This window comes from Eschscholzia californica, unplaced genomic scaffold, assembly GCF_041429995.1.
Source record: "Eschscholzia californica isolate CP2 unplaced genomic scaffold, dmEscCali1.0.p SCAF_1, whole genome shotgun sequence".
NCBI classification, from domain to species: Eukaryota; Viridiplantae; Streptophyta; class Magnoliopsida; order Ranunculales; family Papaveraceae; genus Eschscholzia; species Eschscholzia californica.
Genome location: NW_028238198.1, coordinates 20,844,878 through 20,912,890, shown reverse-complemented (window position 1 = coordinate 20,912,890; position 68,013 = coordinate 20,844,878). Strand labels below are relative to the sequence as shown.

At 35.4% G+C, this 68,013-nt stretch overlaps 5 protein-coding genes and 2 long non-coding RNA genes across 10 annotated transcripts; 4 read left to right on the top strand and 3 right to left on the bottom strand.

Annotated features, from left to right (window-relative positions):
• Positions 1 to 8,846: 8,846 nt before the first annotated feature.
• On the top strand, positions 8,847 to 11,016 carry LOC147565052 (uncharacterized). Its single transcript, XR_015237005.1, has 3 exons — positions 8,847 to 9,003; positions 9,292 to 9,381; positions 10,524 to 11,016. It is a non-coding gene; the product is annotated as an uncharacterized LOC147565052 (long non-coding RNA).
• Positions 11,017 to 11,629: 613 nt separating this feature from the next.
• On the bottom strand, positions 11,630 to 16,115 carry LOC147565051 (uncharacterized). 4 transcript variants are annotated; one of them, XR_015230025.1, is made up of 4 exons: positions 15,747 to 16,115; positions 14,019 to 14,082; positions 12,246 to 12,782; positions 11,630 to 12,049 (listed from the first exon to the last, which is right to left on the bottom strand). It is a non-coding gene; the product is annotated as an uncharacterized LOC147565051 (long non-coding RNA). The 4 variants fall into 4 exon arrangements; XR_015230031.1 differs by having other exon boundaries at positions 12,651 to 12,782; XR_015230013.1 differs by lacking the exon at positions 12,246 to 12,782.
• A 2,929-nt stretch (positions 16,116 to 19,044) lies between these two features.
• LOC147565050 (nucleobase-ascorbate transporter 3-like) lies at positions 19,045 to 25,432 on the top strand. The gene is made up of 14 exons (XM_086666397.1): positions 19,045 to 19,278; positions 19,772 to 19,869; positions 20,100 to 20,276; positions 20,567 to 20,667; positions 20,803 to 20,878; positions 21,232 to 21,291; positions 21,955 to 22,139; positions 22,231 to 22,327; positions 22,705 to 22,791; positions 22,943 to 23,001; positions 23,810 to 23,901; positions 23,994 to 24,071; positions 24,239 to 24,396; positions 24,593 to 25,432. The coding sequence occupies exons 1-14, from the start codon at positions 19,164 to 19,166 to the stop codon at positions 25,355 to 25,357; spliced, it is 2,148 nt and encodes a 715-aa protein (XP_086522523.1). The 5' UTR covers positions 19,045 to 19,163; the 3' UTR covers positions 25,358 to 25,432.
• A 545-nt stretch (positions 25,433 to 25,977) lies between these two features.
• Positions 25,978 to 27,957, bottom strand: LOC147565049 (FAD/NAD(P)-binding oxidoreductase family protein). The gene has a single exon (XM_086651445.1). The coding sequence runs from the start codon at positions 27,543 to 27,545 to the stop codon at positions 26,088 to 26,090; it is 1,458 nt and encodes a 485-aa protein (XP_086507571.1). The 5' UTR covers positions 27,546 to 27,957; the 3' UTR covers positions 25,978 to 26,087.
• A 3,848-nt stretch (positions 27,958 to 31,805) lies between these two features.
• CPR5 (protein) lies at positions 31,806 to 36,979 on the top strand. Its single transcript, XM_086651444.1, has 5 exons — positions 31,806 to 32,450; positions 34,366 to 34,422; positions 34,848 to 34,883; positions 35,012 to 35,773; positions 36,139 to 36,979. The coding sequence occupies exons 1-5, from the start codon at positions 32,019 to 32,021 to the stop codon at positions 36,676 to 36,678; spliced, it is 1,827 nt and encodes a 608-aa protein (XP_086507570.1). The 5' UTR covers positions 31,806 to 32,018; the 3' UTR covers positions 36,679 to 36,979.
• Positions 36,980 to 41,714: 4,735 nt separating this feature from the next.
• LOC147565047 (E3 ubiquitin-protein ligase RKP) lies at positions 41,715 to 51,904 on the top strand. Its single transcript, XM_086651443.1, has 11 exons — positions 41,715 to 41,957; positions 42,173 to 43,862; positions 46,304 to 47,128; positions 47,615 to 47,775; positions 47,894 to 48,032; positions 48,196 to 48,279; positions 48,766 to 49,041; positions 49,147 to 49,278; positions 49,879 to 50,078; positions 50,239 to 50,443; positions 51,351 to 51,904. Exons 2-11 carry the CDS (start codon positions 42,375 to 42,377, stop codon positions 51,639 to 51,641), a joined length of 3,801 nt encoding a protein of 1,266 aa, XP_086507569.1. The 5' UTR covers positions 41,715 to 41,957; positions 42,173 to 42,374; the 3' UTR covers positions 51,642 to 51,904.
• A 13,080-nt stretch (positions 51,905 to 64,984) lies between these two features.
• On the bottom strand, positions 64,985 to 67,746 carry LOC147565046 (uncharacterized). The gene is made up of 3 exons (XM_086666386.1): positions 67,161 to 67,746; positions 66,186 to 66,419; positions 64,985 to 65,435 (listed from the first exon to the last, which is right to left on the bottom strand). The coding sequence occupies exons 1-3, from the start codon at positions 67,404 to 67,406 to the stop codon at positions 65,388 to 65,390; spliced, it is 528 nt and encodes a 175-aa protein (XP_086522512.1). The 5' UTR covers positions 67,407 to 67,746; the 3' UTR covers positions 64,985 to 65,387.
• Between the last annotated feature and the right edge of the window lie 267 nt (positions 67,747 to 68,013).

Below are 68,013 nucleotides of genomic sequence, written 5' to 3'. Positions count from 1 at the left end.
AGAGATACGAGATAGACTCAGAACACACACATCACACCAACTAAACTAACAAGAAACAAATGAAAACAGACCCCAACTAAACTACCAACAACACCACAAGGACAGACTAAGCAGACACGGACCCAACATCACAAACTAGGAGGATGATCCTGAGAGAGTAGCTTCATCCCTATCTCTAGCATTGGTTAGGATATTTAAGCTGCGACTAAGAACCAACGATTCTTCAAGTAACCTTCTAGCCTCCAGATTGTCGAGCAAAGTCCCCTCCTCTACAGAGTCATCTCTGGACAGATTTGAATTACCATCAGATAGAGGCCTTGAGCTGTTTCTGATTCTCTTACCTGGGACTTGAAAGAGTTGATGTGGTGGAATAATCCCACTAGCAGGAGAGGGAGGAGGGGCAATAAGTTGAAGAGGTTCAGGAATGAACTGATTAGTATCGCCCATCACTTCATCCATCGGTTCTGAATCAGAATCTAGCTCCTCATCAGATAAATTAACCACAATAGGACAACTATTGAGAGGATGCTCCAAAATCCTGCATAACTGACAAATTGCACCAGGGAATTTTTGATAGCTAATTTTAATCTCTTGTTCACCATCTGAAAAAATAGGGTTGATAACAGCCAATAAAGGAGCTCTAATATCATACATGAAATGCACTCTAACTGTGTTATTGTTTACTCTTCCAAAGTTTCGAGGCTTGATGCTTATGATCTTTCCCATACAACTGAATATGAACTCGAAGTCTTCCTTGTTTTGCAGAGCCTGAGGCACTTTGAATAAAGTGCATCTCATCGGCTCAAAAAATAGATCATCTGTAGCATCAGTAAGAGGGAAAACAACTTCCTTAAGAACCAAAATCATACCTCTTAAGATCCATGGCCTCCCAAAATTCAAAGCATCCAAAACAAATTGACTCTTAGGCTTGATAAGAAATGTGTTCACTGGCCCCTCTGTTGGAAGGTAGTCACAATCACGGAAGAACTTAGATTGGGGGTATAACATCTTCTTGATAAAAGTTAGACCTACATCATAAGGGCAAACCTATCTAGCAATGAAACCTGCATCAATAGGTTGGAGCTCCTGTCTGGATGAGGGTTTGGTAAACCTAAGGGTAAGTTTTCCATGAGAAGAGATGGAGTAATGAGACGCCATGTGCATGCAGGTAGAAGTTGGAAGAGATACGTGAAACAGATAGGATGCCAAGAGTGCCAACCATGGAGCGTATAAGTACTCCTCTTGAAACTTGAAGAAGACGAACATAACAACCAAAATATCATCATAGTTAAACATGCAGGACCTCGGGAATCCACTACCCCCCAGAATCATCTATTCTTCAGACATGAGATGGACGATTGACAGACTCGAAAGACAGAATGAATGACGGCTACCTAACCGGAAAAAACAAAAGAGACCACAGAGAGACGCAAAACCGGCAAAGAGGAGAAGTTAAACCGACGAGCCACCAGACAAGTGTTAAATCTATACCTTTACGTGTTGAATTTGGTAGTCAGCAAATCTTTAGGAGAAGAAATCCGATCCTTGAGCCGCTGAATGAGTATAGGTTCCCCCAATCTGCTGTTATTGATTGCTCTAATTCCAACTTATCATTACTCAAATTGTGAAATGGATGTCCATCATCAAGAGAGAACTATATTTCTAGATTATTCACTTCAATGTTTCTAATTTCTACGTATAACCATTCAAATTTCAACCTAGACTTTTTCTTTTTAAAATTTTCAAATAACTAACTTTTATTTACTTAAAATAAGAAATGACAAAAATATAATGAATTTAGAGATTTAAAAAAGAGAAGGTAATTAGAGGTCGCTATTTTGCCATGTAAAACAATACAAAAAATGAGCCAACATTCCAACAAAATGGGGGTAAATTCGTTCCCAATCTTTTCTTTGCCAAAAAAATGAGAAACATGTCTAAATGTCAGGAGAGTACAACTTTTTCTGTTTTTTCTTTTCTACCCCTCTTACCTTTGGACGGGACATTTCCAGCTTTTTTGAAAATCTGTCGCGACGACAGAAAAAACATTAAATTCCCGTACATTATTTTGTTTCAATTCCTTCTTCCTTCTTATTTATACATCCAAAAATCTTCTTCATCATTCTTATTTCGTTTCAGAAGTTATCTTCTTCATCTCTTTCGATCTCTAAAATATCAAAGTTTTCTTTTCTTTCTCTCTCTAAAAGTTGTTCGTTCTTATTTATTCTTCCTCTCTCTGTACAAATCTTCCAAAATCGATTATGTTATGCCTTCTCTATCTTTTTGAAAGATTACCAACTTCTGAAAAATCTACCAAAATAGAAAAGTAATTTTAAAGAAAAAGAAATATGTTGAGATTGGAGAGAAAAATCTGAAAATAAAAAAAGAAAAAGAAATAAATCTGGAAAGGTGGAGAGAAAAATTCGAAATTGGTTCAAAGTTAAGAAAATAAAAATAAAAAAATAAAAAATCTGGAAAGATTTGGAAACAAAATAAATAAATAAATAAAAGAAATTGGTTCAAAGTTGGAAACAAATTTCCCTATATTTTCTTTCCAAAAAGTGTCTAGTACATAAAACAATTCCCGCCATACAAGAAAATTCTCAGTACAAAAAGTGTCTAGTATATGACCAAATGACTAGTACATAAAACGATTTCCGCTACGCAAGAAAAATCCCAGTACAAAAGTTCTCGTACATAACCAAATGGCTATTACGTAAAACAATTTCCGGTACACAAGAAAATTTCCAGTACAAAAGTTTCTAGTACATAACCAAATGGCTAGTACATAAAAAAAATTCCAGGTACACAAGATAATTCCCGATACAAAAGTGTCCAATAAATAAAAAATGTACAGTACAATGTCCTATAAATTTTTCTTGAAAATAATTTACGTTTTGGAAGGAATGTTCTATAATTGTCAATCATATAAGTAGAGAATGTTTGAGAGAAGGAAATAAGTTAAGATTGGAGAGAGAAAATATGTTTAAAAAGAAGAAAAAAAATACAGAGAGAATCAAATCAATGGGAAACCTACCAAATTATATATAGAAACAAATCAATGAAAAACTACAAAAAATGAGGAAAATTTTAATTTAAAAAGTAGAAAATCTGGAGAAAAAAAAATAAAAAGAGAAAGAGATCTGTTTAAATTTGAATGAGAAACAAATGACAAGTTTATAAAGAAAAATCCGGAAAGAGAATTAGAGAGAAAATAGGAATTGGAGAGAGAAAAAAAAACAAAAAAATCTATTATATAAAACAGAAGGGAAAAAGATGACTTGGACAAACATCCTTTTTTAATAAAGCATATTGTCTAGAAGTCCTCAAAATTTATGATATAGTCCTTCATAGAAATAAAGTTACCTATTTAAAAAAAATAATCGTTTCCTTCTTAGAAATAAAATAACTAATTTAAGAAAAAAAGAAACAAAATAAATTTCAAGGGTTAAAAAAAGAAATTAAAATCTATCTCTCTCTCTCTTTCAATAAAATAATAACTAATTTAAGAGATAAGAAACAAAAATAATAATAACTAATAAAAATCTCTCTCTCAATAAAAGATAACAATAAATTTCGTAACATTTGATTAATACAAGTGTTCGTGCCCTAGGGCACGGGATATACCCTAGTAACTTTAAAGAGAGAGAAATCTGTTGAGATTGGAGAGAGAAATATGTGTGGGAGAAAATAAAAAAGAAATAAATCTGGAAAAAGAACGAAAATGGCAAGTTGATAAATTTTGTACTGACAATTCTGTAAATTCGTGGAAAGTACAAGATTTGATGGGACGTGCCTCAGATTATTTTTCACAAAAATTCGCGTTTCCCGAGAATTTTTCGATGGCACTTCCATAAATTTCGAAAAGAAGAAGGGTGTTCCGGAATTTTCTCGTACCCTTCTGACTCTGTCGACCTACCTTCAATTTTTTGCCAACAATGAATTGGGCTCACATTTTTGGTTGGTCGTCTAAAACCTCAAAACAATATCAAATAGAGGTCCTTTATTAAGCCTGACATAAAAGACAATTAGAGTTATTTATCATAAGGGTGCTTCTAAAGGCACTGGACCAAAAAGCTGTTAGCATCCGGAAACTAGAAGGATGGGGTTTTTCAAATTGGGTAATAAGAAATAATTTTTCTGTTACCTGGGTTACGGATTTGCTATTGTTATAATGAAGGAAACTAGAAGGATGGGTTTTTTCAAATAGGAGTTTATACCTTCCTTGTGCTGTTTTGAAATAGGTTTTCAAACCTGGTAATTGAGGGTTTGTAGAAGATGAAGACATCATCCCGTTGCTGCTGCTATTGTTGTTGTAGTTGTTAATCATAAAGAAGATGATAGGTGTAACCGAATATAAGAACAAACCTAATCTCTATATAGCCCTGATGTTTGCTTAAGGAGAAAAAGTTTAAAATTGGGATTTCTGGTTAGTTTTGTGAGAGATGGATGGAGGGGTTAGGGTTAACTGAGAAGGGACCGGTGCTTATATAGTTGGTTGGTGCTAATAGAGAAAGGAGCGGTTGGGCCTGGTGCTAACAGAGATGGATGCTAACAGCCTTTCGACCCGGGGCCTTTAGAAGCACCCTTATCATAATCGTACAGGCTATTGTCCAAGAGTTTAAGATTAGAAATTTATGGTTTCACTTTTTCTTTAGAAATATTTAGCAATAAATATGATATACCTATAGCATCAAAGGTCAAGTCATTAGAAATTTATGGTTTCACTTTCTCTTTGGAAATATTTAGTAATAAATATGATATACCTTTAGCATCTAGTACAAGATCTGACTTTTTTTGGTAAAAGATTAAGTCATTAGATTTTTTCACTTTTTGGTAAAAGATTAGTTTATGAAAATCAATGACAATTAGAGCTCCTCAAATAAGAATTTGGACTCATTATTATTAATTTGTCTGCTTTGATTATTTTTGTGAAATAAAAGTATGAATTTATGTTACTTGTCTTTCTAGCTATAAATATTTAGAACGATATGATTTTACTCACTCAAATCTACTTCCCTCTTTCCAGTGAATATGAAGATGAAGGAGATGAAGTTCTTCTTTGTGATGCTTATGTTTGTTCATCCATTCTTCGGAGGTGACATCTCTCACTTACTTCTGTTTATAAATTTCTCCTATTTTATGTGAAAATAGTGTTTTCGTTGATCAAAAATATCTTTTCTCTTTTGTATTTGTTTATTTATTTCGCTATTATTATATGAATCATTTATTTTGAAACTAGAATATCTCAATAAAATAAACAATTAAATCATCTACATGTTGCCTAAAAAACAACAATAGATGATTGATCGTGACTAATTAGAGTCGGTCAAACTAGACCTACATCTATCTTTGATGGGCTAGGACAAACGAAGACCAAATAAAGACCGTTGAGGTCATCTTAAAGGAGCTGAAAGCACATGTATTCGTACTTTTTTTTATTTTATTTATATCTTAACTGTATATTTAGATTAAATAAATTTTGGAGCAAACAGATTTCACCAAAGTTTGATTTCAACACTTTATGGACTTGAGAGAGGTGTTGAAACACTACAATTCGATAAGTAGTGTTTCAATTCGATAAGTAGACATATTTTGTTCCCAAATACATTTTGATTATGTTACACATTTATTTTGACGAAGGGTCATTAACCCTGTCTGTCTGACAACAATAAGATTCGGGGTTTAGAGTTTATTATATATATATGTATATCAGTATATGTGTATATAGCTAGCCTATACGTCTTATACATAAAAAAAAACTAAATCAACTCCTTCAAGAAATTAGTTTTTGGTCGTTGGAAGGAAATAGAGTTGGTGTAGTAATAGTATTTTGATTATGGGAATATTTGCGAAATGTAGGTGTGAATGGCAAAGGAGGATTAGAGGAGGAAAGTGAGAAATTCAAGGTATGCTTCGAGGAGATAAAGCAGGAATCCTCTCCATGTTCTAATGAATCTTGCTTGCATAAATGCATAGACAAGTTTGAAAATGTCATTGCTGGAGTTTGCTATCAAGTTCCTTTCCCTGGAAAATGTGTTTGTTCTCTTAAATGTTGAATCACTAGAAAAATAGACTATTCCGACGACATAAAACCGTCAGGAAAAGAATATAGTAGTTGGAAAAAGTATAATGCCATTGGTAATAGTTCATGCTAAAACTTCTCATTTGTCATTTGTGTAGTTAATTCTTCTCTCTCAGTTGTTTTTACTGCATCTTCAATATTATATATGTGAACTCTAGAACTGAACCCTATAGTATTTATATGTACTTGAGGTGGAAACAAAAAGTTCTATCGAGCACCTTATATGTTTTAACAAAATCTGAGTCTAACTATGTACTATATTTGTGTGTTTTCAAACCAATGCTTATCATAAAAACGTAGAACTTTGTGATGGTGGTTCAACTCAATCTATTATCAAGTAACTTTCATGTGCAATATATTTTTCTTCTTTGACGCTTCTCGTAGAATAACTTTTCAAAACAAAACTACTTTTTTTTCCTTCCACCGTCGAGCGTGTAAAGCTTGAGTATATAACACAACAAATCATGTCCAGAGGGTTTATATATTTGTTTGTCAACGTTAGTTCTTAGAGTTTCGTGGGCCTAATTCTCTAGGAAAACCGCCTTGCATGAAAGAAATTGTCTGTTACGTGTCTATTTAGTGATTCCACATCAGCTGGGCATTAAAATGCCCAATAAATTGGGCACTCTAGCATCTCCCTTTTGTTAAGGGAAATGATAGAGTGACTTAGAAATTGGTACTTAGAGAGTGACATATTTCCTCATTTAGAAACAAAAGCGGTCCCCACGGTAGTCAAACTTTGAAAAAACTTTGTCTTTTAGTGATTCCACATCAGCTGGGCATTAAAATGCCCAATAAATTGGGCACTCTAGCATCTCCCTTTTGTTAAGGGAAATGATAGAGTGACTTAGAAATTGGTACTTAGAGAGTGACATATTTCCTCATTTAGAAACAAAAGCGGTCTCCACCGTAGTCAAACTTTAAAAAAACCTTGTCTTTTAGTGATTCCACATCAGCTGGGCATTAAAATGGCCACTCTAGCATCTCCCTTTTGTTAATTAGAGTATCTATAAAAATGGGTAGGTAATTCTGTAGACGCCCTATCATGGCCAAAATATTTTGGGGATTCATATATAAATGAGGGCCTAAAACGATAACATGGGTTGCCTGTGGAACTTCCCCCCTTTAGAAATATATGATTTAGCTACTCGACTAAAAAGAGTATGATTTATTTTAAGTATGATTTCTTTTGATGTGGTTGGGACAGGTAAGTTAGCAAGTTTGTCAGTCGCAAGTAAACCCAAATTTAACTTTTATAACACTTAAGAAATGATAGAGATATCTTCTTTTCTTCAAACCAATATTCTTCCCTTTCAATCTCTCTTGAAAGAACCACTTCAGAAATCTCTCCTTCTCCGACTTCTCTTTGTTCTGAATCTTGTTGTATAATCTCTTCCCTTTGATTCCCTTTTACAATGATAAATAGGGAGGTTTACCAATAAAAATAGGAATTCTTTTTTAGGCTTGAACAAATAGAAGTTTCTATCTATTTTTTCTCTAAACAAGGAATAAGGGAAATCCTATTCCACCTAGGAGCCTTTTATTATAAGGAGGGACCCCAACACAGCCCACTCGGACTGTACTAGTCTGTGGGACGCAAAGAGTGAGAGTGCACTAAAAGTACAAAAGAGAAAAGGAGACCACGAATTGGGCCAATCTGAGTCCTGTGGGACTCAAAGAGTGAGAGGGCACTAAAAGTACAAAAGAGAAAAGGAGATCGCGAATTAGGGCAGTCCACTCAAACTACCCCCAGTCTGTGGGCGCGTGAAGAGTGAGGGTGCGCTAAAAATACAAAAGACAAGTTAGACCCAGTCCAGGCGGATTGCGCAAAACCGTTGACACGAGAAGCCTGAGGGTGCGGAAAAAATGCAAAAGAAAAAGGGGTGTCTATAGATGTTCTCTCTCATTTGAGTAGATCCAACCTTTACATGAAATAGTTTCCAGTATTTTTTAGGAGTGTGGCTGCAGCCATGAGTAGCCTCGCTAGAGCTCCGCCCTTGAGTGTGGGTGAGGGGGTGAGACCCATAGATATGTTGGCATGAGACTCAACCCAAAACATTACTAAAACAGATGCTTTATCAGGGCATAAGCAAACAAGTCAGAACTAGAGGAAGAGGTTGTTCGGGTGTTTTCCTAGAGAGTAGAAAAAAGAGAGAGAGAATAACATAAAGATTGAGAAAAGGTAGGCGACAAGCTCACGCGATCACCCCTAAGCTGTAGCTGCCGACCCTCTCTCTATTTCCATCTGGGAGAGATGCTAGAATCACAAAAGATTTTGACAAAAAAAAGTTCCCAGCTGATGTGGCGGTTGTGATTTTCATCTCTCAACGGCCTAGATTTGGTCAAAGTTTGAAACCACACCCGCTACATCAGCTGGGAACTTTTTTTTTGTCAAAATCTTTTGTAACTTTATCATTGTTTCGATCTCTATGACTATCTCTCACACACTTTAATTCCTACTTACCATTACTCAAATTGTGATATAGATGTCCATCCTCAAGAAAGAACTATATTTTTAGATTATTCACTTCAATGTCTCTAATTTCTACTTATAACCGGTATTCAAATTTAAATCTATTAGACTTTTTCTTTTCAAAATTTTCAAATAAACTTTTTTTACTTAAAATAAGAAATGACAAAAATATAGTGAATTTAGAGATTGAAAAAAGAGAAGGTAATTAGTGATCTCTATTTGGCCATGTAAACAATATAAAAAATTTAAGCCAGACATAAAGGACAATTAGAGCTATTTCCCAGAATTGTACAGTCCAAGAGTTTAAGATTAGAAATTTATCGTTTCACTTTTTTAAGAGAAATATTTAGCAATAAATATGATATACCTAGCATCTGGTACAAGATCTGTTTTTTTTACCGCCTAAAATCGTTATACCCATAATATTCCTCAATCTACAGACGAGGTAAAATGGTTTTGATTCAAATTTCAATAGTCTAAAAGGAATCGAATTGGTGTCATGTAAAGAGTAAATATGCATGCTATCGAACATATTCAAGTACATCTGATGATTAATTCTTTACAATTCTTTGTGTTTTTAAAAAAATGAGTCATTAGATTTTGTCAACACTTCCCGCTTATTTTATGAAAATTAGAGCTCCTGAAATAAGAATTTGGATTCATTGTTATTAATCTGTTTGTTTTAATTATTTTGCGAAATGAAATAATGAATGTATGTTATTTGTCTTTCTAGCTGTAAATATTTAGAACCAAGTGAATATGAAGATGATGGAGATGAAGTCCTTATTTCTCATGCTTATGTTTGTTCATCCATTCTTCGCAGGTGACATCTCTCACTTACTTTCGTTTATAAATTTCTCCTATTTTTTTGTGAAACTAATGTTTTAGTTGATTAAAAACATCGTTCCTCTTTTGTATTTGTTTATTTACTTCGCTAGTATTATAAAAAACCACTTCTTTTAAAACGGTAATATCTCAACAAAATACACAAGAGATAAATCATCTACATGTTGCCTAAATTAACAACAATAGATGATTGATCTTGACTAATTAGTGTTGGTTAATCTTGACCTATATCTATCTTGACGAGTTAGGACAAATTTATAAATCTATGTAATGGAGGAGGGTCATATTTTATTTTATTTTGATATGTGATGAGACTAGAAGAATTGAATACATCACAAGCATCGAAGATACATCGTGAGTTGAGTAAACATTATAATGGTCATCACAACAATATCCATGTCTTAGAGACCATATAAAGACCCTTCACGTCATCTTAAAGGAGCTGAAAGCACATAAATTCCTACTTTTTATTTTATATATATACCTTAATTACATATTTGCATAGGAGAAATTTTGGAGCAAACAGATTCCAGCAAAATTTGATCCTAGAACCTTATGGACTTAAAGAAGAAGAAGGGTGTCCAAACACCACATCTAAGGGTTGTACACACAGCGAAGAGGTATCAAACTTTTGTTCATGTGCTAAACAACCCTTGGTTGAAGTGGTAAGAGGTTTAGTACTTTAGTCTTCCAACTTAGAGGTTAAAGGTTCGAGGCACGCTGACAGTTCAAAAAAAAAAATGTGTTCATGTTCCCCTCTTCTCATGGGAGATCTCTTGTACCTATATAAGAGGAGACTAGAAAACTTTGCTAACAATCCAATTTGATAAGTATACATATTTTTGTCCCTAATACATTTTGATTATATTACGCATTTATTTTGACGAAGGGTCATTGAGCCCGCCTCTGTGACAGCAATAACGTTTGGGGTTTAGAGTTTATTATATATGTAAATGTATAGGATATATATATATATATCTTATATCTTATTCTTATACATTAAAAAAACAACTCAATCAAGTGCTTCAAGAAATGAGTTCGGTCAATTATTCTTGGTGGAAGGAAATAGAGTTGGTGTAGTAATTGAATTTTGATTATGGGACTATTTGCAAAATGTAGGTGTGAATGGCAAAGGAGGATTAGGGGAGGAAAGTGAGAAATTCAAGGTATGCTTGGAGGAGATAAAGCAGGAATCATCTCCATGTTCCAATGAATCTTGCTTGCGTAAATGCATAGACAAGTTCAATGCCATTTCTGGAGTTTGCTATCAAGTTCCTTTTCCTGGAAAATGTGTTTGTTCTCTTCAATGTTAAATCACTAGAGAAATAGAGACCATTCCGACGACATAAAACCGTCAGGAAAAGAATATAGTCATCGGAAAAAGTATAATGCCGTTGGTATAATAGTCCCATCGCTAAAACTTCTCATTTTTGTAATGAATTCTTCTCTCTCAATGTTTTTACTGCATCTTCAATAATATATGTGAACTCTAGAACCGAACCTTGGAGTATTTTATATGTACTTGAGGTGGAAACAAAAAGTTCTATCGAGCACCTTATATGTTTTAACAAATTTTTCGTCTAAAAATGTAGTATATTTGTGTGTTTTCAAACCAATGCTTATCATAAAAACGTAGAACTTTGTGATGGTGGTTCAAATCAATCTTTTATCAAGTAATCTTCATGTGCCATATAGTTTTCTTCTTTAGAATAACTTTTCAAAACAAAACTACTTTTTCTTTTCCTTCCACCGTCGAGCGTGTAAAGCTTGAGTATATAACACAACAAATCATGTCCAGAGGGTTTATATATTTGTTTGTCAACGTTAGTTTTTAGAGTTTCGTGGGCCTAATTCTCTAGGAAACCCGCCTTGCATGAAAAAGATTGTCTGGTACATGTCTATTTTACAAATTCTAATGTCCAAACAATATTGTGAGATGATATTGCTAATAACACAAACATTTGTAGGTTGTATAGCTTATATTTGCTCTTCCTGCAACATATTTTGTTAATTGGAGTATCTATAAAAATGGGTACGTAATTCTGTAGACGCCCTATCATAGCCAATATATTTTGGGGATTCATATATAAATGAGGGCCTAAAACGATAACATGGGTTGCCTGTGGAACTTCCCCCCTTTAGAAATATACTAGGTATAACCCGTGCCCATAGGGCACGGTTAATTTGATTGAATGCAATGCATGTATGCGTTAAATTCGAAGTTAAAATACAAATTTGTAATATCTTAGTGATTCCATCAAAGAAAACCCAAAAAATTTATAATACGTTATGTGAAAGATATAGAAAACGCTCAAATACTAAACAAAATTACAACATCAAGCTAAGAACAAGTTCTCAAAATGACTAAAAAAAATCAGCAGACGTAGTAAAAGCAATATCTCAAAACATATCAGTTGGTAGATAACTTAGCAGCAAAAGCTAGATTAAACTATCGCATAAACAAATTTTGCCCGTAAAGATGATAATCTTCAACGACGATCGACCCTATCTCATGTGATCACCCCAAGAACAAATCCGTTGATATAACATGATAGATTATTAGAAGATCATTACGCCCTAACAGGAGACCAGAAACGGTTGGGTGCCATTGGGTGTGTAATATGTAATCCAACACTTCTAAGGACCTGTTTAGAATTTGAACAAAAATCAGATTGATCAGTACACAAAGTTGTAACATTTATGGATTTCATAATTTCAAGAGCTGCAATCAAATTAGAATAGCTTTCCAATGTGCAATTTTTTTTAACAATATTTCCAATATGCAATTCAATCCAATAGCTACATGGGGAGAGGAAAAATCCTCAATGAATTTCACTCAACTACAAATTCTTGATAGCCTCCCTCATAAATTTGTCTGAACTTCAAGTCCTACCATAGCAACCTGTATTTTTCCCAACTTGAGTAAATGCTCTATTTCGACGAAAGCTGACACCTAATCCAACTCTTCTTCAGGCCCAAGATAATGAGCTAACCTCTCTTCCTTTAATTAAAAGGTTTTTCGAACTAATACTGAGTAATATAGTAAACTGTTAATCAATGTGAAAGTATCGCTGCAACAAGGCTAGACACCAGTCGAAGATTACAATACTCAGACCTTTCTTAAACCTTAACCATATAATCCATTTATGTGACATTTTTTTTTCAAAGATGTTACATGAGTATAGACTATTATTCATCATTTGGTTTGGTTACATCAAAGGGGATATGCTCGTAGCTACCACTCACTCAGTCGAATACCCAACTACACAAGTCAGAGATCCGTGGCTTTTGTTATGACCCTTTTTGAAGTGGATACGCTAGTGCACCAATTTGACCCAATCGATTGTTATTTGATCCTAATGAAAATTGAATACCAACCTGTACAAGTTTGATAGAAATAGCAAAAGAGTAAGCTAATAAAATAGTACTTTGTTGATTAATACAAAGATAATAAAACTTTGAAAACAACAAACCTAAGCTACCAATGTAGAGCTCCTTTATCACATATGAAGATCAGGGTTCTAATTCTTCATCACTAATAATCCCACTAAGAGATTTTTAATCCTACTTTCCACACTTTCTGATTCTTAAGCAGCATATCTATATATTCAAATCACAAAAGCTAACATCACAATCTACTATTACACCCAACAAAGTTGCAAAAGTATGTTTTTTTTTGTGGTACAAAATAAAAAGAATCACACCCAAAAGAAACGGTTCTACTCAAATCACTTTCTTGAGATGATGTAAGAAAAAAAACTCAGGACAAGACGTTTCCATTTACCTACTTAACTGTCTGCCTTCATATTCATCCCTTGATAGATTATATGAACTGACAAAGACTCGAGGAGTATGACACACAAAATAGACTACACAAATTTCGGATCCTTAGAACTATGTACATCCATCACAAAAATCCTGCACTTGGAAAACCCCAACACTTTTTTCTCCATATTTCTTTCTAATGATCTTCAATCGATTAAACCCATAATTACATGGGTTTTCAGCAATACATAAAGAAGTTAAGGTTTTCATTTCTAATTCATCTTCCCTCTCCACCGTAGCTTTATAAAGACCACATATACTATAGTTGATCTCTTTCTAATGTTGTTTTTGACGAATTGATCACAATACATCGATTATTGGCATGGCCGATAACATAGACACTGTGCATAATGAACTTCCTTTTCGCACATTGAACAAAAACTCACCCCATATTAGAATGATGTAAATGGCCTAGAAAACGAAACATGTAAAAGTGAAATGCAAATAATGATTCAAAACAACCAGGATCTCGAAAGAGATAGGGGAGGATAAATATAAACGGCAAAAGTTTATCGAAGTTTCCAATTAAGAAGGATTTATGTTCTTATGACCATTTTTACAGACACTTTATGTGCAAATTTAAAAGTTAAAACGATCCTAGGATTTTGTCTGGTTTGTAGACATTATCATTATAGAGATCAAAATCCATAAGTAAATTCATAAAGGCTATTTTATGAAGAAGCAAAGGAGAAATCCCATGTCACTAACCTCAAACCACCGTTATTGAGAAGGTATAAAGCAGGTAAAAAACTAATGAAAATTAATCACAAAAGATGTAGTATTAGATACCTCCAAAATAAGTTCGAGCAGGAAGGAAAAGTGAACGAACTTCGAAATCAATTGTATTTTGCAACTGTGACCAAATTGAGAATAATTAAAGAGATTCAGATCAACAAAATTAAGTACATAATTCAGTGGTTAAATCAAACTTAGGTGCTGTTTGTTTTTTTATTTTTTCAGATCTGAAATCTGAATTGGGACTCAATTCAGATTTCAGATGTTTGTTTTTTAATTTAAGCGAATCTGAAAATTTGGCTGAATTTGACCAAGGTCTGAATTGGCTGAAAAAACCCCCAAATATTTCAGACTTCAAAACAAGTCTGAAAAAGTGGAATAATTTCTGAAATATGTCAAATGACATTTCTGCCCCTTTCATTTTAGAATTTATTTCTCAACCCACCAAAGCCACCACCCACAGACGACATCACCACGCACCACCGGCAAACCCACCACCACCACCGGCAAACCCACCACCACCACCACAGAGTATATCACCACCACCACCAACCGAACCACCACCAACCGAACCACCACCAACCGAACCACCACAGAGTAAAACTCAAGATCAGTTTTAGGAGCTTCAGCGATTCGAGTAGCCCAAGAAATCAACATTATCAGAGACCCAGCAGCAAGAGAAAGAGTAGAAGTAAGCCATGGATAAGGAAAAGCATTTAAAACCTTCTTATTATAGATGTTGAAGACAACATTCAAAGCCCACCAAGTAGCAAAATAGATACTAATTTTAACCTTTTGAGCTGCTGCTGTTCTTGTTTCTTGATCTGGAAGTTCAATAGGTTGAGATCGATCAGCTTCATAAGCTTTGCATTCAAAACTTACTTCCTTTTTAGGGTTTGATGTTGTTTTAGAAGATCCAAAACTTTCAACAGATGAAATATAGAGAGGCTTCCTAGATGATAGAACAGAGTTATTATTCATGGTTTTTGCAGTCGGCATGGCTCGAAGCAACAATGAGAGTCGTGGTTTTGAAACCCTAGATGGGTTTTGCTGCCGAAAAAGTTCAGTAGCTGAAACTGCCGCTCCTGATTGCTTCACCGAACAGATCATCTTCTCTAATAGCCAAAAACACAAAACTTTAGTGAAGATTTATCGACAGGTGGAGAAACTTAGAAACTGATTGCAGAAACCCTAAAATCAAACAAAAAAGACCAATAAGTATCTCATCTGCATTAACCCATTAACCCAATAACCAGTAATCAAACGTGAATCAACTGATCTTACTGATCTTACTCACGCAACCGATCTCGTAGTTCTTCAACTGATCTTACTCACGCAATTTAGGGTTTGTACGAATCTCCCACTTGATTTTGGTCAAGATGAAGAACTTAAAATTGGGGTTTATACGAATCTCCCACTTGATTTAGTTCTTCAACTGATGTTAATGAAGTTGTTGGTAGAGTTGATGGTGGTGTTGAGAGAGGAGGCAGGAATTAGGGTTTCCTTAGGAGGCAGGAAATAGGGTTTTCTAGAGAAAGGAATTGGGGTGAGAAAGACGGACAAAGAGATAGGGTTTTAAGTCTAGGTTCTGTTTGTTTAAAATATGAGGTAAGGGTATTAGTGTCAAAGTATAAATTCAGACATAATGATTCAGATAGGGAAAACAAACATACTAACTTGTGAAACAATTAAGCCAATTCAGATTCAGCCAAATTCAGTTCAGCTAATTCAGATTCAGCTAATTCAGATTCAGACATTAAAAAAAAACAAACAGCACCTTACTTAAGAGCCATGGACATGGTAGTGAATGGAGAAGGGCTGAATTTTATAGAGAGGTTAAAGAAATTGACGATGCATCTGAAACTGAAATCTGGGGGAGATTAAATGAATCGCTAAAGATGCGGTCTGAGTCTGTAACTGATATCCTCATGATAGAGGCTAACCATATTCATCATAAATATTTTATAAATTTCAAGAGAGAGAGAGACGGATGGTACTGTAATAGACGGATTGAAGAGCTGAAATTTATGGCTGACGAAAATGAACGGAAGAACCCTAATATAACTGCTATCTTCACCATAGCTGAAGTAAAGGCTATAACCTGTTTAATGAGAGAGAGAGAGAGAGAGTGAATAAAGATCATGTGGCTGCGATTAAATCAGGCCCAAAACAGATGGTTGGATTTGGTCTCTGTTGAAAACTTTTACTTAGTACATGTGGCGTCTATTAGGATCCTAATCAGTAAAATGGAGCATTTATTTTGTCCTAGTCAGCTTTGACCAGTTCTGTTTTGTTATATAGAAGATGATATGATTTAGCTACTCAGACTAGAAAGAGTATGATTTCTTTTAAGTATGATCATAACCTAATAGTAATCCACATTATTAGAGAAGATAGTTGTGTTTTATTATTAATTAATCACCTAATTAATATCTTATTATTCTAGTATATATCCCATATAATACTATGGATGGTGAAAGATAGTTGCGTTTTAATATTAAGCACCTAATCTAATTAATATCTTATTATTCTAGTATCCCACCTAATACTATAAATGGTGATTGTCCTTATTCACCAACTTACAAAAAGATCGTACAAAAAAAATACAAACATTGATGTGGTTGGGACAGGTAAGTTAGCAAGTCCGCCAGTCGCAAGTAAACCCAAATTTAACTTAGATAACACTTAAGAAATGATAAAAATACCTTTCATGACGCTTTATAAGCAGTACTTTATAAACCCGTTCGATAGAGATATCAACCAAAATTAACCCCTGTTTTCAAGGATTAGGGGGGGTAGTGGTTGGGGACATTGGGGGACATTTTCATGTCCCCCAATGTCCGTGTTATTGGTTGGGGACATTTCAAATGTCCCCAAATGTCCGTGTTATTGGTTGGGGACATTTCAAATGTCTCCAAATGTCCCCAAATGTCCGTGTTATTGGTTGGAGACATTTCAAATGTCCCCAAATGTCTGTGTTATTCGTTCGGGACACGAAATTAGGGACATTTCAAGACAAATTGTTTTTGGGGACATTTTAGTGTAAATTTGGAGAGCTTTTGGAGAGAAAATGTCTCTCAAAATATGGAAGACACTTGGGGACATTTGAGTAAGGAAGATAATAAAAATAATTATTATTACCAAATCATATTATAATAATATTATCTTATTATTATATTACTATATTATTATTATTATTATTATTATTATTATTATTATTATTATTATTATTATTATATTATTATTATTATTATTATATTATTATTATTATTATTATATATTTGAGTAAGGAAGGTAATAAAAATAATTATTATTATCAAATCATATTATTATATTATTATAATATTATCTTATTATTATATTACTATATTATTGTATTATTATTACATTATATTATATTATATTATATTATATTATATTATATTATATTATATTATATTATATTATATTATATTATATTATATTATATTATATTATATTATATTATATTATATTACATTATATTATATTATATTATATTATATTATATTATATTACATTACATTACATTACATTACATTATATTATATTATATTATATTATATTATATTATATTATATTATATTATATTATATTATATTATTATTATATTAATATTTAACTATATTAAATAATAAATATTTACCAATTGTCCATCAATGTCCACAGATATCTACAGATGTCTACGAAAGTCGAAAAGTATATATTTGGAAATATTAATTAATTTTTTTATTTCATATGGTAAGACAGTAATAATATTAAAAATAATAAATATCAACTAAATATCTATCAATGTCCACAGATATTCACGGATGTCTACGAAAGTCGAAAAATATATTTTCAAAGTAGTAGGGAAAATTTATTTCGTATGATTAGACAATAATGATTACATTAAAATAATAAATGTCTACCAACTGCCATCAATGTCCTCAGATATCCACAGATGTCCACAAAAGTCGAAAAATATATTATTGAAACATGAGTACAAATATATTATTTCATATGGTTTGACAATAATAATAATATTAAAATAATAAATGTCTACCAATTATCCTTCAATGATGAGATAATAATAATAATAATAATAATAATAATATCCACTACACATTTTGTCCCAATATGTTGAAATGTCCCCAGGACATTTTGTCCATGAACCAAATGTCTTGAAATGTCTCTGAGACATTTTGTCTATGAATCAAATGTCCTGAAATGTCCATAAAGACATTTTGTCTACGGACAAATGTCCTGAAATGTCTTGAAATGTCTCTGGAACATTTTGTCTCTGAGTGTCCTCCAATGTCCTGAACCACTACCCCCTTAGACAAAATGATTGGACCTTTTTAAGTTACAAGAAAGCATGCTGGGCAACCATCCAGTTTACTTTATTATAGTCTTCACATGCAGTTCAACAAAAAAAAAAAAATAGTCTTCACATGCAGTTGGTGTATTGGGAAAAATATAAAAGAAAACAAACCTAATAAGCCAGACATGCAATTAATATACATATATATATTATATACTGTATAGAAAGTCAAATGTTCCGTTTGTATGTGGGCCTTTCTTTTTCTTTTGAAGTGCTACTCGTGATAGAAAATTACAAAAGTATTTTATGCAGAAGAGATAAATTACAATGTTACCTGAAATGTATTTTTTGGTAGCGGTATACTTCATAGAATTTTGAAGGAGTTCATACAAAATTACAATGTTAACTAAAATTTATCTACAGGCACAAAAGTATTTTATGCGGAAGAGATGAATTTGTAAGATAGAGACGTCGATAACTTCAGTACATAATATTGAATAAATATTAGGCGGATGTCTACTTTCAAAAAAAAAACATAACGAAAAATCGATCTAAAATTTATTGTCTCAAAAGGACTTTTAATCTTATAATTTAGAGTTATTCACCTAACAATATCTATTATTAATAATTATTAATTACATGTATACGATGTTTCTAGCGCGAATTATTGTCGTTATTCACCCACTAGCAAAAGAAAAAAAAAATACATACCTACCAGATAAGGTGTCTTCACATTATTCATCTTAATTTCACTTGGTCATGTATAACTTAATTTCATCACCATTATTAGAAACTTGGCATACACACATATATATATATACTTGTATCTAGAAGGAGAAGGGAGGAGAAAAAGAAGAAGAAGGAAAAGGAGAAGGGCAATGGGAATGGATAAGAATATCCGCTATCGACCAAGATATGTTGTAAACACAAAAGATGATCGAATTGGAAATGAACCACTTGTACATCTCACGAAAAATTACCCCACATCGTTGCGTGAGTATATTTTTCCCCTTCAATTTGTTTGTTTGTTTTTAAGTTGATAAATATGATCAGAAGACGGTATTCAAATTGATAAATATAAGAGTGTTAACTCGTAGGATTTGTTACACTCTTTTTTTCAGACACGTACAAATAAATGAAATTTTAGTGGCTCGATCTCATTGTTGTTATTTACTGTTGATGAAGAAGAAGGAGAAAGAAGATCAAAGAGACAAAAGAAGACGAGGAAAATGACTTTCTTTGTTGTTCTTTATAAAATTTAGTCTTGGTTTATCTTGTACAACCCACACTGGTCAAGTAGTAATATTTATGTCTTCTACTATTGATTCTGTCACCCTAATTTGAAGAACTGAATGGCGAGTTAACGCTCTCTTCAAACCATACGATTTGGTCATTAAGATGCTGACTGCAATATTTAGGATTTAATATTACGAACACATTCTAATTGCAACTCATGGTGGTGTTTTTTTCTAATTGAAATTAATAGTTGAAGAGGTAATGCTGGCTTTCCAACATACAATTGTGACAATTGGAACAACGGTCATGATTTGCAGGTCTATCATTCCTCAAATGGGAGGGGATAATGTAAGTATTTTTTCATATCCATAATGGTCTTATGAATATTAATTTCTCTCTTCTAGACATTTAATTTTGCCCTTGAAATTTGACTTCTAACGCGTGGAGGACTCATGATAGATATACGTTTCCAAAAATGAAGCCAAATTTTAACTTTGTTCCTTCTCTTAAGTCATTCGAGGAATTAGATTTTGGAAGAGTTGTTGTTTAAATATGTTACACATACGATCCTAAAACAGGGAGATGAAGCCCGTTCAATTCAAACTTTGTTATTCACAGCTGGAATAAACACACTTCTTCAGACGTTGCTTGGATCTCGACTTCCTACTATCATGGTTGCATCATCTACATTTGTCACGCCTGTGATGTTGATCATCCAGGATTTCTCCAACAAGTTCTTCGCTTCTGAGCACCAAGTATGTGGATACTAGTTTTAATTGTTGTTTCTTAGTATTTTGCTACGGTTTTATTCAGTATTAGCAACCGTTTTTTTCATCATTAGCAGCGGTTGTATTCATCATTAGAATCAGTTTGTTCTTCATTGGTAACGGTTATAGCTCGTTGGGTATTAGTATTAGCAACAGTTAAACACTGTTGCAATTTCTATTTATTCAAAAAACTGATACTAATTTGAAACTCTTGTCACATTCTACATTTACAAATTACAAGTACTTTATATACTAAAATGAATATGAGGCTTTCGCAGAGATTTGTCCACACAATGAGATCTATTCAAGGAGCTCTAATTGTATCATCGTTTTTCAACATTATCATTGGCTACAGTTTTGCGTGGGCAAAAATTGCGAAGTAAATAATCATTTCTACCATACTGATTTATTAATATAATATCCATTCTTAATTTAAATCTAGCATACTGATTATCCAGCCCAACATTTGTTCACTCGCTTTAATCGATTACTTATACTTTAATTTCTTCGCCAGATACTTCACTCCAATTTCTATTGTTTCCATCGTTTGCCTTGGGGGTCTTGGAAATTTCCAAAGCGGGTTCCCTCAGGTACATCTTTTTATATGAGATAGAACAAATAATAATGTAAGTTTTTTCGTTTCACCTTTCTTACCCAAACCGAATATTTATGTGCAATTTAACCTACATTAATTTTGGCTCGCGCTGTCTACGTGCCATGATCTTTTTCCATCACGGGCCCCCTTCATGAACGAAACCCCAAATCCATTTGCTGTTATGAAATGTGCCTGAGCATGAAAGACTTTTCCCATGTCAAGCTTGCAAATGATATCCCATTACGTCACGCAAATTCCACTATATATATATCAATATATATTTATTCTCGACTAATATAAAGCTTACTCTATGTACTGATTTCTAAGATTTTAACTTGATGATTTCAGGTTGGACAGTGCATGGAGATTGGTCTGCCAATGCTACTTATACTTGTATTCTTCCAACAAGTAATGCATTGATCTATACATTTATATTGAATTGTTGTTAAAGCTTTCATTGTGGGTACCTAGGGTACTTGGTCTTGAACCTCTTTCACTCCAAAACTAGCTTTCTGAGTTAAGAGGTGAGGGTTTATTCCAAACGTATAAACTTATGGCCGCCTAGGTCTACACCTTCCAAAATCAATGCGAGATTATCTTAACAATCTCCCCATGACACATCAGATTGTCATGAGTATAACTATTGAATTGACGTGTATGTTGTTTCATAGCCTCTAACTAATCTCTTGGGTGGTCTTGGACCTCTCTCATCATCAAAGGTAATTCAAGAGGTCAAACTTTTCGCCACTTCCAAGAAGATTCACCTGTCCTTTCCACAACACTGTGGGGGTTATACCAACAATCTTTCCTTACAAGTAATCCTTTTTCCACTTTGATGGACTATTGAGTTGAGACTTGTTGTTCCATGGGCTCTGATACCATAATGTTGGATGGTTTTGGACTCTCGAACTTCTCTTAATTACTCCAAAAGCTAGCTTAAGTTGAAACAAGTTCTTGTTTATTCTTTACTTATGAACCGAGCACTTGCCCCTTTCACAACCAATGATATTATAGATTTTTCTTGTAACTATAAACCATTAACTATTATATATATGAATTATTGTTTTTCAGTATTTGAAGGCATTCACCGGTAGATGGTCAGTTGTATTTGTAAAATTCGGCGTACTAATCAGTATCAGTATCGTCTGGGCTTTCGCGGCGTTGCTCACTGTAAGCGGTGCCTACAGAAACTCTAGTGAACAGACTAAGATGAACTGCACAATTGATAGTTCAAACCTTGTCTCATCATCTCCATGGTAAAATTGAAAAAAAAAAAAATTTAATCACCTCTTCATTGAAACATCATGAATCTGATGACATTTCTTCACTTCTTCCTCAAACTTTTAGGGTTAAAATTCCACTCCCTTTTCATTGGGGTACACCAATCTTCAAAGCTAGTCATGTCTTTGCTATGATGGTTGCTGCTCTTGCTTCAGCTTCTGAGGTGCTTTCTTTGTCCACTTAAGTAGTGTTTTTTTTTTCTAAGTCAGCTATGAAATTTGACTCAAAGTCTTAATTGACTCAAATCATATTTCAGAATGTTGACTTTAAATGACTTGTGATATATGACTTGTGATGTATGACTTGTCTGATTAGCAAATCTGAATTGATTTGGCTATCAAACTCAGTTGAGTCAGATACAATCAAATGAGAAAAAAACACTTTAGCTAGTTAAATTTCTTTCTACACCATTAATTTTTAAGAAAACAAATTTGATGTGATTAAGAACTCATTATTCTACACCATTAATTTTTAAGAAAACAAATTTGATGTGATTAAGAACTCATTAGTAACTTTATTTTGTATCAAATTATGCTGAAGTCAACAGGAATGCATTATCCAACAGCAAGGTTGTCTGGAGAGAATCCTCCTCCGGTTAATACACTTAGTCGGAGTGTTGGTATGCAGGTTTGTCAATGAAAAATTCAACTTTTTTGCTTTTTTTGGGTAGAAATTTCTCTAAGCAAATTCAAACTTTTGAATGAATAATATCCAAATGTTATTATGTACTAAGATATATATGTATATTGTCATTCATTAGCTACTACATTTTGAACAGGGTTTTGGTATGTTAATTGATGGTATATTTGGAGCAGCTGTTGGTACCACTGCATCTGTGTAAGTAAAGTCTTTATTTTGCCTGACTGCTATGTACTCGATGCCGTCGGCAGTAGGCTCTTCCGACGGTACTTTTTTCCAACGACCGTTTTCCGTTGGCAGTAAATTTACTTTTTGTAGTGTCTCTTGGGTGTGACGTCAAACACGTCTGACCGTTAAATCATGTCCAGGACTAGATTTTTTTGTTATATTTAGTTTGTTGTAATCTAACTCAAAACACAAGTGGACATATATAATAAGAGAAGCCTTAAACCCATATCAAGTTCGCAGACATCCAACTGAAAAATGAATGAAATATTGATGCTATAACTACTTGGTAACTAAAGCCATCCCTATTTCTATATGTTCTATTCTCACGCATAACGCATTACAATTTAATCATGTCTAATTCGTCTAAGTTGAACTACATTATTTCTAATTGTTGCCTTTCTAACTCCAAAAAATTATAATAATACGCAATAGCTAGCAAAAGAACGAAAACCGGAAGAGACACTCATACAATGGCAGAAACAAATAGAGTTTTTGCACATTTTCGTTAATCCAGGAACAAAAGATCGTATTTAAGCCTTTTTCACAAATTCATGTTGTGAGATCACGATTCCGTTTCAATCATCTAAAACTTCTATTCAATGTGTTTGGTTGGTATTTTAAATGAAATAAACATTTTCTATATTTTTCAAAATTTTCTCCAAAAACAGGAAAAACACATATAAAATCTTGTAAACTTTTTTTCATTTGATTTCTATCTTCTTATGGATTATAAAAATTAATCCAAATAATTATAAGTATAAAATTTGTTTAATTTCAGAGAGAATGCTGGCCTTATTGGATTGACACATGTAGGGAGCCGAAAAGTGGTGCTAATGTCATCTGGTTTCATGATCTTCTTCTCAATCTTTGGTTGGTTCCAAGACAAATTTCAACAATCAATACATACCTATACCCTTTAGGGTTGTGATTAATTATGATAAAATGACTTTTGATGATTTCAGGCAAATTTGGAGCTATATTCAGTTCAATCCCACTCCCAATATTTGCAGCTATGACTTGTGTTCTATCTGGAAATATTTGTAAGCTTAAAGATTTACATATATATTTAAAATCAAATCTGAACCGTTAATTAAGAAAAATAAAATACCCAAATACTTTGTTATATAAATTCTCGATTTTGTGATTTAATATTTTACAATATTTAATTTCAGTCAACTAATAAATTTCGTAATTTCTGTGCATTCAGCTGCCACAGGAATCTCATATACTCAATTCACAGACAGTAACCAACCGAGGAATCTATATGCAATCGGTCTCTCATTATTTTTGGGACTATCAATCCCACAGTACTTCAAGAACTCTACTTCATTTGGTCGAGGATCGATTAGGACAACTGGGGCATGGGTATGTCATATAAATTTTCGGAAATACATCTTTCGTCTAGACTCTAGAGCATAATCACTTGTACGCTGATACAACACGAGCGTTACTATATTTTGGGAGAGTCTTGAAGTGATTTTAGCATTTCAAAAGCAAGAATGGGGAAGGGAATTGGTGGTGGTTAATTGTAGTAACAATATTTTATGTTGTGTTTTTGCAGGTTAATGGTTTTCTCGGGATAATCTTCTCTTCGGCCACAGTTGTGGCGATGAGTGCAGGGACAGTGATCGACAATACACTTGATACTGAAGGTATGGATGAAGCGAGGGGACTAAAATGGTGGATTCCATACCAGAAGGACGGTGACGAATATTATAGTTTACCTAGGGTATTTGGCTATGGTGGTGGTGATAGCAGCGACAGTGACAACGATAGTAGCAATAATGGTGGTGGTGGTGGTGGTGGTGGTGGCAACGATGGTGGAGGTAGTGGAAATGGTGGCGATGGTGGTGGTGGTGGTGACAACAGTGGTGATGGTGGCGGAGGTAGTGGAGGTGGTGGTAGTGTCATTGATGTTATTGGTGGTGATGGGAACGTTAATGGAGGTGATGACAATGATGACAACTGTGGCGATGTTGGTGGTGTTGGTGGCAGTAATTGTGGTGGCGGTGGTGTTGTTGTTGTTGTTGGTGGTGGTGACTGCAGTGGTGGTGTCGTTGTTGTTGACAATGATTGTGGCGGTGTTAGTGGTGCTACTTGCAACTGCAATAGGTATGGAAACTGCAATTGCAATGGCAACTGCAGTTGTGACGGTAATTGCAATTGCAACTGCAACGGTGGCGGAAACTGCAATTGTGAAGGCAATTACAATGGAAACACTTTTGGTGACTCCAACAATTGGCCAAGATGTGCTACTATTGTTGTCACTGATTCACCCAATAATAATTTGCCTTATTTACCACGCGATCCTTGTGTTATAATGTAAAATCTTAATTATTAGAAACGGATGAAAGTGTAAAAATATATCCTCGTGTTTTATCATTGGATCATTTTGACAAAATTATCTTTTCATTGTAAAATGGGGTGAGAAAAAGTTGCAAGCTTATCCCAGTTAGACACAACTCTTTAAGAGATTAATCTTTTATCATATAGCAGAATATGATAGAAAAGAAATAGTAAGCCAGAAATAACACATTTTGGTCTATACCTGTGAGAACAAACATACGAACAATAGCAATAACTGTTAAGATTTAGGTTTTTACAGATGATATTAGAGTTGAAGGCTACTCTTCTCCAAAGATGAGGGATTGTAATAGTTCCAAATTGCTTGGCAAAACGTCTAGTAGTTGAGATATTTGTGCCTCCTCAAACTTGGTAAGTGTCAATGTTTTCCGGTGGGTTTATGAAGTCTTTGCCAGGAATAAAATCTCGTACCAGAACTACAGGTGTCTTTGCCCAAACTAGTAAGTGAGCGTTTTGATTAGATTTGTAGAGCATTTGCCAAGAAAAAACTCGGTATTTATTGAGTTTCTGCTTGAGTGTGGAAAATGAGAAAATATCAATAACTTTTAAGACTTCTAGCGTTACAGATGGTGTAGATGTGGATTTTGGTTATGGATATATTTTATAAACATTTTATAGATTTTTATGAACCAAGATACATAATAAACAAAATTTAAAAAATCTTTTTTGTATTGAAATTATAATAAATTCAATTATGAAGAAACCAAAGCTAAATCTTTAATCAAAGCCTCAGCAGCTCTCCTTCCTGAACTCAAAGCTCCATCAAATGAAGCTGAACTCCAACAATCCCCACACACATAAACCCCATCTTCTATTTTAGGGTTTTTCAATAGATCCGTAGGAGGTCTTTGATCCGGTTGTGCATATCCAACACGATAATTCCTCAAATGTTTCCATGACCCGACAACCGAATCCCCAAACCAACTCGCAAGCTCTCTAACAACCTCAGCCGTTAGATCTTCATCTGTCATATCTTCATACAACCCAATCAACGTGACCGAAACTAATGTCTTCCCTTTTGGACCGTACGATTTAGCCACATTAGTAGCAAAAAACATGTTATTAACCATCCCTTTACCCGACCCGTTTAAAAACAATACAGGTTCTTCAACTGGAGCTTTATCCGCTGAGAAATACAAACAAACCGTACTTCGACCCGGTTTCTTACGACCCGAACCCGGTATTGGGATTTTCCCCGCCAAAAGTTTCTCTGCTTCTGGTTCTTCAACTGCTAAAATTAACCCTAACTCACTTGTTAAAATCTCCCCATTCTGCAATTTCAAAACCCTAGTTTTCGATTTCGATTGAGAATTGAGATCGATTGAAACAACCCTAGAATTCAATAGAATTGAATTTGGGGGCAATTTTTGAGCTAATTGATTTGGAATTGCAGAAATTCCTTTAGCAGGAAGAGTATTATCACCTAAAGCAAGAGATTTGAAGATGAAATCAAACAATCTTGAAGTTGTTTCGAGTTCTTTATCGAAAAAAATTCCTCCAAAAAACGGACGAAAGAATCGATTAATGATTGAATCAGAAAAGCCTGAATTTTTAAGCAAATCCATGATCGAAACTTCATTTGCAGTTAAAATCTCATCATCGGATCTACTCAAAACCCTAATTCTTATCAAACCGATTAGTAATTTATCAAGAATTGAACCTATAGGGTTTGTTAAGCTTTTGATTGAATCAAAGAAATGACGAACTGGATCAGCAACAATATGAAATCCACCATTAAAGTAAACAAAAGCACCAGAATAAAATTTCTGAAGATCTAGGGTTTCATAATCTAAAACCTTTTGAGCTTCTGGGTAACCAGTAATGAAGATTTGAAATCCACGATCAAGAAGAAACCCATCAACAATATCAGTTCGAACACGACCACCGACCCCATCAGAAGCTTCAAGAAGAATGAATGGGATATTTTCCGAGTCTAACCGATTTGCAGCAGCGAGTCCGGCGAGTCCACCACCAATGATGATGACACCAGTTTTGTTTCCCGGTGGTTTTGTGTCAGATTCCGATGAGTAAATTGGTGTTTGTAAACATCGGGTTTTGAGTTGGAAATTGAATTTGGGGGTTTTGTTGAAATCATGAGAAGAGGATAGAAAGAGTGAGGGTTTTGAAAATGGAGATTGTAAAAGATTCATGGGTGGATCACCAAAATTGGTTTGATTTTGAGATGAAAATTCAAGATAGGATTTTTTATTTTAGATGAAGAGATTGGTGGACAATTCATGCATGAAGGAAATTAGGTTATTTGGTTGGTTGATGGTGTCCTCATTTCATGTGATCTTATCCATTTACTAGCAAATGAGATGAATGGTGGGGCAATGGGAGTACAGGACACTACACCATGCCCCACTATACTTTGCTTAAATAGGGAGGTTTTGCCCCCAAGAACATCCATTTTTGGTTTTGGAGGAATAGAGAAACTTGATTCAATTAGGGATGATTCACCACTGAAATAGAGAGAGAGGTAGAAAGAGGGAAAAAAAAGAGAAATTTTTTTGGCAGGGGGGGACCTCTGAAAAACTTGACGGCTCCGGTGTGGTTGGGTCGCGGGTGAGACTTTTCACCCAAGCCTCTCACTATATCATGTCGGGTCGGCACGAGATATGACAACCTTGGGCATGGGCGCCCATAGGCTATTTCGAACCGTGGGCGGGCAAATAGCGGGCAGTCGGGTGAAAATCCCACACTTAGGTCACACCCGGACTATCGGAACCGAGTTTTGCCTTCCATACACAATTCCCACCCTTGTGCATGGGTGTGACTTGGGGGGTCCGTTTGATCCATGTGCAACATTTGGATGTGAAGATCATTTTTTCTGGTAATAAAACTTTTTTCCTATGAAAAAGCCATTTTTATTGTTTGGTAAGGTCAGAAATTTTGAGGAATTTTCTAAAGGCACCACCGATTCTCATTCTTTAATCAATTTAAGGGGTGCTTTTATGGGGTAATATATAAGTTGGGTTCTTTAAGAGGTGCCTCTATAATTGTGTATTGTTGTCTTCTCCTTTCTTCGCTTCTCCATTTCTCATTCTTTGAATCAAAAAGGGCACCAAAAGAAATCCTAGTTTTTTTTTGTTTTTTATTTTGGAAGACATGATATTTGGCATTTGATACATCATAGATGTGATAAGCTCAATAACTGCCTATTCAAACATTAACAACACCGGGCCTATAGCCCAACAAAGACAATGCCCTGAAGCCCAACAAAGACAATGCCCTGAAGCCCAACAACTTTATTAATACCTACGTAATCCCAATTCAAATAACTAAAGATCCCACCTTCTCTGGGATTCGAACCTGGGACCTCCAGGAATTTCTGGAGTTTATGTCAACACCTTGGAACCACTTGGACTATCAATTTTTCACGAAATCCTTGTTTACCATCAGGAATAGCTAAAATCGTAAGGGTAATACCTAATTTTGAAAGTTTCGATCATAATCACAGATAAAATTTTCGAATTTTACTCTAGCTTGGTAAAACCTTTGATTAAGAGCTTAAGAATTTCTAGATTTTGCATTTCATAAATCGTATGTAGAAGAATTATGACTTCTGTAGATGTTGGGTGATCTTCGACTTGTATGTTGAAGCATCGACAACTAGAAAGATCTAAAGATACGAGTTTTATTGCGTATCCACTTGAGAGAGGAAGTCATTAATTGCTAACATTCACTCAAACTTAGGATTTCCACGAAAGTAATTGTACCAAAGGAATCAGAAAGCTCCTGTAACTTTTCAACTTAGACAATTCAAATACTCAAGCCTTTTCAGTTCCCTAATGTGTTCGAGAAGGTATTCCAAGTTTCTTCAATTAGATAAACCTTAACATTAATTATTTCTGGACGTATTAGCATTACAATTGATTCTAGCCGTGACTTCAAATTACTCCATTCTTGAAGGTGTATGTATTGTAATTGCAAAGACACCTAATTGCTATCTTCTTGTTGAAATTTGAAGAAGTTTAGATGGAAGAAGAGTTGGAATTGAGAATAGAGGTTGTTTAGTGAGAAAAATAATGAAGTCTTTTTCCACTCTTTTTTTACCACAGAAAATAGGCTTTCCTACGTTTTTTGCTTTAACAAACAGCGGAAAATTAATTTTCCAACGAAAATCGATTTTCCGAGCGGACTCACCTAGGTAAAAAACAGACTCTTGAGGGAAAATATATCCGTTGACTAAAAATCAAACCGTCAGCAGTCTTCCCCGTACGGGGCCGTATTCTTTCCCTCCGGCTTTGGCTTTCCCCAATTTGGCCTCATTTGGGAAAGCTTAAATTTTCCACAGCTGCTTTTATAAGAGCACTTCATTTGAAGTGCTTAAAACAAGCTAATTTTGGTTGTTTGGTAATCTATGTAGAAAGTGCTTTTTTATACGTAAAACTAGTAAAATTCATTTGGTAACAATAAGTTGAATGTAGTTTTATCCAACCAATGATATATTGAACTAAATAAGTAACGAAAATACATATTATCAAAAATAAAATAAAAATAATGATCATACGTGTGAGACAACTTAATTCTTAGATTAATTTTCAAGTTTCTATTTTTTTTATTATGTTACGCTACATTAATAACATATTCACAAAAAATGAATGTTCGTTTGGAGTTACAGTTATGGATTACAGCCCAATCGGATTTGTCTTTTTGTAATAAGTTTTCTTTTTAATCTATTTAAAGCCCTGGCACTTGAAAATTAGATCAAATCTTAAATTTTGAATATTATATTTCGAACGAACACTTTATGGTTAGAAAAATAGACTCAAATATTTCACCCGTGTATGAAATCAAAAATTGAATTTATCCCATTCATCTTTATGTAAAACACTAGTATTTAAAAAATGGTCTACATAATTAAAAGAATTATAAAACAGTAACAACTCTTGTATATATAATATTTAACCTAGAATGCAAAGGCATAAAAAGAAGTAGAGTAATGATTAGATTATTGATGAAAAGTAGTCAAGTACAATAAGTTGTTCCAGTTTTCTAGATAATGGAAAGAGAGAGTTTTAGGGGGGGTAGTGGAGCGGGACTTTCACAGACTTTCATAGACAAAATGTCCCGTAGACATTTCAAGACATTTCGGATGAGTTATTATAGACAATATGTGTTCATAGACATTTTCAAGACATTGAGAGTTTGTAGACAAAATGTCTTTATAGACATTTCAAGACATTTGATCCATAGAGAAAATGTCCTGGGGACATTTTAAGATCTTGAGTCCATTGACAAAATGTGTAATGCATATTATATTTGTGCTAATCAAAAATATATTTTTCGACTTTTGTAGACATCTGTGAATATTTGTGGACATTGATGGACATTTGGTAGACATTTATTATTTTAATATTATTGTTATTATTTAATCACATGAAATAATATATTAATACTAACATTTCAAAAATATATTTTTCGACTTTCATAAACATCTGTGAATATTTGTGGACATTGATGGACATTTGGTAGATATTAATTATTTTAATATTATTATTATTTTTTAATTACATGAAATAATATATTTATACTAAACATTTCAAAAATATATTTTTCGACTTTCGTAGACATCTGTAAATATTGTGGACATTGATGGACATTTGGTAGACATTTACTATTTTAATATTATTATTATTGTTTAATCACATGAAATAATATGTTTATACTAACATTTCAAAAATATATTTTTCGACTTTCGTAGACATCTGTGAATATTTGTGGACATTGATGGACATTTGGTAGACATTTATTATTTTAATATTATTATTATTGTTTAATCACATGAAATAATATATTTATACTAACATTTCAAAAATATATTTTTCGACTTTCGTAAACATCTGTGAATATTTGTGGACATTGATGGACATTTGGTAGACATTTATTATTTTAATATTATTATTGTTTTTTGATCACATGATGGACTTCAAATGTCTCTTGTTTTTTGAAAGACATTTTGGCTTCCAAATTTGTCCCAAATCCTTCACAAATTCATCAAACTATGAAGTCCACCAAAGTCTGGGACATATTTTGTCTACAATCGAATGCCTCGGACTTACATAGACTCTCAAATGTCTGGATTTGAATGCCTCAGACTTTCGTGGACTCTCAAATGTCTGGATTTGAATGCCTCAGACTTTCGCGGACTCTCAAGAGTCCGCGAAAGTCTTGCTCCACTACCCCCCCCCTAAAAGCTGTGGAAAAGCAGCTTTTCACTTATTTTTAATTGCTTTTGAAATTTGTCACGTTTGGCAAAATAATTTACAGCTTTTTAAAAGCTCAAAAATCGCTTTATCAACTAAAAAGCAAAAGCTGTTCAACAAAAAAAAAAAAAAAAAAAACTAAAAAGCAAAAGCCACAAATTGTGGCTTCTACATTTAGCTTTCTCGGGAAGCGCTCACAGTGTTGATGCCGGACATACACTACACGGGTTCGAAACCCTTTCCCTCTAATTTTCTTCAAAACGTCACTTCATAATTTTGTTGAAAATACCACTTCCTATTCTCTCTACATCTCTCTAGACTTTTTCTTTCCTCTCACTAATAAGCTACACCAAACGCGACCTTTATATTTTCAAATCTTCCAAAATCTCTCTCTCTCTCTCTCTAATTTATGCCATGGAAGTCTCTGAAACCAACCCTGGATTTCCCACCAAACAATTTTTCCCTCCCGACGATGACGACGGCGGTAACGGGAAATTTGAGGTTTCCACCGTCGATTCAAATCAAACTATCAAAATTCCTCCTTTGAACCCTGTTTCAAGTCCATTTTTAAACCCTAATCAGTCAACCTCAAAATCGGTGGGTAATTGCAAAACTATTATGAAGAAAAACAAGAGGGTTTTAAAAGAATTTCGTGGTTCTTCTAGTTATGCTTCTCCTTCTTCTTCATCTTCGTCTTCGCAACATAAAGTTTTACGTATTACCAGCAAACGGCGGAGTCCGAAGGTAATAATTGGGTTTGGTGGTGGTGGTAGTCGCCGAGGTGATGTTGATCTTGATGCACTTGCTCTTCCTCTTGGAATGTCTTTTGCTGCCATTGTTGCTCAGGTCTGACAAATTCTAGGGTTCTTAATTTTCTGTGGTTTATTCTAATTCCTTATTAGATTACTTATAATAGCTTTGAATCTTCAATTGCTTCTGTATGAAAAGTGTTTATTTTGAACTTCTGAGCTAGATAAGTAGGGAAATATTGAATCTTTGGGAGTTTTTTGGGGCAAATTTTTTTTGCGTGCTTAGTACTTGATACAACCACTTTCACATCCCAATTTCAATTTTAATCAAGTTTTATGCTTTATCAATTTTCAGAACTTTAGGACTTCTCCAATTTAGTTTCGGGTTAACCATTGTGATCTATCTAATAAATATTTGGGAGAATTACTGAAACCCCCGACTTTTGATAATGCGTTTACTGAAACCCCCGACTTTTATTAGTAATTACTGAAACCCCCGACTTCCGTCCCATTTTCGTTAGATTTAACGGTGTGATGTTGTTAGAGGGAGTGAAATGACCAAAAGGTCATTTACTAAAACCGGACCTGTTGGGGATCAGAAAACGTGGGCGCTTAAACACAATACCGAGGCGCTTATATCAAAAGTCTTTCTTCTCCAACAAGTAATGACACAAAAGTTTATAAGCTTTATGTATTGAGAGAGAAAAAAATAATGAAGTAAAGTGGAGTGGTGGAAAGTGGAGAATGACATTCACTAAAGATCCAAGTTTCCAACTCCAAACTGCCAAATATAATTCTGATTTTTCTAATATCTTGATTTTATGTTACTACAATGGTGATGAAAAGTAAGAACCTAATTGTTGATAAAGAAAGATATTTAGGGGTGTTTGGAAACATGGATTGGGTTGCACCTTTCATTTCAAAAGTCGGGGGTTTCAGTAATCTCAATTAGTAAAGGTTAGAAAAGTCGGGATTTCAGTAATCAGATTATCAAAAGGTGGGGGTTTTAGTAAGAGGGCAAGAATGTAATATTGAAAATATGAAAGTTAAATCTAACGGAAATCGGGGGTTTCAGTAATTACTAATAAAAGTCGGGGGTTTCAGTAAACGCATTATCAAAAGTCGGGGGTTTCAGTAATTCTCCCTAAATATTTTACTTGTTAAAAAGAAAATCGGTCTTTTTATTAGTAGTCAAATATTCATTTGGATGAAATTGGTATGGTTTTAGATGCCTTTCAACTCTATAGGTTGGCTTTAGAAAGCTACCAACATATGCCGACTCGAAGACCTGGCTCACGCTTGAAAGCCAAAGCTAGTCTTCTTCTTAATAACCGCTGCTAATAAGGTAAAGCGATAAGCTATCTTTTTTACCCGCGACTCATGATGTTGTAAGTATCTACTGTTGTACTAGAATGACCAAATAACTATGTTCTCTTTGTTTGTTACGGAATGATAGGCAACTAGGTTTTGGTTTGTGCCAGAGGTTTGTAAGTAAACTTGTAAACTGAGTAACGCCTTCAAGGTGGTGTTTGGGTTTTGATTAGGTAAATGTTTAAACAACCTTAATTTCAAAATTGTACTGAATCTGGAATCTGGACTTTATGCCTATGTGCAAAACTATTTATCTTTCGCCTCCCAAAATCCTGCTTCACACGTGAAGGTGGCATCATTAGCTTCCAAGTAAGCGATGGTGTTAAATTTACTTCATCTCCAAACTTCTGGTTCTGGAGAAATATACATACAAAAGTACAATAATTTACTAATTTTGAAACTGTGAAAAGATCTGCCTGGAATTCAGGAATGTGGTCTAGACGGTGTTGTCTTAATCTAGTGAAAGTACTTAGTGATATAATTTTTACTTGATCTTGGTTATATGTCGAAGTTTCTGAAGTTCATGCAGATCTTTTAGTATCTAAGTGTACTTTCAACAAACTCATTTCTCTAGTTACATTATTTTAAGATGTCCTCAAGTATTCTTATTGATTATCTCGGAATGGACATGTTGATTTCAGGTTTTGGATAGAAAAACTTCATCAAATGACAGGATTCCTGCAGATCATCTATCTAAGGTATTTCCCCCCTCTCCGTTTGAGCCAAATTGGATGCAGTAGTTGCACCTTTCATAAAAGGGACGTTTTGTCTGTAATCAATGAACTACTCCTATATTATTCAAAGATTATATTCTATTTTCTGATTAGCAATTGATAACAATCAATAAACCCTAAGTACCCAAGCCTATTTCTTGGTACCTTGCCTCTGTGGATGCGAATAGAGTGTACGGTTGGATAGTGTTATCCCTGGCTTCTAATAATTTATGCTCGTGGGTTATTCTGGAAAGGTTTAGGCAAATAAAGCTTATGAACTTTTGATGCTTTGAGTTTAGAGACTCCCCCTATATGGTAATTCTTGTATGGTTTTCTGCTAAGTTTTATCTTTAATGAAATGACCGACTTTTTGGGATATGTATTGACTAACTCTTTGGAACTGTTCGCAGATTTGTACTTCAGCTCTGAAAGAATCTCTAGCCAATGTAAGCAAAATCCTGAATTGCTGAATAATCCAGTTACTCTGATTCAAGTAAAGTTCCCCTCACTTATCGTGCAATTGTTAAATTTTGAATATAACATTATTTTTTTGTGATCTGATAAACCGGAGCAGGTGTATGGGGCTAGGTTTGACTGCTTTGTAAGAAACTTCGAGAAATCCTTTGAAAGCACTCTGAGGACACTACGAATGATTAACACAACGGTTCTCGGCAAGGAAATAGATCCTTCACGTAACTCTATCATGGAAGAGTACTGTTCAGAAGTGGACCAACGGAAACCATTTAACCAGCAAAAAAATCTTTTAAGTAGTTCGAGCACAACAGATCATCATTCACATGCAGGCCCATCTTGTCGTGGAGTTCAAGAGGCAGTTAGTTCTGTCGAAGATATAAAAGAGAATATGTGGACTAAATCGTTAAACCAGGAACTCATCTTGCATCGACAAGTAAACCAACAGCTGGCTTCTGTTTCTCCTAAAGTATTGGACTCGCGTCCCTCTGGATTTAGCCAATCTATGCTGACTACCTTTGAAAGATCTGTCATGGAGCAAGCTCGTTCGAATGAGCTCAAGATGTCTGAGCTTCTTCTAAAGATGAAACAGCTCCAATTGAAAGAATCGCAGTTGGCTCTAACCTCTGATTCAAACTACTTGGAGAGGTTCAAATTATCAATGGGAATTTCAAAGGCATCCTTCAAAGCAGAAAAGTTTAAAACCCAGTTAGAAGACACGAGGCATGCGGAGCTGCTCAGGAAGTGCATAGACTGTCTCGTGGCTGGCATGTTTATCATGTCAGCTTCCCTTTTATACGGAGCTTATGTTTATTCCTACCAGCGGATCACAGAGGCAACTTCGTCATGTGGGTCCCCTCCCAAGGTTAGTATTATTGCCGCGCCTTTGATCTCTAGTTGGACTAGAAAAGTGTTTTTTCTCCTAGAGTCAGAGTTTGACTTAGAAGCTAATGTGATATCTTCAAGACTACATTCTTTCGCCAATTGATCTTTTGAAAGTCTCAATGATTCAAAATCAAAGGCACAAACTGTGCCATCAATGAATTGAGCAAGTCGAGGTCAGAAACTCAGAATCTAAGTGATTAAAACACTTCCATAACTATGCTAACATGTCTCTTTTTTTATCTTTTCACTGTATCGATCTATTGATACTTCGCAGTTTTACTTCCGGATTTTCACGGTTCTAGAAAACACATTCTAGGTTTCTAATGGAGTTCAATTTTGTTCTAGGTGTCTAATTCTTGGTGGATGCCGAAACCAGTGGCGTCTTTTAATTCAGGGCTACACTCATTAAGGTGTCTAGTTGAAGTAGCAAGCAGGATGCTATTTGGTCTATTAGTGATTTTAACAATTGCTTATCTGCTTCTTCAACGATCATCCGCTTCTAAACAAGCAATGCCAGTTACTTTCATCCTCTTGTTACTAGGAGGTCTCTGTGGTTTTGTGGGAAAACTTTGTGTCGACACTTTAGGAGGGAACGGATATCATTGGCTCATATATTGGGAGGTCCTATGTACGGTTCATTTCTTCGCCAATATTTGGACTTCAGCTTTATTTATCCTCCTTCACGGGCCTGTCCCGGCTTCTCCAGGAAGCATAACAAGCCCAAAGTTCCCATACTGGACCCGTCGGTTTGTGTTTTATGGCACCACACTTCTATTTCTACCAGTATTATGTGGTTTAATGCCATTTGCAGGACCAAGTGATTGGAAAGATCACTTCTCTTTACTTGCAACAGATGCTTTATTCGGGTCTGAAGTTTGGGTTTGAAGTTTAAGATGACGATGAAGAATTTCGAGTTCCTAATGAACAAAAACAGAAGCTCTCTTGGTTTTGAGTGGGTGTGTAAATGGAGGTAATAAGAGCTTCTTTGTACTGTCTTCTAAGTTTATTAAGAATGTATCATGGTAGGCTTTAGTAGCTTAAGTTATCTACATTATATATTTATAGAGATAAAGAGAAAGAAGTGATTCTTGTATTTTATGCCAAAAGAGAAGCTTGGAAAAAAACTGTGATTACCATAATGTGAAATTCATGTATTGTTTTATGAATGAAACTGTGATTACTTCTCTCTTCTTTCTTCGATAATTCGTGTTTTAGGAATTTTTTGCTAGTTATTTTTGATGATTTTTACTGCCGGAGTTTTAGCGTTTCTTCCTTTTCTTTTATGGATTCTTTGGTTCTTCTAGGTTTTGGAAAGTCTTGACTATATTTGTTTTCTCTTTTTAATATTCTAGACTATTTGTTGCTATCGAAATTCAAGCGTGGTGAATTTTATTATTCGCTTTCTTTGAAGAATAAACTATATTGAGATAATCGTGAGCTATTTGTCTAGTAATTAAATTGTTGACACGTCTCGAGCGTTGTCCTTTGATTATAATTATTAAGTCATTGTCAAATTCACCATTTTCAAAACTTTAAGCTCTATCAATATCTTAAGATACATATGTATCCACACTATATATACACATAAGTAAAAGCTTTTTTTTGTATGTTTGTGATGAAAAATCTCGTTTTCTTACCCCTTCATTAACTTGTAATTTAAATGAGGGATCATCTGTCTAATTTTTCTTTTTTTATAACAAGTAAAATATATGTTAGACTTGAGTATCAACTAGTTCTTCACTTTCTCAAAAAAAAAAAACTAGTTCTCCACCCCTTTAACACTTCTAAATACTCTGATATTTCATGAGAGTGATTCTTTCCTTATTAAAAAAAACCAACTTAAATAAAAAATTGGAGATAAGTAGTGTTGACTTAAAAAAAAAATAAAAATAAATGATGTAATAAGTATATACTTTGTGTCTCGACCTTACTGTCTTGAATAAGACAAAAGTAACAATATCTATTCACTTTTTGGAAAACGTGAAAAACGATGTTGTCTGTTATCCTATTACATACATAAAATAGAGGATGCAGGAAGAGATATCTAAAAGTGTAATCCGAATATATTTGAGTTAAACTTATACTTCGATGCCACGATAGGTTGTCAAGTGCACAACACTAACACTGAATCGAAGTCTTAAAACTTCTATGTGTCCACCACACTTTCGGTATTTGTCATGGAATAAGGTATCTTACATAGATACCAAATGATAAAAATATCTAGACTAGTGGAGACAAATATTTCTAGGTCACCACTTGAGCAAATTAATTTAGGAACATTTAAAGGGATAGTTTTTTTTGTTGAAATGTTTAAAGGGATAGTTGTACATCAAAATGTTTATTTTGACGGACGCTTTCGAGAAATAAAAAAAAAAGATTCGGGGTGTAAATTTTAAAATGGAAAATATAATTTTTGACAAATTTTTCAGAGTGTAAAATTTTAAAGAGAAACAAGAATCTTCTTCTTCTACTTCATCTCCCACTACTAACTCCGGCCACCACCACCAACTTTGGTCACTATCACTATCTTTTTTCTTCCATCACTGCCTTCATTTTTGCCCCTCTTCTCTCTATCATAAATCCCTCTCCTCTTCTCTCTCTCCTCCCTCTCCCCTACTTTTTTTCCCTTTCTATTTAACCCGGCGAATGAAAAGATCTTCTTCGCCGGAAATCGATCTTGTTTGGGGATCTTATGCCTCAAAAATCGAATTGGTTTGACATCGCCCCAAATCAAGTCGTTTTTCGACGAAGTTCCCTTTCGCCAGAATGGCTAGAGAGAGAAAGAGTGGGGAGAGTAAAGAGAAGAAGGTGGAGAAGAAGAGAGAGAGGAAGAGGAAGGAGGAGAGAGGAAGACGAAAGTAGTGGTGTTGGATGGAGGAGAAGAGACAATTGTTCGAAAAAAATTGAAGATCGCCGGTAATGGTAGTTTACCAGTGAGTCAGTGACTCCTGCCAATATAGAGAAGAAATTGTCAACTAAAATTGAAGATCGTCGGTAATGAAAGCTTACAATTGAAAATGAATTGGTCAACTATAGTTGACCAATTTTTGACAAAGTCTTGCCACCCATAAAATACTTTTATTTCTCTAAGGCGTTGATAATCTGTTCTACAATTCCTCTATCATCAGGCTCTCTTCGATAGACTTAATACTACTTATAAGGTCATCACTAAGCTGCTGGCAGATAGATTCAAGCAGACAGTACTCAATCCAGTCATCTCCCCTTATCAGGCGGCTTATGTCCCAGGCAGACAGATTACGGACAACATTATTCTGGGTCAGGAGATCATTCATTCTTATAAGCAGATGAAAGGTGCAACGGGTTACTTTGGCCTTAAATTAGATATGTCCAAAGCGTTTGACATAATAGAATGGAACTATATCTTGAATATCATGAGGAAATTAGGTTACAATGAGCACTGGATTAAGATGATCCAAGTCTGCATAACGACCTCATCCATGGCGGTGCTGGTTAATGGCAGACCTGGGTCTACTTTTACCCCGACCAGAGGAATAATACAAGGGGACCCGCTGTCACCGTTCTTATTCACGTTGGCCATGGAAGGCCTCAGTCGGAAGCTGATGGATAACAATAATCTTAATTATCAGGATAGTTTCATGGGCTTCCACTCCAATCACTCAGATATGGAAATATCGCATCTGCTTTTTGCCGATGACTGCATTATTTTTGGTAAAAACACTATTGACAATGTTCACATTCTCAAAAACATTTTGCAGGATTTCAGTGAGTCTTCTGGTCAAATGATCAACTATGCCAAATCGAACATCTTTTACTCGAAGAACTCGCACCCGAAGTTCAAACGTATGATCATGAGAGCACTTAAGGTGAAATATGCCTCAGCGTCAGAAAAATATCTTGGTTCGCAGCTTTTCATAGGAGCTCAAAAAACCACGGTATTTAAAGATATTCTGGATAAAATTAAGAAGAAGCTCAATAAATGGAATCACAGTTACTTATCTCTAGCTGGTCGCACGGTTGTAATCTCAACCATTGCGGCGGCTGTACCCCGATATCAGATGCAATGCTTTGCCATCCCCAAAGGGATTTGCAAAAGCATCAAGGCCGCTCAGCGGGACTTCTGGTGGGGTAAGTCAAAAGGTATACGTACTAAGGCTTGGTCCGATATTTGTATTTCTAAGAATTTGGGTGGCCTGGGCATCCACTTGCCAGAACTTGACAATACGGCGCTCCTCACGAAAATGGCATGGAGACTAAAAAATAATCCGGAAGCAATATGGGCTAAACTTCTCAAAAGCAAATATTATCCGAACAAAGACACCCCGGGCTCTGCCAAAGCTCATCACTCCTGGATCTGGAAAAACATAAGAAAACACTATAGCTTAGCTGAAGATCTCGCTGTATGGGAAGTTCACTCAGGTAAGAATATAAACATCTGGACAGATAAGTGGATCCCTGAAATAGAAACTAACGTGGTGAATAACAATAACTCTAATTTAACCAAAGTTTCACAGCTCATTAGCAACAATCAATGGGACTTAGATGTTCTTAACGCTAACTTTGATGCTAACACCCAGAACCTCATCAAGGCAATCCCTGTGGATACAGAAGGTCAAGATCAACTTAAATGGAATCTTTCCAAATCAGGTATTTTTACGGTTTCCTCGATGTATCAACACTTAAGCTCCAGGAACAGTTTACAAAGCTCCAACTCCAAAAACTGGAAGTTCATATGGTCTTTACCTGTGGTGCCTCGTATCCAGTTCTTCATTTAGAAAACTTGTAACAGGGCTCTTCCGGTCAGAGCTAGAATAGGGAAATATATAGGTCTGAACGAGACCTGCCCGAACTGTAGCGCTGTTGAATCCATTGAACATGCCCTTTTACACTGTGCAATAGCGAGAAATATATGGTTCCACTATAACATCAAATCTGAGAACATTCTTTCCATCGAAGAATGGATTTTCTCGTGGGAAGACCATCCTGATCTTTGTTACTCTAGTAACAACAACATACACTTTGCTACAATCCTTTGGATCTTATGGAAAATGCGTTGTGACCATTGCTTTCAGCATGAAATTAACGACCTTACGAAAATTATTAACATGATACAACATTACCCGAATATTAGCAGAACACAGGAACCAAATAAAGAAAAGAGGTGTGACAAATGGCAGCCGCCGGTGAATAATTTCATCAAGATTAATGTCGACGCATCCTTTCTTAACATCACTTCCATGGTGGGTATTAGTATGATAGCTCATGACGGTGGAGCTAAGTTCATTGAAGCTCAGGTTCAATCTACTAGAGCCAGGAATAGTGAAGAAGGAGAAGCTAAGGCTATCCTCCTAGGAATGGAATGGGCGGCAGACAAGCAATACAGATCGATTATCATTGAAAGTGACAACGCTAACCTGATTAAGCATCTCCGCAACAGTCGTCACTCTATCCAATGGCAATCGAGGATTCACATCAAGAAAATCAAAGAAAGATGTAGTGCATTCCATGCAATCCAGTTCCACCACGTTAAGAGGGCAGCTAACTCCCAAGCTGATAAGCTAGCTAAATGGTCGAGGAAGCATATTCAGAGTAAAGTGTGGCATAATATCCCTTATTTTTTAGTTTATATGTATTGTAAGAACTCTTTCCTTCATTAATTCAATCGTAGTTCAAAAAAAAAAAAAAAAAAAGTCTCAATCATGTTTAATCACATATCCATGTTAGAATTCAACCCGGATAGTAGTTACACAAAGTGCCATTTTCCGTTTTTAGATTTTGGGCTCCCACGTGTGACAAACTCGTGGTCACCGACACCAACTCAACAGGACCGACGGAGCGGTGGTGATTGGCTTTTTGGTAAATTCAATGTACCCATTTGTGCCACGTCATTATCCGGTAGACGGTAGTCTGTACAAGATAAAGACACGTGTCAGTTGACTTCCGTTTTAGTGTGTTTTTTTAGAGTCAGCGTAAAAAAAGAGAGTGGCGCTAGTTTCCCGAGTTTTGGCGAACTTTTCTCTCTCTCTCTCTCTAAAACACACACACACAGACCTCTCTCTCTCTCTCTCTCTATTAATGGAGTCCAAAAACCCTATTTTTCGCCGCCCCATGTGTGATTCGCCAAAGAAGATGGTAAAAAGACAATAAATTTCTCGTCTTTTTGGATCAATCTAGCTTGGGTACCTGTAAGTTTTTAAAATTTCTTCTTTAATCTCTTCATTTCTCTACAACTTTCAATCTTAAACACCTTGAAATTGGCTTTTAGGACGAAATCCTTTGTTCTGTTTCAATTTTGTAAGATTTTGGTTGCTTATATCGAAATGAATTACTTTGTTAGATGGGTTAGGTTTTATTTCAATTGAAACCTAGAGTTGATGATTATTGATTATTTGGTTTGCAGTTGAGGGTTGATTTGCTCGTGAAACAAGGGGATTTGGAATTTTTTGCTAAAAAAACGAAATTTCCTTATCAGTGTCAGAAGTTCTTTCCTGGGTTTGAGTTGAATTAGGTTAGGTTCAATCAATTGAATTGAGGACAACATAATTAGGTGAGAAGGTCTGGGGTTTCTAATTTGAGTTTGTTTTGGGTTTTTAACCCCATCAATGGCTGAAGAGAGCATAAGAATTGGTGGGTTAACTTCTGGTTTGGCTTTGATTTTAACTGGGGAAGAGAAGAGGGATAATTCTCAGAAAACCCATCTCCTTTCCAATTTCGGTGACATTGGACACCAGCCTATTGAGAGGACCCTTGAACACATATTTGACCTTCCTTACAAATCAATTCGTCCATCAAAAAACCCTATCAATGCAAACTTTATCCATTCAATTTTAAAAAATGAAGTCAAGAGATTTCGGGTTAGTTCTGATGAAGTAAATTTCAACACTGACGGAATTTGTATTTTTGATAATGGTCATGCACACCAAACTGTTACAGTCGATGAAGCAAGTATCTGTGGAGATATGCGGATTTTCAAGCAACCTCTACTTGTAGAGAGCCAATCCATGTTCAGTAGTGCTAGAGCTAATGCTTGTGTTTGGAAAGGGAAATGGATGTACGAAGTGATTTTAGAAACTTCTGGAGTACAACAAATTGGGTGGGCCAGCCTTTCGTGCCCGTTTACGAACCACAAGGGTGTAGGAGATGCTGAAGATTCGTATGCTTTCGACGGGAGGAGAGTGAGCAAGTGGAATAAGGATGCTGAGACATATGGTCAATCATGGGTTTTTGGGGACGTAATTGGATGTTGCATTGATTTGGACCAAGATGAGATTTCATTTTATAGGAATGGTGTCTCTCTTGGTGTGGCATTTAATGGGATTCGAAAGATTGTTTATTATCCTGCAGTTTCTCTCTCTCAAGGGGAGCGTTGTGATTTGAATTTTGGAGCTCGCCCCTTTAAATATCCCATTAAAGGGTTCCTACCTCTTCAAGCTCCCCCTCCTCTAAATTCCCTTGCTACTTACTTGATTCGATGTTTATCGCGGTTATTGGAACTCCAATGTATTGAGAAATCTGAGTCAACTTCTGTTGAAAAATTAAGAAAGTTGAAGAGGTATTCGCCACTCAATGAGCTTTTCCATCCAATCTCACGAGTTATTTGTGAAGAATTCTACTCGGCTATAGAAATGGATTCCCAAAGTATTGAGTACATTGTCTGGGGGATATTTGTCTCTTTCTTGATGAAAGTGTTTGGAACACAACCGCCCCATGATTATGCAAGTTTGGATAGAGCTCTGGACCTGTTTTTAGATTTTGAGAGATCTTCGTTGATATTTCCACATGTAATCGATGCCATTTCTTGTAGTTGCAAAACAGCACCATTGGTTCTGATGGAATGCCCATATTCAGGATCATACTCTTATGTCACTTTGGCATGCCATATCCTGAGGAGAGAGGAGCTAATGGTTCTTAGTTGGAACTCACCAGATTTCGAGTTCTTGTTGGAAGGATTTCTATCAAGGAAGGGTCCAAACAAGCAGGATTTGCAACTCTTGATGCCATCCGTTTGGTGGCCTGGATCTTGTGAGGATTTGTCTCATGAAGGTAGTATGATGCTGACAACATCTGCATTGTCTGAAGCTGTTAGCAAGGTATGTTTTTTTTGCTTGTATCAAATATGGCGTATAATGTTACTTTTCAGACTTCATCCTAATGCCCACTATTAGGTTGTTTCTTTTGTGATTCACAGCATGCTTCTTTTTCTTATTCTCCCTCTTTTCTACAACATCGTTACTATTTGAGAAATTAATGTACTAATGTATCAATATAAGAATGCTCAGTTGGATGATAAAATCTTACTAGCATGACAAGGAATAAGATACTATTTGGGCTGATCGAAATACTTGTATGACTAAGCTTGAAAAATTGGAAATCGGGACTAGTCGGTCGACCCGGGCCTAGCTACTAGTCGGGACTACAACGGGACCAGTCGGATTTAATCGGTTAATATAAAATAATATATACTATAATATATCATATGTAAATTATGTATATATTATAAATTATATAATAGAGATTATACATAATATATGGAGTATATATATAATATATCATATATAAATTATATATATACATAATATAAATAATATAATAGATAGATTACTTCCATAATAAAACTAACTAAAATTTGTGCTAAAACTCATCCTCATTTTCCTCCTAGATTCATTACTAAGTTCAGAAAAAATTGCTTTCAAAATTGACAACCAACAATAAAATAAAATTGGCAAGAAATTTAACTAATATTGACTTCAATATTTGTTTCCAAATTCGAAATCTTTCAATGTTAAAGATAGAATTTTTTTTAAAAATTTTAAATTCAAAAGGGTATATGGTAATTACAATTTCCAATTTAGTGCACTCTCCTCAAGATTTTCTACCAAAGTTGGTCAAGTTTCTTTCCAAATTCTTATTTATTTTAGGTTTAAATATGATAATGTTAGCCTTATTTTTCCAAGAAAATTATCTTTCCAAATTCTTATTTATATTAGGCTTAAATAGAGGGTTCTAGAGAATAAAAAATATAAAGAAAAAACAGAAGACAACTTTCTGCAGCTGTAGAGAGAGAAAGAAGAAAAAAAAGAGAGGGAGAGAGAGAAAAAAGAGATTGAGGATGAGAAATAGAAAGAGAGATCGAGGGAGAGAAGAGCAGATTGAAGACTTCTTCGTGTTTCTCTCTCTATAATAATGAGGTAGATTGAAGATCATACTAACCCTCGAGGAAAGAACATTAAAACCCTAACTTTAAGTTGGGGTTTTGAAAAAAAAAAATAAAAAAATAAATAGCTGCTGCCCGAGCCGAGTTAGTCGGCGCCTAGCCAGCCGGGTACTCGGCTCCTGGGCGCCGGCTAACTCGGCTGCTGAAATCGACTAGCTGACCGAGTGCTAGTCGATCGACAGCTAGCCGATTAGTGTGTAAGCGGCGCCTAGGCGCCGGCTAGGCGCCGCTTTTTAAAGCATAGTGATGACATGCTATGCCACTAAAGGAGAGGAGTCCAGTATATTGGGAAAGAATGCCTCTTTGAACAAAAACACTAACACAGACTTCCCTTTAGCTACCGGTGTGCCGGTTGTCACCCTTTAGCATGCAAAAGAAGAGACCAATTTTTTCCTGTCTTGTATAGTCTTGTCGCATTTGTGAGTTGCAGAGTCTAGGAACCATCTGCTTCTGCAACTTACAGGTATCATTTTGATTTATATCCTTTTGTTTTTTTCTTCAAACTGTCAGATTTGTATATAGGTTAAGTTGGATTAGTTCAACTTATTCACCCTACCAACTAGACCTAGTATAGTTTCGACAAAATATCAGTTGAAGACATAAGTCAAATGGTTAAATAGTTTTCTTCAATTTCTTCAGTTTTTCAGGGAGAGGGCATATTAAACTTTCTGGAGCATATTTTAGTTAACTAGCTTCCTTAAGTGCTAAAGGAGCCTGCTCGGTTTCCATAATTATGGCTAGTTATTGTTACCAAACTAAATTGAACGTCAGAATGACTGCACTGGTACTCCCAGCAGTGTCTATTACCTTATTGTTGAAGGGTGGGTTTAATGGCTCAACAGCCATGGTGCCGGTTGTTCGAACCGCTCCTCACCCACAACCTTACCAAAAGGGGAGAACCTTTCTTTTACCTCTATAATAAAATAATGATGGGATAGTGTACCCAAAGCTATGAAAATTGATCGATCATTTTTTCCACAGTTCCTGAGATAATTATGATGAATTGCATTATCTTAATTCAAAAGTAAACTAGAGCATCCTTTTGTTAGCATCCAAAGTTGGCTTTGCCATAGATATTTGCAGATATTGACAACCCAAGTTCCCTGTGTATGTGTTTTGGTGGGAAAATAACTCGTGTGCATTTTACCCAAATAGTAAAAGAAGGTGGTATCTAAGTTTTCGGCTGTTTGAGATTTTGAACTCATTGTAAACGTGCCCATCGCTTTTTCTGCTTAACAAGTAATAATTTATTTTAGAGACCGTACTATTTTGCAAAAATTCTGTAGCACTAATAATCACTAGTCGTTCTATCTGCAGATCGAGGAGATGCACCGCAAACTATGTGGATTGGTGATACAATTCATACCTCCCATTATACCTCTTCAATTACCTGGTTCAGTATTTAGGACATTTTTACAGAACCTCCTATTGAAAAATAGAGGTGCTGACCACAATCCTTCCCCTCCTGGAGTTTCGAGCAATTCTGTACTTGTTTCAGTGTACACAGTGATACTCCATTTCCTGTCTGAGGGGATTACTATGGGAGAAATTTCAGGGTGGGGAAGGGGCTCCGAGAATAAAGCCGGATCTGATGTTGGTTTTCTTCATAGGGGAGGGGAAAAAGGTTTCCCCATAGGCTTGTTTCTTAAAAATGATCCACATAGGATTGACATTTCTAGGCTCGGAGGGTCATTCGACCATCTAATGAAATTCCACCCAGTAAATGAGGAAAGCGAAGTAATTCAGTGGGAAGAAGGTTGTATGGATGATAAAGAAACAAGAGTAACACATTTGACGAGGCAGAAGCCATGCTGTTGTTCAGCTTCTGATCTCGATTTTGCAAACATTTCCAAGGATCCAATTAGGTATACAGGAAAAGGATCCCGGGCTCATGGAGGCCCTATTCCAGAGAGATCTGCTCATGTTGGTGCTGAATGCAGTACAGGAAGCCTGAATGATGACATAGTGGACAAACCTAGCACAAGTGATCAATCAGAGTCTGAATTTGGTTATCGACCCATTACGCAGATCAGAAGTGTGAGTAGGACCAGCCATTTGTCTTCAGCAACATTAAGAGAGGAGGAACTTTTAGATGCTATGCTCTTGTTGTATCACTTGGGACTCGCTCCGAACTTTAAGCAGGTGATGAGATGATAATGTTATCAGGTTCATTCGACTAAAACTAAATGAATCAAAATCACTTAGGATTTTATAGATTTGAAGCATCAATTTTAGCCGATATTGTTTTTTAGACTCTTAGAGTCAACCTCTAGTGTATTTTCTTGTCCTTCCGTCATCTTTATGTTCTTATTTTTGTGCGTTAGAGGGCAGTAGGTACTGTTTGTGTTTTCTTCCTCAGTCAGACCTTAAATCTTACTCGAGATCAGAATAGACTTGAGTTAGATTTGCGCTTAGTTTGGGTCCATTTGGGTGAGACGAGTCAGTTTCAGACAAGGGAAAAAAAAATAACGCGATCTTCTATCCATTGCAATTAAATAATTATGAGGTTCTGTTTTCTGTATATACCACTTAAAGGGCTTTGGCTGCCCTGACACTGTCAGAGTTCATTGGTACATTAAGTCAAATCTTACTGTCCAACCTAACCTAATGTAAATTCTGTTAATATAGGCATCTTACTACATGTCTCATCAGTCACAATCTATATCTCTGTTGGAGGAAACCGATAAACAAATAAGGGAAAGATCGTGTGGCGAAGAACTAAAGCGACTCAAAGAAGCTCGAAATGTTTGTCGAGAAGAATTAATTGATTGTGTCAGACAATGTGCATGGTAGGGTGCCCAAGAAAGAATTTGGGGTTATTACTTTCCTTGATATATGTACATTTTTTTTCCTTCTGCGAACTTCTTACATTTTTTTTCGTTTGGTCATTCCTTTTCTGCTATACAGGTATCGCATCTCTCTGTGTTCACGATGGAAACAAAGAGGAATGTATGCTTCGTGTATGTGGGTTGTCCAATTGCTCTTGGTTCTTAGCAAAGTGGACTCATTGTTTGTTTACATCCCCGAATTTTACCTTGAAACACTGGTAAGATGAATATTATGCACCTTACGCATGAAAAATAATGAATCATGGATGAGTTTTATAAATTAGTTATTTTCACTGGTTGATGGTGATCAATGTACAGGTGTATTTTGTACTGAATATAGTAATAAACATGAACTCCACTTTCTTCTTTTCACTGTTTCAGGTTGACTGCTTTCATGCTTTGCGCAGGAGTGATCCTCCATTCGTTCCTTCTTCTGTTTTTGTCAAGCACGGGCTTAATTCATTTGTATGTCTGAACTTTGATCTCGGAGTACTTCATTTTCTTGTGATTGCGCTATCTTTACAAGATGGTAGCATATTTAATTTTGTGTTATGTATGCTCTTTTCTCGGAATTCGGTATTATAAACACGAAATTCGGCCAAAGAGCCAACTTCCAGTCGGTCTTAGTTAAAAGATGTTAATTTATAGGGTTAGGACTCCCTATGCAAATCTGTGTGAACTATGCAAACCAGGCAAACTTGTGTGAATCTTGCATAGGGAGCTGAAGCCTAAAACATATCCATCCTTTTTGACACAAGAAATTTTGGCCTAGGGAGTTTTGGCGATTCTCCTTATTATAAATGCATGCTAGATGGTGTTTGTCTTGGTACAGCTTTTGATTTTTTTTCTTGAAAAGAAGGTTTTAACCCATTTATGAGTTTGTTTGTTGGTCTTGTAATTGTGTATCGGCTTCAGGACTTGCGCTAAAAAAATCGAGGTATTATTTACCAGGTCACTTTTGTTGTTACCCACTTCAATGACCCACGGATATCAAGTTCAGATCTAAGGGATCTTCTTCTCCAATCCATCTCTGTCTTGATCCAGTACAAGGACTATTTGGTTGCTTTTGAAAGCAATGAAGCAGCGATTCAGAGAATGCCAAAAGCATTACTTTCTTCTTTCGATACTCGATCATGGATTCCAGTCACAAACATACTTCTTCGACTATGCAAAGGTTTTGGATTCGGTTTGTCAAGGCATGGAGAGTTATCATCTGTTCTTTTCCAGGTTAGACTATCACTTGATCCTTAATATGTTCCTTAGTTCTTCATCATTAGTTCCTTACTTATAATGTTATAGTTGGCGTAATTTTTTCTTGTTCCGTTCATTCAGGATCTGCTTCGAGAGGCATGTATTGGTGATGAAGTGTTATTCTCGGCTTTTCTCAATAGATTGTTCAACACTCTTAGCTGGACAATGACTGAATTCTCAGTTTCCGTTCGTGAGATGCAAGAAAAATACCAGGTTTATTGGTTACTTAAGATTACCTTGATCTTAATATAGTATTCTATTTTATGTTAGCAGAGACTCTACCCCGCCGGGATACAGCTATCGAATTCTCTGCACCTCTATTGGGTGTTTTGGCGTTTCAGTTCTCTAAATTTGGCGTACCATAATCCTCAACCTTAAGCTAAATTTTGCTCTATAGGATTAAGTAGTAACCACAAGAATTTTAGGTTAACTAGTTAAGATGACGTTTTATAGTGATGGAATGTTTGAGACTAAGCCTGTTTGTTCTATATATCATAGAAAATATAGGATCAACTAGTCAAAAATGCACCTCGACCCATAATAGCTTATTGAATAGCCTAGCCCTAACCTAAGAAATACTTGATATGGTAGTATACCAATCCCCGTACCACATAATATAGTAATCCCATTCTAGGTAAGACTAATCTTATTTGTGTGACTGTGTTGTGTTCCTAAAATTTCCTTAAAAACTTATTTCGGTGTTAGGTTCGCCATTCTTGCTCAAGTTTTCTCTCTTTCCTTCTTTTGAATACTCGGGTGGTTATTGTTTTCTTCTGATTCTTCTGTACCTAATAAATTAAATGTATGTGGTAGGTTGTTGAGTTGCAGCAAAGGAAATGTAGCATTATATTTGATCTCTCATGCAATCTTGCAAGGATACTGGAATTCTGTACTCGAGAGATCCCTGAAGCTTTCTTGTCAGGATCTGAGATGAACCTTCAGAGACTGACCGAGTTAGTTGTCTTTATTTTGAATCAAATAACTTCAGATGCTGATGCTGAGTTCTTTGACTTGTAAGTAAACCCTTCAGCTTCTCGGTCTTCATCTTTACCCTAGTCCTATATATCTACATGTTATGATACTGAAACATACCCAAGAACACATTTCTTCCATTTCATTCTTTTGTTTAGTTCATTGTATGAAAAATTGTATGTTTCTTTTCGGGGTCTGCAGATCATTTAGACGACAAGGGCAATCATCAGAGAAGATAAACCGAGGAATGATTTTAGCGCCCCTTGTTGGGATTATGTTGAACTTGTTGGATGCTGGGACAGACTCAGTTCATGAGAAACAAAATAATGTTGTTGGGATATTTTCAAGAATGGACTGCCCGGCTACCGTTGATTGCGGATTTCAGTACATGTTGGATTTTAACTGGGTTAGTTTTCATGATCTTCAAACTTATAAGCATATAATATATATATATATATATATATATATATATATATATATATATATATTGACACATTTCCCTGATATGAAATGAGACATGTCTGTGTGAGGGCCTACATGGCGTTAGTCCCACATCTTTCGGGAGAGTATCCTGATAATGAGGATAATGTATAATTGACACATTTGCGTGACACACGAAATGAGACAAGACCGTGTGAGGACTCCACATGGCGTTAGTCCCACACCTTTCAGGAGAATATTCTGATAATAGGAATAGTATATAATTGATACATTGTTTGACACATGAAATGAGACTCGACCGCGCGGGGACTGACATGGCGTTAGTCCCATACAACATTAACTTACCAGATACTCTCGTCCTCCTTGCATACGGTGTACCCAATTCCCCGCACACTTTTTAGGTGGATTAGCAATCCACTGCCCCAAAATTAGCGTATCAGAACTTTTAGTCTTAATAAACCTAAAGGCATTGTAAAAATCTATGAACTCGACTAGTTGGGTAGTTAAATACGAGATGTTCTTTGATTAACTTGTTGGATTTAAAGTTTTGTGGAGATAGGATGTCTGAGAGTAGGTGTAACTATTATAAATGCATCATAAAGATTATATATTATCTAGGAAAATAGTCCAAACATGCCACAGTCGAAAATAGCCAACTGAAGAATATACCCCCAGCGTAGGGCGTTCTGGTAACGAGACCACGTAGCGTAGTGATCTGCGTACCTAACATTGGTCCCACATCTTTGCGGAGAGTATCCTGATAATGAGAACCGTCCTCCCTTAATATGTGTTGAGACCTCTCAGGGTATAATACATATATACATGTATATACGACCTGCTTCCAGCTTTGAATCGTCTACTTTGATTTGCAGGGTGGGTTTTTGAGAGCAGGGGACAATTCTATTACAAGACTCATGCAGATCGAGAATTTCTTGAGTCTTCTCAGGAGCAGAACAGAATCAGGTGAAGCCAGTGATGATTCTGAGGAAGACGATTCCATTTGCTGTATATGTTACACCTCTGAGGCAGATGCTCGATTCAAACCTTGTTCTCATAGCTCATGCTTTGGCTGCATAACCAGACACCTCTTAAATTGCGAAAGATGTTTCTTTTGCAATGCCACCGTGTTAGAGGTGATCAAGTTAGACGCTAAGACGGTATAATATCGTCTTTATTTTCATACCCATTACTTGTTTTTCTTGATTCAGTGTTTATAGATATCCTTAAGTGAGTAGTAATAGATAGTGATAATAATATGACCTGTATATCTGTTGGAAGATTGGTTTAGTAGAAATAGGTTGGGGAGGGAATGGTGGATAAGGGGAGGGGTTAAGAATTTTGTAGAGAGAAAGAGAACTTTGAGGGGGTATTATATTGTAAATATGAGATGTAAATGGAAGACAAAAGAAAAAGGAATTGTGTCAAACTCTATCTTTCTAGTTGTGTTTAATTTTGTAAACTATTTGCTTATTCTTTACTTATCATTTGACATTAGGTTTTAACTTTTCAAACAACGAAACGTTAGTTTAGCTCATAATGTTGTATTTGTTTCGCTTTCATTATTCTTCGTTTTACCCTTTTATGGTGCCCCCGCCATCTTCATCAATCCCACCACCAAAACCAGGTACATCGACGAAAGAGTAACATTAAAAAGCAAGAAAGACGAGTCAGATTCTAAATGTAGATCTTATGTGGTTTTTCGTGATTCATGGTTCAGCAGGCCAAAATCATCAAAAACGCTAATTACGTTGGACCACATAATTTTTTGTTCAGAATTTGTTCAACTTTTGTTGTTCGTATAGTATTTTTCCAGATGAAAACCGTAGATTAGTTGTGCAAAATGGTCTTTTGATTGTGATCTAAAAATCATTATTGAGTGTGACATCCATTGTGATCTAAAATCATTATTTAGTGTGATATTGTGGGTGGTGATTTAGAATCTTTTGGACAACAAACGGATAAGAAACAAAAAGAATAATTTGTAATTCCAATCTCACTATACCCCTAAAAGGAGAAAAGCAAAGGAATCCATTTCCAAATATAACAAGCAAAAGAAAACAAAATGAATTGGTGTATAAAGTACATGATGTTGGTCGACATTGAATAAACAGTTGAAGTTAAAGAGGTAAATAACACTGAGATATAGACAAATCATTAGGTTATAACTTTAACACACACATTTATATACATGAACATATTACTGGTTTCTACACAATCCCTTATTCAAAAAGCAAAGTAGGTCCAAGGAAGACTCTACAATAACTGGAAATGACGTTATTGCCCCTTGGATTGTTTGTTATAGGAGACCTTCATAGTATTTTAATTCAGGAATGATATATTAGGATTTAGGGGGTCCCCATGGTTTACCCTCTCGTGTTTTACGAGCTGGTAACATCTTTGATATATGAAATGTTATTGAGATAAGTTTTCATGATAACATGGTCTAACCATCTATTTGAAGGTAAGTTAATTCAAGAGCGGCTGAATAGAGCTCTCTGGTTAATCATGTATATATGAATAATCGCTTACTCTCTATTGGTTTATTTACATTAAGATAGTGTAGGATCAGATCATATACCTATTTTTACTTCACTCTTCTCCATATTATAGGCGCAGGCCGGAATAAGAATTTGGATGACCAACCTAGACTGCTTTCCTTTTATTGAAGCAGAAGAATTTGAACAACTCTTCTACTTCTAGTCACATTCAGAAAAAAATTAAACTTCTTAGTTATCTGTAACTATAGGGACCAATTGGATTCGAATTCTATGGACCATAAACTTCATCCTATAATATGTCTATGTCTGCAATGACTGTAGTTTCAGCTTATAAGAAAAAAGCTAAGGAACAAGAAAAATCAGACAGACACTAAGCAGAAATTTTATGTGATTGTCATGATTCGTGCTCTCGATGATTCTGAACCACTAAACAACAAATAATGACAAGCCACATAAGGGAGTCTGCCTAGTTTTTTTATTCTCTAGCATTACTAAAAAAAATGAAGTATACTTATTTTCTAAGTCAGCTTTGAACCTAATAAATCTATCTTCATTCGAGTAAGATTTAAAATATTTTGATTTTGTCTGACTCGTAAGAATATTTGATTTAGACTGGTTTTAATTCTATGTTAGACGCTTCAAATTCAAGCAAGTCATATGCATACACGAGAAAAAACATCCACTTAAGTTTGTTCTGAGAAAAGAAATGTTCTACGATCTAATTATACTACTATGATAAGTAAGAAAACTCGGATATAAAATATTTTATGGGAAAACAAAACCATTTTTCGGGGAAACAAGAACACTCGGGGTGAGAAAATCTTATTTTCCCTAAACTCTTTTTTTCGTGCTGGCCAAGGTTTTCAATGAAAACTTCTTTTTTTTTTTCTTCTTCCTCATCTCCTCCTACCATCAACACCTCTCTCTCTCTCGCTCTCTCTCTCTCTCTCGCTCTCTCTCTCTCTCTCTCTCTCTCTCTAGTACCCCTCATCCGCAAGAACCCAGGCGAAAGGAAACCTGCGCCTTCACGAAGAGTTCCAGATCGCAACTCATTTGTGAAAACAAAGGGTTTCCAGTCTAGATTTCCTCCTTGAATGTGAAGAGTGAGAGAACGGGGAGGGGGCGGGGGAGAAGGAGAGAGAAAGAGAGGGAGAATCAGTCAAAGTGTCAGCTAGTGATCGTGGTGTCAGGTAGTGGTGCAGAGGAGGAATAAGAAAAAAAAAAATGAAGGTCGTCGACAATGAAAGTTTGTCGGACCTTGCCACACGAAAAGAAGAAGACTTTGCTGCAGAGAAAAGAAGAAGAGGTAGGGAGAGCTTGGAGGAAAACAAAAGAGAAAATATCTATCTTTTTCTTCCCAAAGTTTGCCCCACAAAACATTTTTTTTCCCAAGTCACTTAGTCACCCACCAAATGAAATTCTAATTTCCAACCGACTAAAGAGACAAAGACAACTAAAATATGAACTACTCCTATAAGTCAATAACAAGCGTTTAACAGTTGAATTTGGTAAGTTATGAAGTTTGAGTACTCACATGTCTGAATCACAACTATACATACAACTTGTCAAACCTCTTTCTCTCTAGATCTCTAAACTCAAAGACTTTTTCTCTCTCTCTAAAACATGCATAAAATGATAAAATTAGCCTCATCAACACTAAAAAAACACAGAGGAACTAAAATCTTGCTAGCTAAATAGAAATCTATCTTTGTAATTGTAAACATATAAGAAATTGAGCTGAAAGATCAAGAACTGGAAACTCAGTGGTGTTGAGGAGGTGGTCCAGACCCTAGTGGTGGCGGTTTAGGTCTTTTAAGTGTTATTAATCTTGATCTTCTTTCTCCCACCATGTCTACTTCAACATCTTCCTGTATTTATTTTTAACAACAACAACCCATTTAAGGTATCATTAAAGAGTAATGCTAGGTAACACGAAAAACTAGAACTTGACAAATTTTAGGCATAATTTTTTTTATAGCTTGTCGTGATTCGTGGTTCACTGGATTAAAATCATTGGATCACAATAAGATTAATTTTTGTATAGAGTCTGCCTAGTTTTTTTCATTTTTCATGATTAAATTGTTCATATGCTTAGTGAGAGAAACTAAAATAGACAACCCATAATTCCATAAAGATGAAGAAGTAGAGAGAGTCGCAACGAAAAATGTTACGGAATAAGGAACAAGAACAAGAAAAACCAGACAGACCCTAGGCAGAAATTACCGCTGCAATTCGTGTTTTCGATGATTCTGATCCACTGAACAGTGAATCACGACAAACCACATATAAATTTTGTTAGTGTGCCTAGTTTTTCATGAAGTTAGTGAGAAAGAGTCACAACCCTTAAAAAAATGACTCTGTTAGTAGGAGAGAGATAGATCTTACACTGCTTTTTCTTTCTGCTTCTGATTTTGTTGGAGGAGGAGGAGGATCATTGTGAGTACTGGTTTGATTTGTTTCATGATCTTCTTCTTCTTTTTCTTCAGATGATGATAAATCATTAGAAGAAGAAGTTATCCAATCAAGACCCAAGCACTTAAAGAAGTCTCTTAAAATCACTTCACATAAATAACAAGGGTTCCAATAAAAATTGTTGTTGTTATAAGTAAGATAAGTACTCAAGATTGTTACTTGCTTCTTTGATGGTACTGCTTGATCAATATCATGGTCAATAATCTCCTCCCCCTTTGATGATGATGATGATGAAGTTAAAGTAGAGTCTCCCATCTTCTAAACCCTATACGACCCTTTTTCTCTAGAGAAAGTCTTTCTTTTGGTGCTTTTATTGCTCTTCACTCTAGAAAAAGTCTTTCTTTTGGTGCTTTTATTGCTCTCATTAAATCTCACCTTCCCAAACCATAGAGTTGTTCTGGTTGCTTTTATTCCAGCTGCAATACATTTGGGCTCTCTTGAATGCCCTTATAATAATATACTACTAGTATTTAGTTTGAGCACATCAGCTTGTTTTAGTAAGCCTAAAAAGCCCCACATGACACATACACATGCATAGTATTAAATCAATATGTTCTTGGAATAATGGGTCCTCATGCCTCATATCTCACTTGTTTTTTAAAAATGGCTAAAACACCACCATTGTATAATTAAGAAAAAAAAAATTATCCACGTCTTAGTAGGATGTCTTATTTCATGTCTCGGCTGACAATGAACAACAATGAAGTTTGAATTATCGGCAAACATTTTCTTTCTGGGAGAGAGAGAAACTAAAAAAACAACCCATAATTCCATATGAAGAAGTAGAGAGAGTCACAACGAAAAATGCTACGGAATAAGGAACAAGAAAAACCAAACAGACCCTAGGCAGAAATTACCGCTGCAATTCGTGTTTTACGATGATTCTGATCCACTGAAACACCACCATTGTATAATTAAGAAAAAACAAATGCAGCTTGTTTTTTAGAAATGGCTAAAACACCACCATTGTATAATTAAGAAAAAAAAATTATCCACTTCTTAGTATGACGTCTTATTTCATGTCTGGGCTGACAATCAACAACAATGAAGCTTGAATTATCGCAAACATTTTTTTCTAGGAGATGCTAGAGTGACTTAGAGGATGACATAATGACGTAGAATTCACTAAAACACAAGGTTTTTTCAAAGTTTGACTACAGTGGGGACCGCTTTTGTTTCCAAATGAGGAAACATGTCATCCTCTAAGTACCAAATTCTAAGTCACTTTGTTATTTCCTTTCCTTTTCTTAAACGTAAATATGAGATTTCATGCTTCGTACCACTGGCCTTTATACTAAGTTATTATGATGGGAAAGGAAGGGCATTTAACACTTTTTTTTATGAGATATATTAGCAAAGAAACCAACGTCCTTACATAAGCTACTAATTAAAAGCAGAAAGAAACGATAGTACTGTGAGAGATGAAGGATAAGAGGAAGATTCAGCTAATAGAAGAGTTGGAGAAGATGAAGTCAACTGTCATAACTACCACTACTACGATAGAGGCACTCTCGGCTATAGTTGCAGGCACACTTATATTACCACAAGGGCACTCGGGTTAGGGTGCTAATATCTAGGCTGTTATACTAAACTAACTATTCAATTAGTTAGTTAATGTTAGTTACTGTTTAATCTCTCTCTCTCTCTCTAAAGACTATATAAGGATATCATCCTCTCTGTAATTGTACTTTTGGTTTTACCTAGCTAATAAGATTGATTGAGATTAGTTCAACTCTTTACATGGTACCAGAGCAAAAAACCCTAAAATTGATTTTCGAAGAGCAAACCGAAATCAAGAACAAGGAAGAAAGCTGATCTTCTGCTATCAAGGAATCAGGGATACAGTCTTTATCATCATCATCATCATTAAACTTCAAACAATCAAAGATGAATTCGAATCAAAATCAGGTATCTTATAATCCAAATCTTATGAATTTAATATCTGCGAGATTAGATGGATCGAACTTTCTTGTTTGGAAAGATCAAGTTGAAAATGCCCTAATTGGCAATGATCTAGTGTGCTACATCGATGGCACCTATAGTGAACCCTCTCAATTGATTGTAGAGGAAGGAAGAGATATAGCAAACCCAGCTTACCTTCAATGGCGAAAAACCGATAGCTTTGTGAAATCTTGCATCAAAGCTACAATTACACATTCTATAGCATCTGATATTCTAGGATTAAAGACTTCTAGGGAAATATGGTGCTACTTAGAAACAGTATTTCTTCAAGAATTTGAAGCACAAAAGTCTTCTTTGAGAAATAAAATTCAAAACATAAAGAAAGGATCGATTCCCATATCTGAATACTTGAGTAAAATCAAGAATATTGCTGATTCCCTTGTAGTTGTGAATGGTAAAGTAAGTGAAAGTGAGTTAATTAGAATAGTTCTTCAAGGCTTAGGAAGAGAATACTCTCAATTTGTAATTACCATACAAAATAGAGATAGTAATCTGAGTTTTGGTGAATTAAGAAGCAGATTGATCCATCATGAACAATGGTTGAAGGAGCAAGAATCAAATAATGATTCAAGTGAGCTATACTTTATCAAGAAAGTACAGAATAGAAATAGCTCAAGATCATCATCTATGAGGCCTTCTAACCAGACCCAAATGCTTGAAAATGGTCAAAAGACACCATTTAGACCCAATTTGAGGGTTTCCTCTCAAAATAGAAATTTTTTTTTGATTTCACCACAGTACCTTGTGGGATATGCTATAAATGGGGACATACAGCCAGACAATGTAGGCTAAGGTATAAGGACTTCCCCTCAGAAGCCTCCAAATCAGCAAGTAGGAATTTTGCAAATTTGCATCTTCAAGAGATTGAAGATGAAGAAGAAGAGGAGGAAGAAGAGGAATCTGGTCCTCTTGAAGTAGAAGATGAGCAAGCTCACTTTGGTGCTGAGGAAGAAATTGAGAGTGAGTCACAAGAAAGCAGCTATATCTCTATAAACAATAAAGATAAGAGATGGATAGCTGATACGGGAGCAACAAGCCATATGACAAATTCTCAAGAAGTTTTAGATGATATTACTCCTTATCAAGGAAAGAATGGTGTTCTTATAGGAGATGGAAAGTGTCTGCATATTGCTAGTACAGGACAAGCAATTTTAGCTACTGGGTCACACACATTTCATCTAAAGAAGGTACTTCATGTTCCAACAATTCAAAAGAACCTCTTGTCTATCTCAAAATTTACAAAAGAGAACTTTTGCAGTGTTGAATTCCTCCCATGGGGATTCTTAATAAGAGACTTGTGGTCCAAGGAGGTCTTGGGAGAAGGACCAATGGTAAACAATCTTTACAGTATTGATTTTCAAATGGACCCTTATGTCACACCTAAAGAAGACACAGAAATGGCCTATTTGGCTAGAGGAACAGCTGAAACATGGCATAATAGGTTGGGACATGCATCTCAAGAGGTCATTTTACTTCTAGAAAGGGAGAAGAGGATTAGGATAACATCTAAGAACTTCAAAGAGGTTTGTTCATCATGTCAATTAGGGAAGAGTCAGAGGCTTCCCTTCCCTATTTCACTAAGTTCAACCACTGCTTCTCTTGAGTTGGTACACTGTGACATTTGGGGGCCATCACCTGTCACTACAAAGACAGGAATTAGATATTACATACTTTTTCTTGATGACTATAGTAGGTTCTTTTGGATTTACCCTATGAAGCTAAGGTCAGAAAGCTTGAAATGCTTTCAACACTTTCAGACACAAAATGAAAGACTCTTTTCTCTCTCTATCAAGTGCTTTCAAAGTGATGGTGCTCCTGAGCTCAGTAAAGGGGACTTCTATGCTCATCTTATGTCATGTGGAATTATCTTTAGAAGCTCCTGTCCTTACACTCCTGAACAAAATGGGAGAGCAGAAAGGAATAACAGACAGATAACCTCTGTGGGAAATGCACTGCTCTTTCAAGCTTCTATGCCTAAGGAGTTTTGGTTCCATGCTTATTCTGCTGCCACATATATCATAAATAGGACTCCAAGTAAGCTTCTCTCCTATAAAACTCCTTATGAAATGTTATTTGATAAAAGTCCAGACTATGCTATGATAAAAGTGTTTGGTTCTTTATGTTATCCTTACTTAGGAAACATTAAGCCTGATAAGTTAAGTCCTAAATCATCAAGGTGTGTCTTTATTGGGTATAGCCCAACACACAAGGGGTATAAGTGCTTAGACATTGAGACAGGAAGAGAGTACATATCTAGACATGTCATCTTTGATGAGTTCACCTTTCCTTTTGAATTAGATAAGTCCCTCTCAAGTTCAAAGTCACAGAAAGAGTCCAATTCTCCTTATCAAGTACTACAGCTTCCACCTCTTCCATTGAATGTTGATATGTCTATTCCTTCATATCACTCCACATACTCTTTAGATGATCAAGTATACCCTTCACCTACTGTCTCATCTTCAGAACACATATCTCCCACTAATTCACCCTCTCCTGCAAGTTCTAGCTTAAGAGAAGAAGAGGCTCCAAGACTCAATGTCACTAAACACCCTATGCAGACAAGACTTAAGAGTGGGATTGTTAAACCCAAGACTATTCCTGACCATGTAGCTCACTTTTCAGTACCACATCCTCTTTCTACTTTGAACACTCACTCCTCCTCATCTATAGCAGAACCAAAGAGTTATAAAACTGCAATTAAAGACCCAAAATGGAAACAGGCCATGGAAGAGGAATTCCAAGCTCTTCTCAAAAATGGTACATGGTCACTCATACCAAGAACCACCCACATGAATGTCCTTGGGTGTAAGTGGGTTTTCAAGGTTAAATGTCACTCAGATGGGTCTCTCCAAAGGTACAAGGCTAGGCTTGTGGCTCAAGGGTATAATCAGCAAGAGGGCATTGATTATATGGAAACATTTAGCCCAGTAGTTAAGATACAAACCATTAGAGTTGTTCTCACTTTAGCTATCTCTAGACATTGGCCTATTCAGCAGTTGGATGTCTCAAATGCCTTCCTTCATGGGCATCTAACTGAGACAGTTTATATGAGACAACCACCAGGGTTCTCTGACCCTCAATATCCTAATCATGTGTGTCATCTGCACAAGGCTATCTATGGGCTTAAACAGGCTCCAAGAGCCTGGTTTACAAGATTTGCATCATATCTTTTGAATTGGGGTTTTTCCAAGAGTGCTTCAGACACTTCCATGTTTGTGTTTCAATCTGGTGAGCACATGATGGTGCTTCTGCTTTATGTGGATGATATCATCCTCACTGGCACATCAGACTCCTTGCTTGATCAACTCCTTGCTGTGCTGGCTACAGAATTTGCTATGAAAAGGCTTGGACACCTTCATTATTTTCTTGGAATTGAAGTGAGTAGAAAGCCTTCCTCATTGTTTTTAACTCAAACCAAGTATACACTTGAGTTATTGGAAAAGTCAGGACTCTCTGATTCTAAACCCAGCCTAGTACCTATCTCAGCTCGTAAGAAGGTTTCTAAACTCGATGGTGAGCTTATTGATAATCCAATATTCTATAGAAGCATGGTTGGGGGTCTGCAATATGCCACTATGACTAGGCCTGACTTGACATATAGTGTCAATTACTTATCACAATTTATGCATGAGCCTAGGACTTCTCACTTAATCCTTCTCAAAAAGGTCCTAAGGTATCTAAAAGGTACTGTTGGAGGTGGTATTTTGCTCAAGTCAGGAGATGTTTCTATGCTACAAGCCTTTTCTGACTCTGATTGGGGGGGATGTCCCGATACTAGAAGATCTACAAGTGGGTATTGTGTTTTTCTTGGTTCTTCTTTGGTTTCATGGTCTTCAAAGAAGCAAACAACAGTGTCTAGGTCTTCTACAGAAGCAGAATATAGAGCTCTGTCTCTTGCAACTTCTGAGCTCTTATGGATGTCCTATCTTCTTGAGGAACTTGGGGTTTCAGTTTTTGTTCCTTTTCGACTTTCCTGTGACAATATGGGGGCCAAATACCTTGCTTCTAATCCTGTGTTCCATGCTCGAACCAAACACATTGAGATTGATTACCATTTCATTCGAGATTTGGTTATGGGTTCCACTTTGGAGATTCAATTTGTTTCTTCTGAAGCAAATTTGGCTGATATTTTTACAAAGGGTATTCTCTCCTCTCAATTCGATTTCATTCGAAGCAAACTCATGGTTCTTCCAACCATCGAACCATTAGTTTGAGGGGGGTTGTGAGAGATGAAGGATAAGAGGAAGATTCAGCTAATAGAAGAGTTGGAGAAGATGAAGTCAACTGTCATAACTACCACTACTACGATAGAGGCACTCTCGGCTATAGTTGCAGGCACACTTATATTACCACAAGGGCACTCGGGTTAGGGTGCTAATATCTAGGCTGTTATACTAAACTAACTATTCAATTAGTTAGTTAATGTTAGTTACTGTTTAATCTCTCTCTCTCTCTAAAGACTATATAAGGATATCATCCTCTCTGTAATTGTACTTTTGGTTTTACCTAGCTAATAAGATTGATTGAGATTAGTTCAACTCTTTACAAGTACTACATTCCATATTTTTTTTGACAATTTTTTCTACCCTATTTTGCGAGAGCATCAGCTTTGGAGTTGCATTCCCTGGGAGCATAAGTGAATATGATGTCTGTGAATTGATTTCTGAGAGCTAGCGATGTTGAGATGACTTTTCACGATTGTCAATGTAGTCCGTCACTCTGATCGTTGATGAAATTAATTATATTTTGACTATCGCTCTCGATATGAACATGTTGGATTTGAAGTTGGATAGCCCAAATGATGTCGTAGTGTATAGCTAAACTTTCACATTCTTCTACGTTTTATCCACGGACAGTGTCTGCTACTGCTATGATAAAATTTGCTTCATCATCATGGGTAATACATCCTATTCGAGCTGGTTACGTAAGTTTCATAAAAGAGGCAACTACATTTATCTTGAGGAATGGTGTCGATGGAGGTTTCCATTGTTGTTTCTGTGGTTTTTTCCTGCATTTGTTTGTTAGTGTGGTCTCAATCTTGAGTGGCGTGGTTGACGTATTGTTAATCTGCTCGATCATCTGAAATGGAGTTTGTTTAGGAGAGTTAAGCAATTCTCGCACCTAGTTTTCTAGATAAACCATAGTATTTTGGCATATAACGTAGTATGTTCCTCATCTAATAGTTTCCTTTGCTTAATCCATTGCTTGATCGTGGTTAATTGTTCCGATCTAACCTGAAAGTGAAACCATATTGCTCTGGCATAGTTACAGTGTAACATCACATGGTCTAAGGTTTCATTATCATTACAATTTATACAAGTGTAGATATTACCGATATACTTACCAATTTTGTCTCTTACTGGTAGACTATTAGTACAACATTTTCAAAGGAATAGTTTTATGCGTGGTATCGTATTCACATTCCAAATAAAAAACCAGTCTGTTGCGTCGTGCATAGGTCCAGTACTACCTGTTCTCAAATAATTATATATCGATTTAATTGAGAATTTTCCTGATTTGGTGAGTGTCCATATTGTTGCGTCTTCCTCGTCAGCCTGCAAGTTAATACTTAAAATTGCCCACATTAAAACGTCTCATGTTTTGTTTGGGAGCCTTTTACAGCAAATGCATTGACCCGAAAGCTACATATTCATCACTTTGGTAAATTGCACAAGACATGTTAAAAATAAAACGAATATAAACCCGAAACCTCTAATTAAATACTTCATAATCAGATTGCAACGAACCACCCCATACTCTTAAACAATATTCGTGGTAGATGTAAAGTTTCTCAATATTATTTCATTTAATTTGATCAAAGAGATAGCTAATTGTGTCATTCATGATGCTGACAATTTACTCGCTGAGGATGATCGACCAATATGTAACCAAAGAAGTTTCATTATTAAATTTTTTGATAGTGATTTGATGGGGGGTAATTGACTTCAAACAAGTAGGGTATTTGAGTAATGAAAAGGAGATTTGAGGAGAGAGAGAGACAGACTACAAACCAGAACACCTAGATATGTACTACCAATTTCAACAAAAAAAAAAAGGGTTATTTTTCAAATGGCCCCCAACTTTGTGACCAGCTTCCTGCCTAACCCCCTACTTTAGCAAATATTCTATGACCCAATTTTTCCGTTATCTTTAACTGTCCGTTACTCTCACTCCTCCACCTCATTTCCTCTCTCTGTCAAGTCACTTAAAACGCCACATCATCGTCTTCTCCGGCAGGGGTCGTCTCACTCCTTCATTGAAGGTCTGTTTCATTCGAATGTTCAGTATGTTCAGACGAAAATTTGGCCGGTCGGCGACCCCTGCCGGAGAAGATGATGATGTGGCATTTGAAGTGACTTGGCAGAGAGAGGAAATGAGGTGGGGGAGTGAAAGTAACGGACAGTTAAAGATAACGGAAAAATGGAGTCATATGAAAATATTTGCTAAAGTAGGGGGCTAGGCAGGAAGCTGGTCACAAAGTTGGGGGCCATTCGAGAAATAACCTAAAAAAATTATATGTAGTACCAATTAACTATTAAAGGCACCTAACTCTTAACAACTACTCTATATATTTATTACTATCATCTTTGGGCTCTGGCACAAGTTATTTATGAATTCCCATCTTTTTTTTTGATGAGATTATGAATTCCCATCTGATCAACAAACTTTGTCTCTATTTGGTTTTCTTTATCCTTAATGCTAATTTGTTTAAGATTCCAATATTGGTTTACACTATAAAGATACGATAATGAAATACATGACGTATAAAAACAAAATGAGCACGTACACTATAATTGATTTTTGGGCGCCTCTTAAACGCCATATAAATATTTTCAAAAGCCATTTTAAGGAGCATAAAGGCCATCTACACGACCTTTACTTTATTTAGTGTTCTATGATTACATAGAATTTTGGGAACTTCTACCTCGACCAAGACTCGATTCATGACCATTGAGACTTAAGAGAGATATGCAAACCACTGGATCAAAGACTGCACATTCATTTTTATATGCACACACATCTTTGTAACTTGGACAAAAAAACCTTACTTGTATATGCTTATAAAATTCACTATGTTTTAATATAAGGGGCGGTGTTGTATCAGCCCAAGCCCAAATACTTATCGGTATTGCCTTTTTTTTATTACCTCCAGATCCAAACTCAATAGGTACAAGATTTTGTTTCCGGTAAATGCTTCATAAACCTGCTCATAATATATCAACACTTATTAAGCATAAACATGTACCTATAACCTAGGCTCTAAATGCTCTCTCTCGAGCAAGTTGGCCTTTTTAATGGTTGCTTGTACAGACGAGTATCAGCACATCCACTTTCCATGAAAGGGTCACTAAGTCGGTTTGCTAAGGGTTCCACCCGGTCCCCGGAGATAACTCCACATGCCACTCAAAAGGGATCGAACTTTTTCTCTAATGCAACTTGATCGGTTATTGATGCTGGCTTTTGATTAGCACAACTAGTTTTGCGGAAACATCTAAAGATTCCAATTCGAAATTGGTCTTGGCTGATGAATAGAATGCTTTACTACACAATGGGGACTCTAGAATCATGAACCTAATACAAATGAAATAAAATTGCTAAACAAAGATATGTAAGAATCAAGAATGAGGAGTCTTAAATTTCAATAAAAAATATGAGGATCCCTAAACCTAAAGTAGGCCAGATCTTTGAGGATGGACTCAATCAAGACTCCTACCATTTACAATTAGTACGAAACATTCCAAACCAATATGGCACACCATTCACCCAATGTACTCATCTCCATGTTCATGCTCGCACTGGCAACCTAAAAACGCATGCACACCAACCCCGTGTCCGTTCCTGTGCTTGTGCATGTGTCCGTCGGTTGCCCATGTCTGTCCGGTTGCCCATGTCTGTCCGGTTGCCCATGTCCATACTCATTTTTCTCTATATGAAAAAATTTGACCTATGCCACAAGAGCTAGTGGACTTTTACACATTACTGGCTTTTATCTGTCTCAGTCGACTTCCCCTGTACATTTTTTTCCTGAATAACAATTTAAGAGAAATAGCTCAATAAGAAACATAAAGTTTTCAATAGTTTCTCGTGACCAACTCTATTTGGAGTATTGATCTAAAAACTCTTGTAAAAGTTTTTTTTAGATGCAACAAAAAAATGTACTGTAATAAAAATTTAACCATGAAATTGCAAACCACATCAACACTTGGACTACAATCGAACATAAAGTCCTAACGAAATAGAGGTAATTTTCGAAAAACTGTACTACATTAAGCCAGAGTGGACATCCAACCCAGTCCGGAATTGTCAATGTCATATCACATTTTTAGTGTTGACAATTACATCTTACATTCGTGTGGACTGAATTTTTCAAAACTTCTTATATCACGTATTAGAGTAAAGGGATTCAGACTCAAAAGTCAAAAGACCATTTAAAGATAAAATCATTGAGAGTGGATTCAATTACTTTGTGTAACCTCATCATTTTCTAGGAAGATGTTATAAATAAACTCTCCTTTTATAAGTCTAAATTGGGAATTTTTAATATGTGAATAATTTACCGTCTTCAATTTAACAGTATAATGAAACTAAGCCAACAATTTTCTTTTACTCACAAAATGACATTTGGCCTGACTATTGTTTTAACTGTGTTAGAAATATGGAATTAAAAATTTCCGATAAATATGAATTATGAATGGTTAGCTGACATATGTTTAGTATCAAGAAAATTGTGTTTACCTATCATTAGTATTAAGATAAATAGAAGAGAGAACTTACATTAGATATAGAAGAATGTGGAGTATTAGTAGAGTCAAGACCCAAGCACTTGAGGAAAGCCCTTTTGCCTAATTCAAGCAAATAGCAAGGATTATATGAAAAATACTCACTCCTACCATAATTTGTAGTTGAGGTCTCTTTTACTTCTTCTATTTCTTGATTCTCTTCTCCTTTTACAACTCTTTTGCTTGTTGATGCATCTCCTCTATTTACTACTATTTGATCCTCCCTTACCTAAAAGAGAAGAATATTAAGGATGTCTAGTTAACTAACAGAGACACAATCTTGCAACAAAAAAAAAAAAACATAGACAAAATTTATTATTTCCATACCATAAATAGAAAACTTGTGCATTTTACTAATCGCCAAATATTAAATAACGAGGTACGTGGATAAAACGTACAATCGCCAGAGATTCATTAACAAGGTACGGGGATAAAACATACTAGGGTTTTGTTCCTCTTGAACTTATATTTTTAATTCTAACTTATTTGATTCTAAATTTTCGATATAGTCAATCACAAATGTGTCAAAATTAATGTCAATGCATCTAACAATGTGGGGAAAATATAAGATATTTATCCTAAAGAAATAGATAAACTAGAGATAGCATTGCCCATACTAATGTAAAGATTGATGGGCCCAGAAAGTTAGGTCTATATCAAGTATCCCCAACAATACTAACCAGTACAACTATGTTGGCCAAGGCCAAGGGACATAAAATTTTATGTGCATACTGTCAAATGACCTCAAATTTTGTGCCAATCTCAAAATTTTATTCAAAAAGATTTCCCCTCTGTTTTCTACAATAAGGTTAAAGTTTCCTATTATACATGTTCAAATATGTCTCCTAAAATTACAAAATTAAGACCATTCTAATGCAAAATGAAATGACCAAAAAAAAACCCTAATAACAAAAAGGAAAAAATTCATGTAAGAGAAGAAAAATGGAAAGAGAAAAAAATACCTCCAGACCTTGATATGTTGTGATGAGCAACTGCTATTAGTAATATAAGTTTGACACTTCATATATTCCTCAAAGTGGGTTTTCTTTGCTGGAATCTGACCCATTTCCGGCGACGACTCATCGGAGACGAAAACAGTGAAGTAATAAAGAAGAAAAATAAGTAGAAACATAATCAATAAATGTACCCAAATAAGCCATGAAACTCCATAATTTTCGGCGATAAATTCTCCGTCGTCTCCGTCGAATATAAACATGTTTTAGATCAACTTAAGAAGATTTATAGGACTTATGAAGGTAAGAGAAAATCAAAAAGATGGTTATGTTTTGTTGGGTTGTTAAATGTTAATTAATGAAAAGAGAAGAAGCATAAACATAACAAAATAGGTAAGGATTAAGGAAATATTGAGAGATTTGTAGAAAGAAAAAGAGAGAGATTAGTAGAGACAGGGAGAAGAAGATGATAGATGATGAAGAGGATTGATAAACTTTATGTTAAAAAAAACAAGAGAAACTCATGTGTGTGGGTGTACCTTAATCTTTGTTTAATGAGGAAGAAAACAGAGATGTCATAGTATATTAGTAGTTTATATAAAATATTTGGTGGAAGGAATCAAAGTAAATAGTTAATGATAAGTGAAAACATTGATCTTTGAAGATCTAGTTAATGACTTGGTCAAATTCGTTGACTAGGATAAAAACCTTATTTCTTGTTTTAGAGGGTGTTTGATTTTTTGAAGATCTAGTTCCTAAATATCTCTCTCAACTTAAATCATGAATGGTTTGATGATCTAACAATCAACCCAAAAATATAATGGTTTCAAATTATATGAAGATCTAAAGAAAATAGTAAAACTTTCTGAA

Coding starts and splice junctions, on each gene's coding strand:
- CPR5 (XM_086651444.1), top strand. CDS start 32,019: ATGGAAGTCTCTGAAACCAACCCTGGATTTCCCACCAAACAATTTTTC. Junction 34,423..34,847: donor CTGCAGATCATCTATCTAAG/GTATTTCCCCCC, acceptor AACTGTTCGCAG/ATTTGTACTTCAGCTCTGAA. Junction 35,774..36,138: donor CATGTGGGTCCCCTCCCAAG/GTTAGTATTATT, acceptor ATTTTGTTCTAG/GTGTCTAATTCTTGGTGGAT.
- LOC147565049 (XM_086651445.1), bottom strand. CDS start 27,545: ATGAATCTTTTACAATCTCCATTTTCAAAACCCTCACTCTTTCTATCC.
- LOC147565046 (XM_086666386.1), bottom strand. CDS start 67,406: ATGTTTATATTCGACGGAGACGACGGAGAATTTATCGCCGAAAATTAT. Junction 66,420..67,160: donor GCTCATCACAACATATCAAG/GTCTGGAGGTAT, acceptor CTTCTCTTTTAG/GTAAGGGAGGATCAAATAGT. Junction 65,436..66,185: donor CACATTCTTCTATATCTAAT/GTAAGTTCTCTC, acceptor ATTGTTATTCAG/GAAAAAAATGTACAGGGGAA.
- LOC147565050 (XM_086666397.1), top strand. CDS start 19,164: ATGGGAATGGATAAGAATATCCGCTATCGACCAAGATATGTTGTAAAC. Junction 20,879..21,231: donor TCCAAAGCGGGTTCCCTCAG/GTACATCTTTTT, acceptor TGATGATTTCAG/GTTGGACAGTGCATGGAGAT. Junction 22,140..22,230: donor CTTGTCTCATCATCTCCATG/GTAAAATTGAAA, acceptor TCAAACTTTTAG/GGTTAAAATTCCACTCCCTT.
- LOC147565047 (XM_086651443.1), top strand. CDS start 42,375: ATGGCTGAAGAGAGCATAAGAATTGGTGGGTTAACTTCTGGTTTGGCT. Junction 47,776..47,893: donor TGTGTCAGACAATGTGCATG/GTAGGGTGCCCA, acceptor TCTGCTATACAG/GTATCGCATCTCTCTGTGTT. Junction 50,444..51,350: donor ACATGTTGGATTTTAACTGG/GTTAGTTTTCAT, acceptor TTTGATTTGCAG/GGTGGGTTTTTGAGAGCAGG.